The 72,089-nt window shown below is 40.9% G+C and overlaps 3 protein-coding genes, 2 long non-coding RNA genes and 1 pseudogene across 7 annotated transcripts; 2 read left to right on the forward strand and 4 right to left on the reverse strand.

The window, feature by feature from the left end:
- Positions 1-8,651: 8,651 nt before the first annotated feature.
- LOC147800406 (uncharacterized) lies at positions 8,652-33,925 on the reverse strand. 2 transcript variants are annotated; one of them, XR_015425065.1, is made up of 2 exons: positions 33,440-33,925; positions 8,652-8,764 (listed from the first exon to the last, which is right to left on the reverse strand). It is a non-coding gene; the product is annotated as an uncharacterized LOC147800406 (long non-coding RNA). The 2 variants fall into 2 exon arrangements; XR_015425067.1 differs by lacking the exon at positions 33,440-33,925 and adding an exon at positions 9,041-9,119 and having other exon boundaries at positions 8,663-8,764.
- LOC147800407 (uncharacterized) lies at positions 22,838-36,522 on the forward strand. The gene is made up of 2 exons (XM_087136069.1): positions 22,838-23,310; positions 34,968-36,522. Exons 1-2 carry the CDS (start codon positions 23,169-23,171, stop codon positions 35,654-35,656), a joined length of 831 nt encoding a protein of 276 aa, XP_086992195.1. The 5' UTR covers positions 22,838-23,168; the 3' UTR covers positions 35,657-36,522.
- Positions 23,233-39,384, forward strand: LOC147800408 (uncharacterized; annotated as a pseudogene). The gene is made up of 3 exons (XR_015425058.1): positions 23,233-23,310; positions 29,018-29,160; positions 37,519-39,384. The product of XR_015425058.1 is annotated as an uncharacterized LOC147800408 (transcript).
- Positions 39,385-45,198: 5,814 nt separating this feature from the next.
- On the reverse strand, positions 45,199-48,080 carry LOC147800409 (protein SPATA45 homolog). Its single transcript, XM_087136116.1, is given in 3 exon segments — positions 45,199-46,020; positions 47,818-47,908; positions 47,910-48,080. Coding segments are annotated over 3 exon segments (237 nt in total). The 5' UTR covers positions 48,033-48,080; the 3' UTR covers positions 45,199-45,997.
- An 11,298-nt stretch (positions 48,081-59,378) lies between these two features.
- On the reverse strand, positions 59,379-67,397 carry LOC147800410 (G protein-coupled receptor GRL101-like). The gene is made up of 2 exons (XM_087136064.1): positions 67,314-67,397; positions 59,379-65,819 (listed from the first exon to the last, which is right to left on the reverse strand). Exon 2 carries the CDS (start codon positions 65,813-65,815, stop codon positions 64,712-64,714), a length of 1,104 nt encoding a protein of 367 aa, XP_086992190.1. The 5' UTR covers positions 65,816-65,819; positions 67,314-67,397; the 3' UTR covers positions 59,379-64,711.
- Positions 67,398-67,922: 525 nt separating this feature from the next.
- On the reverse strand, positions 67,923-70,713 carry LOC147800411 (uncharacterized). Its single transcript, XR_015425070.1, has 3 exons — positions 70,644-70,713; positions 68,552-68,623; positions 67,923-67,983 (listed from the first exon to the last, which is right to left on the reverse strand). It is a non-coding gene; the product is annotated as an uncharacterized LOC147800411 (long non-coding RNA).
- Positions 70,714-72,089: the final 1,376 nt, after the last annotated feature.

Raw genomic sequence — 72,089 nt, forward strand, 5'->3', positions numbered from 1 at the left:
TAAAAAACTCTAGTTCATTCATCTCTTCCGTCCATTGAACAAAAAGATTTTCTTCCTACTGACACAATGCATACAGTTCCAGAAGCAGTACATGCACTGAAAAGGAAAGTTGGTCTTTAGAGCTTTCGTGCATTTGTACTTTTGCTGTCCAGTGTTTGGCTACCACACTTTACATAGTTATGAGCCTTCAAGTCAGAATGCTATTGTGTAAAATGAAAAATAGTCGGGCGGTGCACATATCAAAAATGCAGGTGCCCCGCTTTCAAAACCTGAATTTCAGTACATGCTATTTCAGGTGCTGGTGTAGCTCTCGGGATTTCGACTCTACTATTCTTGGTGGACCCCCCCCCGAAAGATGAGACATATTATCTTTAAAGGGCACTTTGACAGTTTGAGAACACATTTAGTGATTCAGAATCAGGTTTTCCCCAATGCACAAGCAGCGTGCATAATTAATTCCAGCAAACGGACGGTAAGTTCCGCCGTGGATCCGCTTCTTAGTTGACGTATTTTCAGTAAGTTGTTAAATGCAGAAAAAGCATCCCGTAATAGCATAAACCAAAAAACCCTTTATATAGCCAAACAACTGGACAAAATGTTTATTGAAACAAGATCTGTATCTTCAAGTGCTGTAGTAAAAGATTTGCACTTAAGAGGGGAAAAATTAGCTTACTCGACATTTAATTCAACGCACTTCATAGGAGAAATGAGCTGTATGAGCATTTTACTCAAAACATCCGACTTTTCTTGTTTTGAATATATATTTCTTATGTGTTAGTCGAAATGTTTCGGTCAGAATCATCAATAATTTGGCGCTTCTGCGCTCTCAAGCGGAATGAAAATGCTGGAGATATCCGATCTAATAGGCCTAATAACAATAACAATCATAGTTGCGTACTGGTATGCATCACTTACCGATACTAAATAATAAAAAAAAGTTCGCCTGTCTGATTATCAAATACGTGTTAAAAAGCTTCAATGGAATAGGTTATAACAGGAAACTTCCTCAGAGGCTGTTCATGGAATAGTTATTAGATTGTTGCTGCTGCCACGGTCCTCTTAGTAGACCGGAAATCGTCACGGTGTTAACTCTGTGTCCCATCGTGTGAAACGTCTTGAAGCCACTTGGGTTAACTTCGAGTAATAGTGGAAAAGCTGTATTCAGCTGTCTAGAACAATGTCTAGAACATTGTCTAGACAATGTCGAAAGCAGACCGGTCTTGGTCTCCATTTTAAGTCATCTGTGGAAATGGTTTGCGTAGTAATCAGACCTAAAAAATGCATTTAATACCATCAAACACGACTTCGCTTGGAATCCTTCAAATAAATCCAAATGACAATCATAAACCAACATTTGCACAGCCTCTACTTATAGGCACAATTCAGATGACGTCACGTAGCCAGCGATGAAAATATCATGCCGTTAACTCAATTTCACTTTCACGTATAGATGTGACACATCTTATTCTACAAGGACTGAACTCAATCAGTTCTCTTGTTATGAAACCTTAAAAGTGCCATTTTAAGATGATGTCATGTGCCCTTCGATAAGGGTATCGATTACGTCTTCTCAATTCCTTAACACAAACGTAGTCATATGCCAATATTATTCCAATCAAAGTCGTAGTTCTGTGACGAAGAAACCTTAAAATGTGGACCTTTAAGGTGACACTGAGTGCCAAATGATGACGTCATCAATACTTCTCAGTTTTAACCAAAGACCTAACGAAAAAAGTGAGACCGACATTTACTCAATCACTTGCCACTAATAAAAAGATGAGGGATCTCACCATTGCTTTTCCAGAGATAAAAGATCTCATTTTAATTGCTTGCTCGTAATTTTGACACCTGTGGCATCAGTAACCCCAGTAGCATTTAGATACAATGTCGGTGGTCATGCACATTCGGTTCGTTTGCCATACATGGACATGCTCATGCACTGCAGATTACACGCAAGGTACGTTAACTTTAAGTTCCAGTGGTTTTCATATGAAGCAAACTATGGGACAGACGTCAAGGAGGATATGCTAAGTGACAATAGGCTGGAGTGTGTATGGGGATTGGACTTGTTAGGGGGGGTACCCCTCTGTCCCATTTCGTGCCTGGTATAGTGGTTCTGGTTCTCTTTTGTGCAGTAATTTCCTTTGCGCAGTAAGCGTGGTTTAAACTAAGGTGACGCAACACCGGATATTTCTTTGGTTGCCACGGATACTTTTGGCCATACAGCAAAATAGTGAGAGCCATGCAACTAGCTCTCAGACAATTAAGATGCACAATATCTGGGTAAGGCGTTACACACGAAACTGTTTACCACAATCGTGTTCGTCTTTTCCGCTGAGGCAATCCTGGAACCCGTCACATCTAGCGTATGGAGTCACACAAGACCCGTCTTCGCAGTCAAACAACCCTCCGTCAAATACCTCACATGACAATTGACCTGTGAAACAAAATTATAATATTCTTAGAGCAATATAGATTTTCCCTTACCTTTGAAAACTTGTTCATAAGGAGTAATTTAAATGTTTGTGTGGAGAAGTTTGAAACATTCGTCTCACCTAATGATCATTGATAGTCAGATTTGAGACCATTATTTTGCTCCTTGATGTTGTTGCCATCGCTGATAATATACTTCTTGCATACATATTTGTTTCAACAGGACAGAGTTTCATTTTGAATGTATCATAAGTTAAAAGTGCACGCACTCCGTTTTCAGAGATCTTTCAATTTAGGGGTCTATTGGTCAACGTTTTTAAGAACGATTTCCATTCAACTGGACACTAAATAGAAATAAAGGCAAGATGCAAAACCCTTTAATTTATTTCTTTTTGGGGGTTAGTTTCGTATTTTATTCATTTTCATTTAAGTGATTTTTATGGTGCATTTTTTGCCCTTTTAATTTAACGATAACAATATAAACACTGATTATTTCCATCTTTTGGTAAGGTCACCAGGTAACTGTTCTCAATAATTTACGGGACATGAGTTCTCTTGCCTCTGTCGGTTAGTTTTGCTATTAACACAGAGCCTATTATTTGAGCAGTGTTGTATCTGGGAGCTCAATTTTTCAAAGACGAAGGTTTAAATCTTGTCTCCCCAATAGAAATATCACATTTGTATTTTATAAAAGTCAAAATGAAAAGAGAGGGGATTGGTTTAACAAAACGTGGAGGAATCATTTACACGAAACGTGAAGAAAACAGGTTAAAATGATAAAAACCAAATACATGAGACAAATCGTCTCCTCGTTGTTGCTGCATCGATTAGTATCAACTTTATTTATCAACTGCAACAGGACACAGACCAAGAAGAAATTGATGTAGAAAATACTTACTAACTCCAACAGCCCAGCTTTGAAGCGAGAATCGAAACCCGATATATTCGACGGTTGAATCAGATGTCATTGACACATTCACCTCAGATGAGTTGAAAATTATGCCCCGAACCTTCGTTGCGCCGTCCAGTAATAACGGACCAGGAACATCTTCATAAAAAGTTCGACTTTCAAATTTTACAAAGTCATACTGCCACTCCGTTTCAAATTCCAGAATTTCAATAGATATTGCGCCAGACAAAGATGAATTTGCCTGAATTTGCCACTGGCAGTCAAGGTTTGGTTGGTATTTGTATGGGTATCCTGGAGACACGAACTGGCCTCTGTCGACGTTTATGATCCTCTCACCACATACATCTATGAACAGATCAGATAATAATGAAACGACTTACACAGATTGCTTGAAGATTTTCTGTTACTTCACAAAGCCCTCAGTTATAAGGAGGAAGATAATGTGGTTAAAAGTTATATTGTATCTGTAAGTAAACAAATTGATGAATCATCAATTTTTCATCAAGACGATAAAGAATATTTATTTAAAAAACTCTAGTTCATTTATCTCTTCCGTCCATTGAACAACAAGATTTTCTTCCTACTGACATAATGTATACAGTTCCAGAAGCAGTACATGCACTGAAAAGGAAAGTTGGTCTTTAGAGCTTTCGTGCATTTGTACTTTTGCTGTCCAGTGTTTGGCTACCACACTTTACATAGTTATGAGCCTTCAAGTCAGAATGCTATTGTGTAAAATGGAAAATAGTCGGGCGGTGCACATATTAAAAATGCAGGTGCCCCGCTTTCAAAACCTGAATTTCAGTACATGCTATTTCAGGTGCTGGTGTAGCTCGTGGGATTTCGACTCTACTATTCTTGGTGGACCCCCCCCCCGAAAAATGAAACATATTATCTTTAAAGGGCACTTTGACAGTTTGAGAACACATTTAGTGATTCAGAATCAGGTTTTCCCCAATGCACAAGCAGCGTGCATAATTAATTCCAGCAAACGGACGGTAAGTTCCGCCGTGGATCCGCTTCTTAGTTGACGTATTTTCAGTAAGTTGTTAAATGCAGAAAAAGCATCCCGTAATAGCATAAACCAAAAAAACCCTTTATATAGCCAAACAACTGGACAAAATGTTTATTGAAACAAGATCTGTATCTTCAAGTGCTGTAGTAAAAGGTTTGCACTTAAGAGGAGAAAAATTAGCTTACTCGACATTTAATTCAACGCACTTCATAGGAGAAATGAGCTGTATGAGCATTTTACTCAAAACATCCGACTTTTCTTGTTTTGAATATATATTTCTTATGTGTTAGTCGAAATGTTTCGGTCAGAATCATCAATAATTTGGCGCTTCTGCGCTCTCAAGCGGAATGAAAATGCTGGAGATATCCGATCTAATAGGCCTAATAACAATAACAATCATAGTTGCGTACTGGTATGCATCACTTACCGATACTAAATAATAAAAAAAAGTTCGCCTGTCTGATTATCAAATACGTGTTAAAAAGCTTCAATGGAATAGGTTATAACAGGAAACTTCCTCAGAGGCTGTTCATGGAATAGTTATTAGATTGTTGCTGCTGCCACGGTCCTCTTAGTAGACCGGAAATCGTCACGGTGTTAACTCTGTGTCCCATCGTGTGAAACGTCTTGAAGCCACTTGGGTTAACTTCGAGTAATAGTGGAAAAGCTGTATTCAGCTGTCTAGAACAATGTCTAGAACATTGTCCAGACAATGTCGAAAGCAGACCGGTCTTGGTCTCCATTTTAAGTCATCTGTGGAAATGGTTTGCGTAGTAATCAGACCTAAAAAATGCATTTAATACCATCAAACACGACTTCGCTTGGAATCCTTCAAATAAATCCAAATGACAATCATAAACCAACATTTGCACAGCCTCTACTTATAGGCACAATTCAGATGACGTCACGTAGCCAGCGATGAAAATATCATGCCGTTAACTCAATTTCACTTTCACGTATAGATGTGACACATCTTATTCTACAAGGACTGAACTCAATCAGTTCTCTTGTTATGAAACCTTAAAAGTGCCATTTTAAGATGATGTCATGTGCCCTTCGATAAGGGTATCGATTACGTCTTCTCAATTCCTTAACACAAACGTAGTCATATGCCAATATTATTCCAATCAAAGTCGTAGTTCTGTGACGAAGAAACCTTAAAATGTGGACCTTTAAGGTGACACTGAGTGCCAAATGATGACGTCATCAATACTTCTCAGTTTTAACCAAAGACCTAACGAAAAAAGTGAGACCGACATTTACTCAATCACTTGCCACTAATAAAAAGATGAGGGATCTCACCATTGCTTTTCCAGAGATAAAAGATCTCATTTTAATTGCTTGCTCGTAATTTTGACACCTGTGGCATCAGTAACCCCAGTAGCATTTAGATACAATGTCGGTGGTCATGCACATTCGGTTCGTTTGCCATACATGGACATGCTCATGCACTGCAGATTACACGCAAGGTACGTTAACTTTAAGTTCCAGTGGTTCTCATATGAAGCAAACTATGAGACAGACGTCAAGGAGGATATGCTAAGTGACAATAGGCTGGAGTGTGTATGGGGATTGGACTTGTTAGGGGGGGTACCCCTCTGTCCCATTTCGTGCCTGGTATAGTGGTTCTGGTTCTCTTTTGTGCAGTAATTTCCTTTGCGCAGTAAGCGTGGTTTAAACTAAGGTGACGCAACACCGGATATTTCTTTGGTTGCCACGGATACTTTTGGCCATACAGCAAAATAGTGAGAGCCATGCAACTAGCTCTCAGACAATTAAGATGCACAATATCTGGGTAAGGCGTTACACACGAAACTGTTTACCACAATCGTGTTCGTCTTTTCCGCTGAGGCAATCCTGGAACCCGTTACATCTAGCGTATGGAGTCACACAAGACCCGTCTTCGCAGTCAAACAACCCTCCGTCAAATACCTCACATGACAATTGACCTGTGAAACAAAATTATAATATTCTTAGAGCAATATAGATTTTCCCTTACCTTTGAAAACTTGTTCATAAGGAGTAATTTAAATGTTTGTGTGGAGAAGTTTGAAACATTCGTCTCACCTAATGATCATTGATAGTCAGATTTGAGACCATTATTTTGCTCCTTGATGTTGTTGCCATCGCTGATAATATACTTCTTGCATACATATTTGTTTCAACAGGACAGAGTTTCATTTTGAATGTATCATAAGTTAAAAGTGCACGCACTCCGTTTTCAGAGATCTTTCAATTTAGGGGTCTATTGGTCAACGTTTTTAAGAACGATTTCCATTCAACTGGACACTAAATAGAAATAAAGGCAAGATGCAAAACCCTTTAATTTATTTCTTTTGGGGGTTAGTTTCGTATTTTATTCATTTTCATTTAAGTGATTTTTATGGTGCATTTTTTGCCCTTTTAATTTAACGATAACAATATAAACACTGATTATTTCCATCTTTTGGTAAGGTCACCAGGTAACTGTTCTCAATAATTTACGGGACATGAGTTCTCTTGCCTCTGTCGGTTAGTTTTGCTGTTAACACAGAGCCTATTATTTGAGCAGTGTTGTATCTGGGAGCTCAATTTTTCAAAGACGAAGGTTTAAATCTCGTCTCCCCAATAGAAATATCACATTTGTATTTTATAAAAGTCAAAATGAAAAGAGAGGGGATTGGTTTAACAAAACGTGGAGGAATCATTTACACGAAACGTGAAGAAAACAGGTTAAAATGATAAAAACCAAATACATGAGACAAATCGTTTCCTCGTTGTTGCTGCATCGATTAGTATCAACTTTATTTATCAACTGCAACAGGACACAGACCAAGAAGAAATTGATGTAGAAAATACTTACTAACTCCAACAGCCCAGCTTTGAAGCGAGAATCGAAACCCGATATATTCGACGGTTGAATCAGATCTCATTGACACATTCACCTCAGATGAGTTGAAAATTATGCCCCGAACCTTCGTTGCGCCGTCCAGTAATAACGGACCAGGAACATCTTCATAAAAAGTTCGACTTTCAAATTTTACAAAGTCATACTGCCACTCCGTTTCAAATTCCAGAATTTCAATAGATATTGCGCCAGACAAAGATGAATTTGCCTGAATTTGCCACTGACAGTCAAGGTTTGGTGGGTATTTGTATGGGTATCCTGGAGACACGAACTGGCCTCTGTCGACGTTTATGATCCTCTCACCACATACATCTATGAACAGATCAGATAATAGTGAAACGACTTACACAGATTGCTTGAAGATTTTCTGTTACTTCACAAAGCCCTCAGTTATAAGGAGGAAGATAATGTGGTTAAAAGTTATATTGTATCTGTAAGTAAACAAATTGATGAATCATCAATTTTTCATCAAGACGATAAAGAATATTTATTTAAAAAACTCTAGTTCATTTATCTCTTCCGTCCATTGAACAAAAAGATTTTCTTCCTACTGACATAATGTATACAGTTCCAGAAGCAGTACATGCACTGAAAAGGAAAGTTGGTCTTTAGAGCTTTCGTGCATTTGTACTTTTGCTGTCCAGTGTTTGGCTACCACACTTTACATAGTTATGAGCGTTCAAGTCAGAATGCTATTGTGTAAAATGAAAAATAGTCGGGCGGTGCACATATCAAAAATGCAGGTGCCCCGCTTTCAAAACCTGAATTTCAGTACATGCTATTTCAGGTGCTGGTGTAGCTCGTGGGATTTCGACTCTACTATTCTTGGTGGACCCCCCCCGAAAGATGAAACATATTATCTTTAAAGGGCACTTTGACAGTTTGAGAACACACTTAGTGATTCAGAATCAGGTTTTCCCCAATGCACAAGCAGCGTGCATAATTAATTCCAGCAAACGGACGGTAAGTTCCGCCGTGGATCCGCTTCTTAGTTGACGTATTTTCAGTAAGTTGTTAAATGCAGAAAAAGCATCCCGTAATAGCATAAACCAAAAAACCCTTTATATAGCCAAACAACTGGACAAAATGTTTATTGAAACAAGATCTGTATCTTCAAGTGCTGTAGTAAAAGGTTTGCACTTAAGAGGAGAAAAATTAGCTTACTCGACATTTAATTCAACGCACTTCATAGGAGAAATGAGCTGTATGAGCATTTTACTCAAAACATCCGACTTTTCTTGTTTTGAATATATATTTCTTATGTGTTAGTCGAAATGTTTCGGTCAGAATCATCAATAATTTGGCGCTTCTGCGCTCTCAAGCGGAATGAAAATGCTGGAGATATCCGATCTAATAGGCCTAATAACAATAACAATCATAGTTGCGTACCGGTATGCATCACTTACCGATACTAGGACTCGCAGAGTATACACCATTAACGTAGCACCAGGTTAATACGATGGTAACCATCAGTAAAGCCGGCGCCATCGTGGAGGTGCTGAAACCAGTACGTCAGCTTCTGAATGCAAGAAGAATGGGAAAAAGATTTTACAGGATATCGAAAAAGTATGCTTTTTTAGGTTTGTGAACCGAGATTTCAAATGTTTGTCACAGACAAACATTTGCACTCCCTGAGCTCCGGCTTATTATTTTTTTTAATAAATTAATGTTTTATTTATTAATGTTTCTTGTGCCCTTGTCTGTTTGGTTTGTGAAACAAATCTGAACAAAAGAGACGAGTGTAACTGTCCTTCTTGAGTGTGTTTTAATCGTTGTTTAATTCTAGCCCACTCACCAGTCGACGCTTAGTGTTAATGTAGAATGTGGTCTTCTGTTGATTGGATCGGGCAGTTACACAGTCCTCAATACTATGCTTGGTGAGGAAGTGGGCAAACTGGTAAGATACAAACGGTGGCCTATTGGCAGTTAAGAGTTATAGATGGCCTCATTTTACGAACATAAAATGGATAATGATCACAGCGGCAGACGTGTTTGCACTTGTAGAGATCTCTGGCCGTATGGAGTGCTTGTCATGCAGCACCACGAGGCAAAGCTGATTGGCTGGGGCTACCTCAACTGGCCAAAAAAATCAAGCTTAAGTTGTTGCCATGGGGTAGGTTACAGCGGAGCTGACTGCATGTTGATGACCTTTTCGCCAGTGGAAACTGTTCGATGCTAGTGTCAATTCCGCACGTACAGTATGTATCACTCCCATTCGACGTGTGGAAATTAACGGCATCGACCGTGCGCGGCAGTTACTTGACCAGACCCTTGTGAACCTTGCGGACATGTCCTTAGTAACTTGCTGATCCTCTGTTGAGCCTTTTCGTTTTGAAGACTTCGTGTGTACGACATGAACAAACGATTGAAACCCATTGTATGTGCTCTACCAGGCTTACACCAAATAAAACACCAGAGAATAATGAAAAGAACATAAACATAAAAATGAAACTTAGCCCCAAACTAGTTGCTAAGGTGATAAAATATTTCCATTTTCAACTTCGATCTCTTGGTCTTTTTTCCACTAAATTTCTCAATTTTAGAAGTCTACCCAGAACAACAAGACACCGCGTGCGACAGGCCAGAATCTCAACCACACAATACAGTTGGTTTTGTCTAGCTAGATGTTTTTGACTAAAACTGAGTTAAAAATACAGACACTTCCACGCAGCACGATCTACGTGCTTTACGTGCGCAAAACCGATCAAGCCACGTACCGTGCACGGTACATACGGTACACTGCGAGCAACAGCCTGTCTCGCGCGTATCGGAGCCGGTGATTATATCGTGAATTTCAACATTTCCGGGCAATGCCATAATGACAGATAGACCTTAATTTCAAGAACTTGCTTTCATTTTAACTTACTGTAGTTTTGCATTCGTCCTTCGTTCCAGAGTCACTGGATCTTACGCTCGCAAGCACGTATAGATTATGCGGGATAAATGGAATCGGTGCTGAGTCAGGTCTATATGCAAAACGCATCCGGTTGGGAAGAGAAAAAACATCTAGTGGAAAACCGTCAGTAAATCTAAAAGCTTCACACCTTTCTCCACCACAGCCCACTTCTGAAAACCTCAGGAAAACTTCAAATTCTGTGCTTCAAGCCTTTAAAATCGAAACTACTTCTTACAAAACGCTTTCCACAAACATCACTAGTTTTGACCACTCAGGTACTATTTTTCAATTTCATTTTCACAAAACACGTTAGGAAAAGGCCTTATCTTACCATGAAAATATTTTTGTCAGGTATTTTTATTTCCGAAAAGTGAAAACAAGACGTACATTTCATGAAATGAAGCAGTTGCTTGCCTGGCAAGAATTCTCATGGCCCTCATTACGTATGCAAATGGCCCTAAAAATAAGACATGCGCAGTTAATAATTTTCCTATGAAACGTGCATTGGTTATGGTCTGTGCAACCCGGGGAGGGCGTGGCCATGGACACGAGTCCCAACAACTTTGCCCAGGATTGTAGCCATCGGTTCAATGATGAGTCTCTGCATCTTTCCTAATGGAAGCACTGGCCATCTCTAACAGTGGACCACTAGCAGTCAGTTCGTTGAGCGACCCAACTGGTCTGGAACCCTTATCACTAGGCCACTTTCTTTGCCTTCCCCCTCCAGGAAGCTTATAAGTAAGCCAAGGAGAGTGCAATATCTCAATAATGAGTCAGGAATACGTGGGAGAAAAATATTCTGTAGAGTCTCCAAAAATGAACAGAACCTCTGTGAGAGGCTCGCGTCGGGAATGTGACCGTGAAGGAAGGGGATTGTGTTCAAATTTATTCAAATTATTTGAACTTCTTTGGAAAGTTACACCGAATGTCTTGTTCTATTCCTCTGGAATTTACCTATCTACACTGAGAGGGGACAAGAATCACAGTGCCTTCAAAAATTGTTAATTAGACCCAAAGTGATTTAACCTAAAATTCTTTCCTTTTGGATGTTAAGTTGTTCATTCTTTAACATGTTATTGTTAATTCTTCCATTTTTTCTGTTTTTTTTTCTGCCAAGTTGTATTTCTAAATTAGGAATGCCTCTGCTTCCACTAAGGACTTCGGATTTGAGACGAGCACGTGGAGTGACAGGTTGGCTGAGATCATCTCTGCAACAGTGATGCAAATTGTCCAACTTTAGAATTTAGGAGAGCCATGGAACTCTTTGGCCCAGTGACAGGCTTTTCGCCTGCCTAAGTCCATCATGTCGAGTCTTTGGGATTTCAACTGTACTGGTAACGTGAAGGCAATAAGGCATGAGGCATGAATGATTGTTTCTGTCATGAATGTCTTCATGTTTAGTACAAAAACAAAAAGAAGTTTAATTTAAATGTTGCTGTTATAAGAATTGAAACGAATCCATGTGTAGTACATGTGCATTCTGCATATACGGCATATTTTTCTATGTAGGTTTCTGTAACTGTGAAGGACTTACATTAGGACAGAAGACATGTTACAGTTTGTTGCACAAGTACACGAAGAAAAGCCTGTCTGTAATATGCTGATTCAATTTCAACTGCCATTCCATACTGCATGTTGTTTTTACTCTGTAAATTGAGGTCAATGGTGAAACGTACCTGGTTTTAAGTAAAGGGCTTTAATTATGGTTCCTTTTCGCAGTAATTTTCATGGAGGGATGTGGAGTGGATGGAGAGTAGAGAAATGGTGCCAGAAACAAAAGAAACATCCTTTGAGGTTTAAATATTCTGGTAAAAAGACCCCGAACATAAAATTAAGTAGGATTACATAATACGAGCGTACGTGCATGAACGCCAGAGCGATGTGCGACCACACGCTCTTCAGTATGGTGTACTATTTACGACCCACATTTTTTTCTCTCTCTGGCCTCCCTCCAGGCGACAAAACTACACTACGCGACGGCACGACGGCTCCCTTGCGTCGTGCCGTCGGATCAGACCGTCGCCTCCTTGCCATTACACACACGACGTGCCGCATCGTCCGTCGTGTCGTGCGTCGCGTCGTGCTTTAGGCGAGGTAATAGGCGACGCAACACACGACACGACGTACGACGCGACGCACGATGGTACGACGCGACGGGCGACGGAAGGGGCGACGTTTAGACGAGAAAAATGCAAAATGGAAAGGACCTAAGGCAGCACGACGAGACGGGTGACGGCACGACTCGACGCGTCGTGTGTGTACAAACGTAATGGCAAGAAGGCGACGGTGCGACCCGGCGGCATGACGCAAGGAAGCCGTCGTGCCGTCGCAGCGTATAGTTGCGTCGCCTGGAGGGAGGCTAAAGAGAGAGAGAAATGTTTTTCGTAAATAGTACACCATAGTTCGTAGTAGGTCAGTTATTTTACGAGAATACAATTTGTTTTGTGAGATACAACTTTGTCTTGCAAGTTACAATTTTCTTTTGCGAGATTGTTTTTTTTATTCTTTGAAATAATAAATCAGGTTTGTTTTGTCATTTTGTCATAGAATTCTCTTTTTGTTTCACTTTTTCTTCTCTTTTCTTAATTTATCTTTTAATTATCTATATTTTATGGTGTTTATTTCTTATTTTTTTAAGTTTCATAGTTTGATCTTTTCTCATTTTATTCATCCTTCACTTTATTTATTTTTGATTGTTTTTTGTTCATTCTTTTATTTTTATTTGTTGTTCTTAAATTATTTGTGTTATCCTGTTTTTGTTTTATTTCTATTGATGAATTTTTTATTCGTTGTTTTTTTAAATTCATTTATATTTTAAATTTAATTTTGTTTTCATTTTTCATGTTGGCGATGTTGGCGATGGCCGCCCATATTATCAAACCATTGACAAACGTAGCGTTCTGTATGCAACTACCATCTAAGATAACTGATTAGAGTCACATTTTAGTTTCTTATATTTGTTGACAGAAATAAATAAAGCAAGTTTACGAAAAGAAGGATTTTGTTGTTAGAATTCCAACTGCATTTTAGTATGAGGGTTCACTGGCATATATCACAGGGCCACTGTCACTCGCCATGTAGATACATATTGTGTGGTTCGTGACACGGAACACTTAGTGCGGAGTCCTATTATAAACAAAATTAATTGACGATAGTAGACAAACTGCGAAGCGGGAATTCATCGAAAAAAATCGAAATCTGTCACGAAAATTACCCCAGTAATTTGTCTCATACTGTCTTTGCAAATTACCCACGAATACGAATATTCATTTATATGTAGGTGAGGACACCCGGGTGCGTTTTAGTCATTCCAGAATCGTGCGGTCATTCAAAAGTAACTTATTGCCATCCTTGGGGCTTTGCTTGAGTTTTTGTTTTGTTTGTTTTATTTCGTTTTGTGTGTGTTTTGTCCTCCTTCTGTGCGTGAAAGTTCCTGAAATAGGCTAGCATAATTCGTGTTTATTAAATTAATTAAGCTTCAGTTCGATTAACGTGCTAGCTGTCACATTCATTAGCCAAAGACGCAAAATCGGGGCTCCGTCACATCTACTTTTCAGTTTTCGTCCTTCCTTAAGTTAAGACAATGAAAGCCAACTTTGTGACCATACGGCCACGGAAACGCCTGCAGGGGTTGCCTGTTTTTGACTTCAAACGCAGTCAGTGTTCCTAAATGAAAGGTCGATTTGCCCACAAACTGTCGACTCGCAGGTAAACGCGGCTGCTCAATCAGCTTACATCTGCCGTGCAACCGACCGCGCCCTAACCTGAAGCACATTCCCCGCCAGCAACTACTAATAGAAATAAAATAAATAAGATGCTTCCATTCCCAATTTGTATCCCAAACGACAAAATGTCAACAAATACAAGTTATACAATCTGCAAAAACTCTTTACATGGTAAGATTTGTCATTATGGTGCCTATAAACTTCCAGTTACCATGGACACGCTCAAGATTTGTTTACCAATAGATGTAGCCCCATCCCCATTTATGATTCGATATTGTCTACAACATGAATCTAGGTTGTCTAGACTAAAATTGACTAGACTAAACTTAATTAGGGCAGGGTAGGGATTTTGAAAACAAGGCAATGTCCAGATCACACCATGTTTGTGTTATACTTAGTACCCCCTCCTCTTTACCGGATAAAAGGTACTGCGACCTTATTCTGACCTGGTTTTTTTATTAGTAGGCATTGGCAGACACCCTTAAATCAATTTAAATGTCATTAAAGGGTATTTTGGGCTAGGGGCATGATTGTAAGTGGCCTTCACAATTTGACGGTCCATGATCATTAAAATATCAGGTCGGGCATCGGAGGGATTTATTAATTAGTTAAATTAATTAAAGGTACAATCCGTCATCAAATCTTGCAATTGTCCAACATTAATTGACGAAATTATTGTGGACCAGCAAATTTGGTTTAAAGTGTATATTTAAAGTGTATAAATTTTTCTTAGATACAATTTTTCTTCAATGTTACGTTCTTCTCCAGTGTATGAAAACTCTTTGTCATTCCTATCTTAGTTAAATTCACTGAAAAGTGCACATTTTAAAAAATCAAAAATCATCCATGCTTCCCTGGAAAACCGAGGGCGCTATTGCTGTGAAGTCGTCCGGGGAAAATATTGTTCACTGCACAGGTTTTACTGTTCAAATTGTGAACCCAGAATTTTAAGTTACGTACTGAAAACATTTCTTAGAAAGAAATTGGTACTTGCTTAATGCACATAAATAAATATCAATCAGCAAAGAAGAGAAAACCTAGTCCAGCAAAATGTACAAACACAAACCAGTGCAAACTTAAGGCTTCTTCCTGGGACAACATCACAATTGAATTTCGCTCATGAATATATATACTCATCAGTATAAAAACCAAAAAGGCAGTAAAATACTCTTTGAATTAGTGAAACAAAACTTGAAAATAAAGTTAACTGAAAGGTGCATTTTGAAGGTCTGTATTAAAGCAAATGGATTACTGCTACCCTTTGTATAACACATCTTAGTTCAAGGTTGATGACAGAACGAAACATTAGCTTGTACCACCGGGTTCTTGTACAGTGATGCCGTTCGAACAAGGAACTTGAACTACTACTCCTTTTTATGAAGACTGTATTTTAAGGCAAAACAGGGCAAACTTTAATCAAGCATGCAGAGAATTGTAGTTTACCGAAGTTGGGGTGAAGTAAATGGGGAACCGAAGGAATCAAAACCTTAGCAATCAGGGAATTTATGTTTTTATCAAAACTTTGTAGCCTCTCCCAAATAGTGAAAATCACTCCAAGCTGAGATCGAAAAAATTGCAAAAGGACATCTCAGTCCAGTGAAAATCTCGACTGGCATTTCGATCTTCGAATGCGTACGTTTCCTGATTTCGTCTTGTCTCAGGTTTAATCAACTGGAGTGTAAGTCATTGGAATGAGAAGGCGCCACAAGACGGGATCTACATGATCTCTGCATGGTTTACCTACTGAATTATTCGTGCGTATTATGCCTGAAGGGATCTACATGAGTGTAAACATGAACATAACTTTACACTCTAACAGACCGTAAAAGGATTTCGACCTGTTTATATACACTGCAAAATATTAATTAGGTGCATACAATAGGCCCCCGTGTATTAGGAAAAAGTGATGCACTTATAGGCCTAATTAATCCTTTAATTCTTCTAAATGAAATTCAATTTGTTCAGTGGCCTAATATTTTACAACCAGCGAGATTCTTATGGTCCCAAATACACGAGAGGCGATTTTTGTTTTATTAATGATGGCCATCTTGAAATTACAACATTGTTTTCAAACCACTGAGGGCTCCTTGGGTAACATCAATATACCCAGAGGAATCCGATCATATGCCACATACGCACGGTGCTTTTATCTGCCGTGTAACCGTAAATTTAAGACAAAGCCACCAATTACAAAGCCACCCGACAAATAGGAATAGCCACGTGTTCAATCAGATCAATACATATTAGCAAAATTAAATCACGAATGTGTCAATATTGCACTCGAGCTTCGATGAGACCACTCCGGCGATAAATGGCCCCGAACATTTACACGTTCCACCCGTAACCCCTGAGTTCAAGTTGCCAAGGCGACGATGTCGACAGTAGAGGTGACAACAGCTCGGGTCTACGGGCTAAGACAAAACAGTTCGAATACCGCCACACTAGCATGACTACTAGGAACTAGACTCACCGTGACTGCGCAGTGAATTAGGGGTGCAGTGTCCCAATTCAAGGAAAATTCTCCGCCAGGCCGAGGCGCAGAAAAAGTACCCCCCAGAGATTGTTTCGAAAAGAGGGGTCTGTTTGGGCCAGGAAATGGTGGAATTGTGTCAGTATGGCCCAGAATCATCTCTGTAGATTCAGGGGCACCCATCTGGGGGCAAAGCAGACAAAAATGGGATTGAAAATTAGTCAGAAGAGCCCCAGGAAGGTGAGGGATGTCATTTGAAAAATGGCCGCTGGGAGGGCTTGGCAACATTCACTTTTTGGGGGGTGAGTTTGTTTTGGGCGGATAATTAAAAAATTCATTGGTTAACCTACTAAAAATTGAAAATCAAATGAAATCTGAAGGACCAAACAACACATTGATTTTTGTTTGAGAGGCCTCAGGGACTTCAGTTGCCTGCCATGGGGCTCCAAACTTGGTTGATTTTACACTATTTTCAATGGAGCTTGAATTAGTTCAGTGCACCCTATATTGCCAAGATGGCGGCGTCCTGGATGTCATGACGGTTGGATTGAAAAATCATTTCTCACGTTTGCGATAGTTACACCAGTGGTGAAAAGACCAGAACAAGCCAGGGATAGGAGTTTTATGAATTGTGAGACATGAGAAACATTTGATTGTTGGCAGCAACACTCCACTGGTAAATACCCATGCAATCATGTGGAAATTCTGAAAAACAATTAACTCTGTCACTGTTCATGCTGTTTTGCGTGTAATTTTCAAGAAATCAGCAGTGACCGAAGGACTTGATGGTTTCCGTGGGCCAACCCTAACCGAGCTTAACCCTAACGGAGGCCAACCCTAATGACGGCTAACCCTAACGGAGGCCAACCCTAATTATGAAGGGTAACCCTAACAGGGCCCTAACCAAGGGTGGGGGTACTTCCTCGATGGTCAAGTACAGCCCGCGCACCAACTGACCAAGCTGTGGATATATGCACAGGTGACTGAAAGTTCTCGAAACACTCTCCTTGGTGGTTTGTTCCACTCTTGTGTTGGAAGTGCCCTATTTTGGGCTCAGGTTTTCAACTCTTGGGCTGGAGCGTGTCAACAGGAATAAATTCTACGTAGAGCTTTCATGTCAAAGCATGGCTGAAGTTTCATAATTTTCTTGTATTTAATCTCTGCTGTTGCTAGTGTATGGCCAAAGCGGTAACCCTTCCTTGTCAGTAGGACATGCTAGTTGAAGCTATTCATGGGGAAAGGTGCAATTTTCAAATGCTGATTGCACATTCTTCTGTTTGCACTATAGTAGAAGTGTACATGTACAGTGTATGTATAGGCAGTTTGTGCACATTTGCTATTGGCTGACCTTGATGATTTACTCCCCATAGCACAGCCAGTGGACTTTTTTTTTCCAATTTATTTTCAAAAATTGAGTTTTCTGGAACATTCTCAATCATTCAGCATTGTTTCTGTGTCAGACTGTGAAAAAGGGGTGTATATATATTGCCAAGATGGCGGCGTCCTGGATGTCATGACGGTTGGATTGAAAAATCATTTCTCACGTTTGCGATAGTTACACCAGTGGTGAAAAGACCGGAACAAGCCAGGGATAGGAGTTTTATGAATTGTGAGACATGAGAAACATTTGATTGTTGGCAGCAACACTCCACTGGTAAATACCCATGCAATCATGTGGAAATTCTGAAAAACAATTAACTCTGTCACTGTTCATGCTGTTTTGCGTGTAATTTTCAAGAAATCAGCAGTGACCGAAGGACTTGATGGTTTCCGTGGGCCAACCCTAACCGAGCTTAACCCTAACGGAGGCCAACCCTAATGACGGCTAACCCTAACGGAGGCCAACCCTAATTATGAAGGGTAACCCTAACAGGGCCCTAACCAAGGGTGGGGGTACTTCCTCGATGGTCAAGTACAGCCCGCGCACCAACTGACCAAGCTGTGGATATATGCACAGGTGACTGAAAGTTCTCGAAACACTCTCCTTGGTGGTTTGTTCCACTCTTGTGTTGGAAGTGCCCTATTTTGGGCTCAGGTTTTCAACTCTTGGGCTGGAGCGTGTCAACAGGAATAAATTCTACGTAGAGCTTTCATGTCAAAGCATGGCTGAAGTTTCATAATTTTCTTGTATTTGATCTCTGCTGTTGCTAGTGTATGGCCAAAGCGGTAACCCTTCCTTGTCAGTAGGACATGCTAGTTGAAGCTATTCATGGGGAAAGGTGCAATTTTCAAATGCTGATTGCACATTCTTCTGTTTGCACTATAGTAGAAGTGTACATGTACAGTGTATGTATAGGCAGTTTGTGCACATTTGCTATGTGCTGACCTTGATGATTTACTCCCCATAGCACAGCCAGTGGACTTTTTTTTCCAATTTATTTTCAAAAATTGAGTTTTCTGGAACATTCTCAATCATTCAGCATTGTTTCTGTGTCAGACTGTGAAAAAGGGGTGTATATATATTGCCAAGATGGCGGCGTCCTGGATGTCATGACGGTTGGATTGAAAAATCATTTCTCACGTTTGCGATAGTTACACCAGTGGTGAAAAGACCGGAACAAGCCAGGGATAGGAGTTTTATGAATTGTGAGACATGAGAAACATTTGATTGTTGGCAGCAACACTCCACTGGTAAATACCCATGCAATCATGTGGAAATTCTGAAAAACAATTAACTCTGTCACTGTTCATGCTGTTTTGCGTGTAATTTTCAAGAAATCAGCAGTGACCGAAGGACTTGATGGTTTCCGTGGGCCAACCCTAACCGAGCTTAACCCTAACGGAGGCCAACCCTAATGACGGCTAACCCTAACGGAGGCCAACCCTAATTATGAAGGGTAACCCTAACAGGGCCCTAACCAAGGGTGGGGGTACTTCCTCGATGGTCAAGTACAGCCCGCGCACCAACTGACCAAGCTGTGGATATATGCACAGGTGACTGAAAGTTCTCGAAACACTCTCCTTGGTGGTTTGTTCCACTCTTGTGTTGGAAGTGCCCTATTTTGGGCTCAGGTTTTCAACTCTTGGGCTGGAGCGTGTCAACAGGAATAAATTCTACGTAGAGCTTTCATGTCAAAGCATGGCTGAAGTTTCATAATTTTCTTGTATTTGATCTCTGCTTTTGCTAGTGTATGGCCAAAGCGGTAACCCTTCCTTGTCAGTAGGACATGCTAGTTGAAGCTATTCATGGGGAAAGGTGCAATTTTCAAATGCTGATTGCACATTCTTCTGTTTGCACTATAGTAGAAGTGTACATGTACAGTGTATGTATAGGCAGTTTGTGCACATTTGCTATTGGCTGACCTTGATGATTTACTCCCCATAGCACAGCCAGTGGACTTTTTTTTCCAATTTATTTTCAAAAATTGAGTTTTCTGGAACATTCTCAATCATTCAGCATTGTTTCTGTGTCAGACTGTGAAAAAGGGGTGTATATATATTGCCAAGATGGCGGCGTCCTGGATGTCATGACGGTTGGATTGAAAAATCATTTCTCACGTTTGCGATAGTTACACCAGTGGTGAAAAGACCGGAACAAGCCAGGGATAGGAGTTTTATGAATTGTGAGACATGAGAAACATTTGATTGTTGGCAGCAACACTCCACTGGTAAATACCCATGCAATCATGTGGAAATTCTGAAAAACAATTAACTCTGTCACTGTTCATGCTGTTTTGCGTGTAATTTTCAAGAAATCAGCAGTGACCGAAGGACTTGATGGTTTCCGTGGGCCAACCCTAACCGAGCTTAACCCTAACGGAGGCCAACCCTAATGACGGCTAACCCTAACGGAGGCCAACCCTAATTATGAAGGGTAACCCTTATAACAGGGCCCTAACCAAGGGTGGGGGTACTTCCTCGATGGTCAAGTACAGCCCGCGCACCAACTGACCAAGCTGTGGATATATGCACAGGTGACTGAAAGTTCTCGAAACACTCTCCTTGGTGGTTTGTTCCACTCTTGTGTTGGAAGTGCCCTATTTTGGGCTCAGGTTTTCAACTCTTGGGCTGGAGCGTGTCAACAGGAATAAATTCTACGTAGAGCTTTCATGTCAAAGCATGGCTGAAGTTTCATAATTTTCTTGTATTTGATCTCTGCTGTTGCTAGTGTATGGCCAAAGCGGTAACCCTTCCTTGTCAGTAGGACATGCTAGTTGAAGCTATTCATGGGGAAAGGTGCAATTTTCAAATGCTGATTGCACATTCTTCTGTTTGCACTATAGTAGAAGTGTACATGTACAGTGTATGTATAGGCAGTTTGTGCACATTTGCTATTGGCTGACCTTGATGATTTACTCCCCATAGCACAGCCAGTCGACTTTTTTTTCCAATTTATTTTCAAAAATTGAGTTTTTTGGAACATTCTCAACCATTCAGCATTGTTTCTGTGTCAGACTGTGAAAAAGGGGTGTATATATATTGCCAAGATGGCGGCGTCCTGGATGTCATGGCGGTTGGATTGAAAAATCATTTCTCACGTTTGCGATAGTTACACCAGTGGTGGAAAGACCGGAACAAGCCAGGGATAGCAGTTTTATGAATTGTGAGACATGAGAAACATTTGATTGTTGGCAGCAACACTCCACTGGTAAATACCCATGCAATCATGTGGAAATTCTGAAAAACAATTAACTCTGTCACTGTTCATGCTGTTTTGCGTGTAATTTTCAAGAAATCAGCAGTGACCGAAGGACTTGATGGTTTCCGTGGGCCAACCCTAACCGAGCTTAACCCTAACGGAGGCCAACCCTAATGACGGCTAACCCTAACGGAGGCCAACCCTAATTATGAAGGGTAACCCTAACAGGGCCCTAACCAAGGGTGGGGGTACTTCCTCGATGGTCAAGTACAGCCCGCGCACCAACTGACCAAGCTGTGGATATATGCACAGGTGACTGAAAGTTCTCGAAACACTCTCCTTGGTGGTTTGTTCCACTCTTGTGTTGGAAGTGCCCTATTTTGGGCTCAGGTTTTCAACTCTTGGGCTGGAGCGTGTCAACAGGAATAAATTCTACGTAGAGCTTTCATGTCAAAGCATGGCTGAAGTTTCATAATTTTCTTGTATTTGATCTCTGCTGTTGCTAGTGTATGGCCAAAGCGGTAACCCTTCCTTGTCAGTAGGACATGCTAGTTGAAGCTATTCATGGGGAAAGGTGCAATTTTCAAATGCTGATTGCACATTCTTCTGTTTGCACTATAGTAGAAGTGTACATGTACAGTGTATGTATAGGCAGTTTGTGCACATTTGCTATTGGCTGACCTTGATGATTTACTCCCCATAGCACAGCCAGTGGACTTTTTTTTTCCAATTTATTTTCAAAAATTGAGTTTTCTGGAACATTCTCAATCATTCAGCATTGTTTCTGTGTCAGACTGTGAAAAAGGGGTGTATATATATTGCCAAGATGGCGGCGTCCTGGATGTCATGACGGTTGGATTGAAAAATCATTTCTCACGTTTGCGATAGTTACACCAGTGGTGAAAAGACCGGAACAAGCCAGGGATAGGAGTTTTATGAATTGTGAGACATGAGAAACATTTGATTGTTGGCAGCAACACTTCCACTGGTAAATACCCATGCAATCATGTGGAAATTCTGAAAAACAATTAACTCTGTCACTGTTCATGCTGTTTTGCGTGTAATTTTCAAGAAATCAGCAGTGACCGAAGGACTTGATGGTTTCCGTGGGCCAACCCTAACCGAGCTTAACCCTAACAGAGGCCAACCCTAATGACGGCTAACCCTAACGGAGGCCAACCCTAATTATGAAGGGTAACCCTAACAGGGCCCTAACCAAGGGTGGGGGTACTTCCTCGATGGTCAAGTACAGCCCGCGCACCAACTGACCAAGCTGTGGATATATGCACAGGTGACTGAAGTTCTCGAAACACTCTCCTTGGTGGTTTGTTCCACTCTTGTGTTGGAAGTGCCCTATTTTGGGCTCAGGTTTTCAACTCTTGGGCTGGAGCGTGTCAACAGGAATAAATTCTACGTAGAGCTTTCATGTCAAAGCATGGCTGAAGTTTCATAATTTTCTTGTATTTGATCTCTGCTGTTGCTAGTGTATGGCCAAAGCGGTAACCCTTCCTTGTCAGTAGGACATGCTAGTTGAAGCTATTCATGGGGAAAGGTGCAATTTTCAAATGCTGATTGCACATTCTTCTGTTTGCACTATAGTAGAAGTGTACATGTATAGTGTATGTATAGGCAGTTTGTGCACATTTGCTATTGGCTGACCTTGATGATTTACTCCCCATAGCACAGCCCGGAGTGGACTTTTTTTTCCAATTTATTTTCAAAAATTGAGTTTTCTGGAACATTCTCAATCATTCAGCATTGTTTCTGTGTCAGACTGTGAAAAAGGGGTGTATATAAAGGGTGCAGTGTCCCAATTCAAGGAAAATTCTCCGCCAGGCCGAGGCGCAGAAAAAGTACCCCCAGAGATTGTTTCGAAAAGAGGGGTCTGTTTGGGGCAGGGAAATGGTGGAATTGTGGTCAGTATGGCCCAGAATCATCTCTGTAGATTCAGGGGCACCCATCTGGGGGCAAAGCAGACAAAAATGGGATTGAAAATTAGTCAGAAGAGCCCCAGGAAGGTGAGGGATGTCATTTGAAAAATGGCCGCTGGGAGGGCTTGGCAACATTCACTTTTTGGGGGGTGAGTTTGTTTTGGGCGGATAATTAAAAAATTCATTGGTTAACCTACTAAAAATTGAAAATCAAATGAAATCTGAAGGACCAAACAACACATTGATTTTTGTTTGAGAGGCCTCAGGGACTTCAGTTGCCTGCCATGGGGCTCCAAACTTGGTTGATTTTACACTATTTTCAATGGAGCTTGAATTAGTTCAGTGCACCCTTAGGCATGTGGCCAAAAAGTCCTTGACTGATCCTAGGTCACGGAACTTGCCTCCCACGGTGAAGAAAAACGTTCGACTTCAGAAACAATCATTGCAGCAAGTCCGGAGCTACGGTGAGTCTTATGTGATTTGTGTTTTATGAAAAGGCCTATTTAGATCTGTTTAATTTCTGTCGATGCATAAATCTAATGTATAAAATCCTTGCCAACAAGACAGGGAGACTAACTAATCGTAAGTCCCAAAAGGTAGACACTTCTTCAAGCGAATATGCCTGTCAAATATTACACGGCGAATACGAGTGTGAACAAGTACGCCAGCGAAGAAGGCCTACACATAATGCATTAGACCATGATCAGACCATACAGCAAGGAACAGATACAGGTATGATCAACACCATATCGGACAAAGAACCCACTTATTATGAATTAGCAGCCGGATTCTTGTTAATTAAACATATTTCCCTTGATGCCTTCCACCAACCCTTACTCCATGTGAAATGTACAAACTCAGTGTGAAACTAGTTTGTTGGATTTGGAGGTGTGTGTGCCTGCGTTTATTCATGGGGCACCTCCCTCACCTGGATACGCGCCACTTATCCCCTCTGAAATTTCACCTCAGCCGTGATCATTTCCCAATGGCATCAAATATAATAAACATGATTTCTTCACAGAATTCACTTTAGATGAACAGTATATGCAGTATAACGGTGTGCATAGCCTATGGAGTGCTTGGTGTGAAGACTGCGATGAAAGGAACACGAGGGTCCGTGTAGTGTGATGAATTCATTATTATTGATAGTCTTTGTCAGAACGATCATTCCTTCGGCATCGCGGCTGTTTCTGACAAACAGGCAGATTTGACACGAAACTGTTTTGAAAACGCGAACCGTACGTTTGGGGAATGGGAGATGGCGTGTATTTACATTGTGTATAACAAGATGATCCTACGATGGAATCTGACCGAGCTCTTGGTCTGGATTTAACATTGGACCCTACTAAGCTGTTAACTACAATAGGCCTAGCCAAGTGGTTTAAATTTCTGTCAGGAGCTAGGGTGTCGACTGAGAAAGGGAGGTGCTGATATCATATATATGACGATGTTCATAATGCGGTACAAATCTGCAATAGAGCCTGAAAGTTGACCCCTGATGGTGCACTTCCGAAACCCTTGGATAGGAAAAAATAACGTGCAAAGATTTTAAGAATTTTTAATATTTTTTCGTTCAGTTATTTCCATAAAAATCCAACTCGGAAAGGGGAATTTGGAAGATATTTGCTAGTATATCAATTTATATAGAAACTGAAAAATCACTTGACCTAAAAGAGAAATATCCTGCCAAAAAATAACCCATCACTTCCGAAAATCTAAAATACATGAAGAACAGTGCAATGCGGCAGTCTCGTACACAGATGAATATTCACGGTTTGAAATTTTATGCTAGTCCGTCGGTAAAAACCGAAATAAAAGTAGATCAAAATATTTTAGATAGTCTTGTATTTAGAAGTAGTAAACTTATAACGAAATTCTACTTCAATTACGAAAAATTCTAATCTTTTACCTAACCTTTGTTAACAACAACTGCGTGATGTCAATTAAACGGAATCTGGAACCCATCGACTGCAAGTAGGTAAATCTTTGCAACGTTGTACAATCTCGTTTTCACGTAAGCACGGGCAGTGACAACAAACGTGCGTGAATATGGAGACGTAGGTACGATATCGCCGGAAGTGAAAGGTCATTAAGAAAATTCGTTTTTTACATATCTCAATGTAACTTTTCCTAAATATTACTTGAGGAAGACAAAGGTAAAATTCCAAGTTGAGTGTTTCATGGAGTTGTTTTCAGTTAGGAATTTTTTTTTCCAAATATTATCGAACATGATAGGACGGCTCAACGTAAAATCCCCATAGCAGGACGGTACAAGGGTTCCGGAAGCTCGCTGCGTGACCTTTTACTTTCAAGCTCTAAACAGAACCTTATATCGAATGGAGATATTAATGATTTTTAACTTATTTCCCTCATGAAGTGTAGAGGGATGTATACTGGTACTCCATCCCTGGGATTTATTCCATTATACCAATACCCTGCCCCCGAAACGTCTTTACCGTGCTGGAAGTTCACTCGCGTAAATTAATGTTATAAAATTTAAGACAGGAATTTATAACAGCAAATTCGTAAACTACTTAAATTTACATAGCCAGCCATTCCTTTTTGTTGACTAAAAAGCTGCATTAGGTCATGGTGAAAAAAATTATCTTGTTTTCGATCTAACTCGTATGTGCGCGACTTGAAGTCGTACAAGTTGTGTCTCGTACTTACGACGTAAATAAGACTTATATCTCGAACGTACGATTTACAATACGACTGTTTCATCATGCTTGCTTCACCACAATATACCACATCACTATACTATAGTGGAGAGACCGTTACGTGGCCGGTCTCAAACGAGTGTTAAAGCAGCGGCTAGCTTTTCCGAACCCTGTTCCGCCGAAAATCATGCCCATTGTCACGACGGCCTTCACACGGAGGCTTTACTGCACTCCAAGAGTACTTGGATTTGCGACCCATCAGGAGTCATTAACTTTACTGAATGCGTTTGGGGGGTTACTCGGCGTGTCCCCATGGTCACTATGAAATTTCCTGAATTTCCGTTGGCACATACGACAATACCCAAACATTAACCAGGCAGGCTATGGGCACCTGCTGGGACTGACTGACCAACTCACTGAGGTGTACTCCTCTACATGTATTTCCATATCATACATGCTTGCCCTATTTGTAAACCAAAATGCAAACTAGAAAATCACACAACCATCCACTGATGCTGGCTGGCAATGAATGGTAAAAACATATCGAGCAAAGATGGACCAAACGCCAAGCTTTAATTTCCGGGGGGGGGGCAAAAATGGAAGATTTATGGAATTTGTGTAGCCTCTCCGAGGTGTGAGTCTAAGTTTGGGGACTTTTATACGCTTCGAAAAGATATGAAAATGGGCCCCGAGGTGACGTCCATTTAAAACATTATTATTTGGGGGAGTCGTAATGCCTATCCAACTCTCCTTCCCCCAGAGTCTATCAGTACAAGCGGGCAACTACCTCTATTTAATAGACTTATAATCTGTGACTCTGCGTCCGTATTCACAGCAAAGACGGGAAGATGAAGAAAAATATCATTTAAAGGGTGGCTGCAATGAATCAATTTGTCGAATACAAACCTTTGCGTCTCACTTATTCTGATTTTCACGGGATATTTTACGGCCGTTTTGGTGTTTATACTGATGAAATTTCCTTATTCATGAACAAAACTGTGACGTCATATAAGAAAGAAGCCTCAATGTTACATTGGTTTGTAGAGGGGGTGTCCTGCATTCTTATAGATTTTCCTGGACCTAGTTTTCTCTCTCAGTGCTGTTTATGTGCATTAGCGATCAGAAAGCACCAGTCCCTCTCTAAGAAATAATTTTGGGATCACAATTTGAATAAAAACACCGTGCCCTGATGAACCATGTCTTTCCCAGATGAATAAAACACCCTTAGTTGACGGGGAAAATATGGATAATATTAGTTGTTTAAAAACATGTAATTTCAAAGCAGTTAATCAAGTTGGAAGGTAAAACAGTTTCCATACACTAAAGAAGAATAATAAGTTGAAGAAGAAGTGTGTCTCAGAAAAAATCATTGCAACGACATTGATGGTTTTGGCTTCAGGGCATGTCAAGTTTTGCGAGTATCTTCGTCGTCTGTTACAAAGCCACTGGTCGTTCTTTTCTCCGCCGTTGCTGTTGAGAATATAAATTTGACGAAACTGGCCATGACAAATTGCATTATCAGGCAACCGTTTCATGGAATATGAGTGACAGGCTGTTCACTTGCCCACGCGCGTCGAAGCCAATGACCCATTAACTTATTTTTAAAAAAGAGCCCTTTTTTTGTTTCAAAAAATGTTTTACTGACACTCCACTGCCGAGGAGCAGGTTAAGTGCATGGCCAACCTTTGGAGTTTGGAAGCTACTCTCCGTGCATTGTCTGTTATTAAGGACGAGGGATAGTTCAGTATCTCTTGACCCTTTGTCAAACAGTCAAACCGTATCGAATGCCTATTTCAACCTACGTGTATATATTCATGTGGATATGTAACTGTTCAGTCTTTGCACTTGAAATGTAGCTCAGAGATAAAGCGGGTTCGTTGTTGTTTCCTAGCAGATACGATGCAAGGATGAAATCAGATACTGAATGGCTGTAGAACTTAATTCTGGAAGTATATCTGAACACACAGTTTTAAGCTGAATGGCCGAACATTCATAATTATCCGTGGATGGTTTTTAGGAGTTGAGACCTGTTATACTGTGAATTTCTGCGTTGTGAGGTGAGCGAGGTCAAGATTGCAATCTGACATTTATAGGTATTGAAGTGTTTGTAAGTATAAAGCGGTCTGTTATTTCCAAATAGTTAATTTTTTTGCTCTTCACAACGTTGCGGTTGAATCTAGGGATGAGACTTTCGAGAGTGAATTTCATGGATGGGAATGCTATTCCACTCCAGTTGTTTCTTTTGGGCCACCTAAGTGAAGCCAAATTGCGTTCGTGGGAAATACGCCTGTAGCATTTGTAATCAAAATAATGGAAATTCCTGTTTATTTACAGCAAGGTGACATCTTTGCTTTGAAGTTCAAGTACTTGTTCCTCCGTTGGGCAAAGAAGTTTTCATCAGACTCGCTGTTTTGATCAAAACCAAACTGCACGGGGCGGGCTTCATAAAATGTTGAAAATGCGTAGGTTAGACAACTGTATTAGAGATCTATCCGGTTAATCCAAGTAAGCGAACCAACACTCCGAGTACAAAATTGCGCCTTGATTGGTTTTCTGTGTATTATAAATCTATATTATTTTTATTATTGAAATACTTGGGCTAGGACGGCGAAATGTCTCCAACGTGCTGCTTCCAAAAAGGACTAAATAAGAGACTCAGGCTGAGGGAGTGCCGTTGAAAGCCAACACATTTAAAGATGTGAAAATGGGGCTCTTCACATTTTAAAAAGTTTTCCAGTTCAGATAAAAAAGTAGCAAAACAAACATTGAAAATAAGGCTAACTGAAACACTTAGGTGTAATTTCAAGGATTTTAGTAATCCATTTATATTACATGTATTCCTTTAACAAATACCGCTTGGTTCTGTTTACCTGTATAATTCACAGTTAAGGCGCGCTCTTAACATGGAAACAGGTCAACGCGCGTGTGTTTTTGTCAGTCCTTGCAATGGCCTGTCCAGTATTGCACCGTGTACAATACATCTGTAGGTTTGCATATAAATAAATAACCCGGTCAATCAACTTAGTGATTCAGTCGTCATGTACAAGCGCCTGACACATAACCCGAAAGCTTTGACAAAAATGATCTGGGTGCATTATTTCCTCTCCAAACATGTCAAACGTCACCACGGGTTACCGTCTAAATACACCCCCCCTTTTATTCATTGCTGGGGTTTATTGAGGGAGCAGGCCATCAAAATGAAAATGATTGGGAGTATTGTGCCCTGTTTTATTCAGCATTCTATCAAACACGTCAAGCGTGTAAGCCACGTTGGGTATCGCGAATAGTACCCGGTATGCATATCAACGTACACGTACTGTACCCATGACGGTGCTGATTGGATCATGGAGGAAGGAACATCTGTATCAACTCTGCAGTGGACAGATGCACGCAGACTTGACAGGCCTGTATGACAGACTGCACTTTTACCCTGGTTTGCAGCTGATGCTAGTGCAGGAAGGGTGTGCGTTCAACAGTTTCACGATCCAAAATCTCCATATTTACCGAACAGAACACACCGAGGCCTCTGAGGACGAAGTGTGCGGGACGGTTTCTAAACCTCGCGGGTGATAGGGATCTAACAGACACGCATCGCCATGGAAACATCATCGGACGGAGGCACAAATGCCATAAATGCAACTTCAAAACCTAGAGGTGATCACTTTGTACTTGTTTAACACCGAATTGAGAGGTTGACGTGGACCGTTTTGAATTTTTTTTTTTACCGGACACGATTGAAAACTGGAATCTCCGGCATGTGTCATCTCACGTTCGTTTGAACAAGACAAGGCTGAAAGGTTCTTGTTCTGATTGAAGAAACTGGGGGAGACGTGAGGTTTCGATTAAAGGAGCCGAGATTAGTATTTTTCGAGGGAAGAGTAATTAATCTGAACTTAATGTCCAGTCATGCGTAAGGCTTGGTCTGGCGCACGCCATCTTCCTTAGATATGAATCTGGGACGTTCGTCCCAAATCTGGGTGAAAGAGGTAGAAGTCGTTTTGAAAAGCCGATTTACGAAGTAATCGATTTACATATCTGTAATGTTTTTAGATCATATTGATTCAATGCAGAAGTCCTTCCTGTTGCCGCCCACCGCGCACACACCCACCCACACAACGCCCCCATACCCTACATTATGTGGACTTCTTTTGTGCAGAGGTCCACACTGTGTATGCCACGCCTGCACATCTTTGCATACATTCTGTTGTGGACATTCCGTGTTTTCGTATAGTGTATAGTGAAGAAACTATGGTGAACGAACTCGTTTTGACTTTTGAACACTACGTTTGAAATGGATTTTTATTGAGTTTACCCTTACACCGGAGTAGGCCTATATTCATAAACGCTGCACGGTGTATACTCAGTGCTTGTCTGAGAGCTTATGTAAAAAAGTCACAATTTCCTGCTTGCTGGTACGGCGTTTCACCACTTGATCACCGACCTTTTTTGTTGGATTTTTGTTGACAGTTTCCTTGAATGTTCCTTCCCATACCCAGTAATGCTCTAAACCTCTTCAGAGGGGTGGAGTGGCGGAGTCCACTCATCTTCACTTCCTGCGTGCTGTCTCCCACATGCACATTAATTAAGTTGTACACATGTTACGGCAGATGTAACAATCAGCCAATAATGTAATACCGGCTGATAATGTAATAACAATAGACCAATAATGTAATAACCCAAGCGACCCATAATGTAATAACAATCGGCCGATGATATAATAACCTAAAACTGGCCGATAACGTAATAACATGGAGGGTGGTAATGTAATAACCATGGATTTGCTTGTTTCTTAGAAGGCTTTGGGGGGCTTAAGTTTGCTTGATTTTTCCCTGCATATCCTTCTTTTACCTTATAGCTTTTGAAGTGACAATTTTTTTCAAATGTTTTATCATCAAACTATAACTGAATGGAAATCATCTTTTCCCAATGTATATATAACACTCAGATGAATTATGGTGACCCATTACATAAATTTTGTACTTTTTAGTGTTTAGGTGATTTCTATTAACAGCACAGTCACCCATTGGGCTTGATTAGCATTAAATGTGCAAACTTCAAAAGTCTATGCATCTATCCCCTTAAGTAAATGTCCCACTGTGTTGAAATTTTGCAAATACATGTAGCTAGAAAGGGAAGTGTTGAGGAAGAAAACTGACATCATGTCATGATGACGTCATCAGTTGACAAATCGCTTGACATGAAAGGTGCTCCCTTTAATTAAAGCCCCATATATTTTCTTAAAACATGTCAAGTTGGGTAAAAACTTTGCAGACATCACAAAAGGGATATGCTATAGACGAAAACTGACCTCATGTCACGATGACGTTATCAGTTAACATGTTGGGTGACATTAGGGGTGCACCCTTGAAAAAGGCCCTAAATATGTCCGCCGAGCTCATTAATAAAAAAATATACACTCAAACTATTCTATATTAGAGGGTCCTGAGAGCCATGAAATTGAGGAATTAGAGGAATATGGCACTGGACCCCTGGTCCGGACTCTGGGCTTCAAATTCTGAGTGGATGCAGTTGGGTCCGAAAATGGCACTATTTGGCCGTTTTGCAGAGGGATGGTTTTTCAAAATGGCTACTTTTCTGGGCTGGGATATTTTCTTCATTTTAGGGGTGGTCTGCTCTGGTGAAAATTTCTCAAAAATTCATTGGTCAACCCCCCCCCGAAAATTGAAAGGAAAATGAAAGCAGACATGTCGATCATCGTATCTCTGTGCAGCCTGGACACCTGTGAGAGTTGTGAGTATTTTTAAAATTATTGCAAAGTGTGGGGATTTATCATTGCAGTCTATGGGAATTTATTTGTAGTGGTGCACCCTTAGAGATGTATCTTTTAAAGCCCTGCATCTTCTGAAGTATGTCATGTGCGACTGGCTTGACTCTTTGCGGGTAGTGCGAAACTGTTGTGTTGTATACGAACATTAACTCAATTTAATGAGGAGCTCATCACGTCAGAATGAATATAATACTCCCTAAGAAGCAAGCCAGAGCGTCCCCAGCAGGTCAGCATACAAACTCTCAGTTCAGCAGTATTGCTGTGATTCCTACCCTCTAACCTCGAAAATAGATGAAAGTGAAAAATATCCTTGTACAAACCTGTCAAAATCTCGTTCTGGCTCAAGCTACTCCTTTTCCACCTTATTATGTTCTTCATTGTTCTCATGTACACATAGCTTGTTTTTTGAGCTTTCTATAGTTTCTTTAGTATAGGGCCTAAGAGGGATCTGCAGTGTAAACTCGAAGAAAACCAAAGTCCCCCAAAGCTTTCTAAGAAATTAACAAATCTACAGTTATTACATTATCGGCCCCCGTGTTATCACATTATCGGCCGGTATTACATTATTGACCGATTGTAACATTATTGGCCGTAACAACATATGCACACTACATTTCTCCACACAGGTCCTTTGGAATAAAAGGGGGGAAGTGCCGACTGGAGCGTTTTGCCGTCAAAACTCCGTATGGTTTATTATGCCAACTCAGGCTGCGCAGTCACAAATCGATTCTGCTTCCCGGCGGGTTGTTGGGACGATGTCAGTTGCAAATGACGCATTTATCAAAACGTGAAAGGAATCTCTCCGTGACTCCTAATTGCTTCGTACATTTTTACAACAGCGCTTCGTTAAACGAGATGTTTTGATAGTGTTGTTATAAAACGCACAACGTACAACGTATCCCGCAGCGCTTCTGTGATGTATGCTTCAAGCCTAGTTTTGTCCTGCCTCTACCAACATGTAAACATTTGTTTCAAGACCACTCTGTAAGCTGCTGTAGAAGACAGTGACAAGTGCCTCAAACACTCTGGAAAAATACAAAGAAGTTTCGCTAGTTTTGAAAGCACACATCAAACTAGAAGAGCTAATTTCTTCATCTTTCGTTTTCTTTTGAATTTTAGAGCAGGCTTGGCTGACGACTTATAAAGACATTCTTTGCCCCCCATGCAAACTGGATGATCTTTCTAGAAAAAAAGGCGTGAAGCCCATCACCATTTCGAAAATCAATGCCTACTCTCCAGTGCAAAATGGAGTCAAAAGGAGTGCCTCGATTTATTTCGGAAATACAAACTGGCAATCCATTTGCAAACCATTTGTAAAGCATTAACAAACCACGCAGTTCAAATGCCACAAAATGTTCTAATATGCAAATCATGACTTCGCTAGCGCAGGCAGTTTTCGGTCTGTTTTAAGGCCTGCATGATAATGTGTTCTCATTGTTCTGTTCACACGCGGCACATATCCCATTCATTCCCCGCAGGAAGTTGCCAGTTAACATGCAGGTAAACCCATGCTTGAAATCTTTGCCTGGCAAATATATGCATTCACCAATACAAAAGTTGAGTTTGAAATCATTGAACCATCTCCAGCACTGAATAGCAATTCTTGTTCAAGAAACGCAGACGTTGACATCTCAAAAATGGAAGACAAAGATCGAGGGAACAGTTTTGATCTGCACTGGCTGTCTGAAAGGGTTGAACATCCGATCTCTGGCGCAGTTTTGAAGTTACTTTTTAAAGCTTCACAAATCACAATAGTGATTCGTTTTTAAACTTTAAACCAGTTTATTGATTTATTTTTTGAAAATGCAACACAATGGGGAAAAATATATCATCAGTGACTGTGACTGCTTCTTGTGACATGAGTCAGGTCAAGCGCTATACTGGCGGCTTTGCAACAGCACGTCCGGGAGAATATAGCCTTGGTCAAGGCGTTTGTCAGTCGTCGCAGCGCAGCGCGCATTAGCCGCTCGCTGACCTAGTACGTACCGCGTACGTACATGTAAAAAACTCAAAACTTTACAAAACCAAGAGTTCCATCGAAGTTTTCATCTCAATACTCCATTGGTTCGAAAACATCAAAAATAGTACAACCAAGATACAATGTAAGAAAGTCCTGAGAATCTATAATCTACAAATTCAACTCACCAAGTTCACAGCAGACCAAAGCTGAAGGCAGAAGTTGCTTAGTACAAAGAGAGAGAGGTTAAGGTGGATGCTGTGGTCTCTCCTGCTGCCGGTCCGCATCTGACTATATCTAAGGAACTCACATGCATCAGGCCTTGTGCAATAGGGCATGACAGGATATTTACTCTGGGGATTATTTTGGAAAGGGGGGGGGGAACCACTCCTAGCATATTCAGGGCAAGGTAACAAGAAATTAAATGTTAAAACCAGGGGGGCAACTCCTATACACAAGCAGGTAAAGCAAAAACAACTAAGTGAAAAGAGTCCCCTCTACACACGTATAAAATGAAATTCAAACAAATCATTCTTTAAACTTCGACCTTTGGATTGTATGTTGTTTTAGGTGAATAGAATGCATATCAAGTACAAGTCAATTGCATTTCAGACGCCATCTGCTAAACCGTTAGAGTGAAAAGCCTCTTTAGTAACAACAAATGTACACCCTTGATTGTATGCAGGATAAATAGATTAAATGGTGTAACAGGAGCGTTGTAATGAGATATGCAGAGACATTAGTGAATTGATCATAAATCATGTCTCGCAAACGAAGAGGCAAATCCTCCATCGCATGTGGTAACCAAATTCTTCCTGCTAAACGATTAATATTTTAAGAACAGCAATACAAGAGAGCAGAGCACGGCCCGTTGCAGGAAACGCCTCTTGCGTTTTACAAATCGTCATTCACCCTTTTGCTTTCTGTCGTGTGTGCTGTCGTCTCTGTGAGTTTTATTGCAATAATCTTTACGTGTGTTTGATGAATGGCGTATTTCACGAGGAGATTGGGGTTTATCTCTATGCAATTTTGACAGGGTGTACCAAAGGGTCATTCTCTAGATTTGTAGAGTGAAAATTTTAGAAACGAAGAATGAAAGAGGAAGCTAGGAATTAATACGAAAATGCCAACGTCATGGAAAATAACAGGTAGAGCATAATTGACAAAACGGCGCAGGCACCTACTGCATACACCGACATGCACACAGACGACAGCGCCCCCAGCGTTAGAGCCCCCCCATTACATACACATTTCCAGGGAAATTTCCACGGTTGGCAAGTTTTAGGATTATTGCCACCACCTCCCAAACTCAGATTTATGCCCCTGCTTGTGTTGTAAGGGCTAGGAGAAATCTGTCACCGGATGGTAAAGTTGAAATTGAGACTGAAAGTTAAAAAAGGTGAAGACCACATATGTGATTTCCAAAGCCATTATTTCTTTATACCTGTAACTCCTTTTTCATGTGGAGCTCGAGTATAGATCTTGCGGTATATCCGACCCATATCCTGCAGGCTTCACAAATACACACGTGTACATATAAACGGTACTTAAGCTTCTGTCGCCATTATTCGTATTATACTCATCATTACGTGTTTTTCGAGAGATTGTGCAGGGTAAAAGGGGATCCAATTTGTTGAAGGTTGGCATCACACGATCGAAACATTCAATTTTGTGAGCACCGATATGAAACTAGATTGTTCTCTTTTCATATTACAGAAACGTATCTGGATCCTCTAAAGGCCTGCGCGCTTAGTGGTGAAAGCGGCGTGAACATCGGCAAATCAGAGTCGGCCACGTACAGCAAGTACATGAACATTGTGCGTCAGACCAGATGCACTGCGTCACGTGTCTCCGTGCTGAACGACGTGGAGCGCAGCCGGCTGAGCAACGTCATGGGACGCATCGACGGGGAGCAGGCCTACAGCACCGCCGTCATGGACCGCCAGAAGAGACAGTTCAAGAAGTCACTGGAGAGCCTGGACCGACACCGAAGTGGTTTGCTGCGCCACATTGCTGAGGTCGTCACTACGCCTGCACTTCTGTGGGCCAAGCAGAGCTTGCTCCTGACTCACCGACAGCAGCAACTCCAATCGGTCAGAGGTGGAAGAGACGAGGTCACAAAGCCTGACGATCCATCAGCCGCCAATTCAGCACCCGATAGCTTGCCAAAAAACGAAGGAACGGACCAAGCGGGGTGCAGCGGATCCGCCACGGAACTCCCCGCTGTCAAATCACTCTCAAGGACCCCTTATGCACTGCGAATTCGCGGAAAGGGGAATGGGGCAGAACCCAGCGATGAGACGGGGGAAGCCAAAGGGGAAAATGTGCAAATATTTTACACAAGACTCGGTCCAGAGAAACTGCAAGAAGAAGTCCGTATGGTTCTTACAAAGGAAGATGCATAAAAGGCCAAGATAGTTACTGACTAATTGAGGGGCAGCTCCAGTTTTTGCTTTTACTTATATTTGAAAGTGTGAATAAGTATAAATTTCAAATTTCTAGCATTAACTTTCCTAGTAAAATAACAGTCTAGCATTGATTAGCAGTGCCGCTTTTTATTCTGGCATTGTCTGCTCGCTGTGGATCCATTCTATCTTTTTATGCAGCAATATGTACGCTTTCTTTCCGAATCCCATCCGTTTAACCGTACTGTCCAATCGCTAATTCATTTCATTAGTGGTAATGTACATGTTTAGGTTTAAAGTCTAGTTTCCATATGGTCGTTTGTAACGCAGACGGTCCCCAAGACACGAAAACGCAGACACGAACGGAAGAGACAGTGCCTGTCATTACATGTACACCCTAAAAGTTAAAAAAAATGGCGTCTGAAACTCCATGACTCTTTGCAGAAAATGTGCTTATAGATTGACTGTACCGCCTCATGATGCCAAACCTGTACTCCAGTTTCATGCATTTCATTGATGGTCAGCTATTTAGTTGATCATAAGGGTGTGATATTTAAGCACCGAGGAGAAAATAGGCAAAATTCGTGAAACAAAGGAAGAGGGACATCGTTGTATGCCGGTCATGTCAGCAGCCGTGTTTGTATGGGAATACCACGGCAACTCGACGCAGACAGTCGGCAAAGTTGAGCCTAGCTGAACTTTGCCGAACAGGTGAATAGAATACATACCAAGTACAAGTCAATTGCATTTCAGTCGCCATCTGCTAAACCGTTAGAGTGAAAAGCCTCTTTAGTAACAACAAATGTACACCCTTGATTGTATGCAGGATAAATAGATTAAATGGTGTAACAGGAGCGTTGTAATGAGATATGCAGAGACAACAGTGAATTGATCATAAATCATGTCTCGCAAACGAAGAGGCAAATCCTCCATCGCATGTGGTAACCAAATTCTTCCTGCTAAACGATTAATATTTTAAGAACAGCAATACAAGAGAGCAGAGCACGGCCCGTTGCAGGAAACGCCTCTTGCGTTTTACAAATCGTCATCCACCCTTTTGCTTTCTGTCGTGTGTGCTGTCGTCTCTGTGAGTTTTATTGCAATAATCTTAACGTGTGTTTGATGAATGGCGTATTTCACGAGGAGATTGGGTTTATCTCTATGCAATTTTGACAGGGTGTACCAAAGGGTCATTCTCTAGATTTGTAGAGTGAAAATTTTAGAAACGAAGAATGAAAGAGGAAGCTAGGAATTAATACGAAAATGCCAACGTCATGGAAAATAACAGGTAGAGCATAATTGACAAAACGGCGCAGGCAACTACTGCATACACCGACATGCACACAGACGACAGCGCCCCCAGCGTTAGAGCCCCCCCATTACATACACATACACATTTCGGGGGAAATTTCCAAGGTTGGCAAGTTTTAGGATTATTGCCACCACCTCCCAAACTCAGATTTATGCCCCTGCTTGTGTTGTAAGGGCTAGGAGAAATCTGTTACTGGATGGTAAAGTTGAAATTGAGACTAAAAGTTAAAAAAGGTGAAGACCACATATGTGATTTCCAAAACCATTATTTCTTTATACCTGTAACTCTTTTTTCATGTGGAGCTCGAGTATAGATCTTGCGGTATATCCGACCCATATCCTACAGGCTTCCCAAATACACACATGTACATATATACGGTACTTATGCATCTGTTGCTATTATTCGGTTTATACTCATCATTACGTGTTTTTCAAGAGATTGTGCAGGGCAAAAGAGGATCCAATTTGTTGAAGGTTGGCATCACATGATCGAAACATTCAATTTTGTGAGCACCGATATGAATCAAGATTGTTCTCTTTTCACATTACAGGAACTTATCTGGATCCTCTGAAGGCCTGCGCGCTTAGTGGTGAAAGCGGCGTGAACATCGGCAAATCAGAGTCGGCCACGTACAGCAAGTACATGAACATTGTGCGTCAGACCAGACGCACTGCGTCACGTGTCTCCGTGCTGAACGACGTGGAGCGTAGCCGGCTGAGCAACGTCATGCGGCGCATCGACGGGGAGCGGGCCTACAGCACCGCCGTCATGGACCGCCAGAAGAGACAGTTCAAGAAGTCACTGGAGAGCTTGGACCGGCACCGAAGTGGTTTGCTGCGCCACATCGATGAGGTCGTCACTACGCCTGCACATCTGCGGGCCAAGCAGAGCTTGCTTCTGACTCGCCGACAGCAGCAACTCCATTCGGTCAGAGGTGGAAGAGACGAGGTCACAAAGCCGACTGACGATCCATCAGCCGCCAATTCAGCACCCGATAGCTTGCCAAAAAACGAAGGAATGGACCAGGCGGGGTGCAGCAGGTCCGCCACGGAACTCCCCGCTGTCAAATCGCTCTCAAGGACCCCTTATGCACTGCAAATTCGCGGTGAGGGGACTGGGGCAGAACCCAGCGATGAGACGGGGGAAGCCAAAGGGGAGAATGTGCCCATATTTTACACAGGACTCGGTCCAGAGAAACTGTAACAAGAAGTCCGCATGGTTCATACAAAGGAAGATGCGAAAAAGGCCAAGATACTTACTGACTAATTGAGGGCCAGCTCCAGTTTTTCCTTTTAGTTATATTTGAAAGTGTGAATAAATATAAACTTCAAATTTCTAGCATTAACTTTCCTAGTAAAATAACAGTCTGGCATTGATTGGCAATACCGCTTTTTATTCTGGCATTGTCTGCTCGCTGTGGATCCATTCTATCTTTTTATGCAGCAATATGTACGCTTACTCGATTAGCTTACACATGTAAGTCAAACTTACACGAGAGCGTTCGTTTAGCCATCACGTGATCCTCGTGCCTGCCCTGGTGTCAGCCACTACTACCCCGGCTGGCGAGCGGGTCTCTGGAGGTTGCCGGAGTGTAATGACGTCACGGATGGACTGTTCGTGCATGGACGTACATGATAGAACGTGGTGGGGACTTGACCTTTTCCCAGAATGCTTTAGCGAGTACACTGTAGCGTTCGATAACCCTCATTTCGAAGCTTCCCTTGCGTTTAACACTGGTGTATTCAGGGAAGCTAATCGAACGCACCAAATGTTTCCATTTGTCTGCGTTGCGGTTTGCGTCTTGATTGCGTTGCTCTCTGCGTTTCTTACATCGATGCGGAAACCATTCTCTGGTCCTTGGTAGTAAAATTCGGATTCTTTTTCTTGAATGATTGTTCTTTTTTAACTAAATGATCAAATACATCCTCAACAAAAGGGCCATTACCATACTTCTAAAGTGCTGGAGTTTTCAGTTTTCACAAAACGGTTTGCCCCCTTCCCGCTGGATATCCCCGTCATCGCATTTCAGACTTCTAGTGGGTTTGATAATTGAGTTACACTGTCGCATATCAAGTCGCTGAGCCATAATCCTTCCTTATACTAAGACCATTAAAATCCATTTCGGGCGATTTTAAGGATACATTAAGGGAAAGACAATTAAGGAATATTTTGAAAGCTTTTCAAATTTTTATTCGTACACCTTTCCCCTGAAGCTGTTCTGCAGAATGTATTTATATCCATTTAACCCTTTAGTTCCTATTTTTCACAATATTCTCTAATAAGCAGATATCAATATTGTGTATATGTACAGGTGCTAATGGGTTAATTTGGTGCATACCGTTTAAAATGCCATGCATTTTTGTTTTTGTTTTTTGTACTCGAAAGTTCCCTTTCAAAAGAACGTATAAAGAATGTTATGGCTGCCACAAATCGGTTTTTCCATTTCTGCTGCCGGTCTTTCCGTTTGATCTTCCCGCAAGGGAAAATCCCTAACCCCCTGTTATCCACTTTCAACACTGCGCCATCTTCAAGTATTCACAAAAACTTACAGTGGTCTCGAGCGCGTTCTTTTTTTCTTTTTTTTCTAATTATTTAGACCAAACTCCATTTCAGGTTTTAACCAGTTTTGGCAGAAATTCATGCTCGCTGACAACATCAAAACTTCGTGTAATGTCGTTATTGCACAGGTTCAAATTTGCGGGTTAAGGCCCGTAAAAAAACAAAGACAAGACGCATTGAGTCTCGAATGTCACTGTAACTATACTTTCATATAACAAAGGGATGCTTTATTATTTTCTTGATCTAAATGTACTTTATAGAGCGTGTGTGACCGAAAAAGCGTGGAGTATCGCCATAATTACTAGTCTGCCATGTTGCCATCAAACTTTCAGGGCAAGTTGGGAAACTACATATATCCGTTAAAGGACGTGGCAATAAGGTTAACACATTATACACTTTATGAGGCCTACGCATTACATACAAAGATACCCACTTTTAAAAAAGGGCACCAAACCTGTCAACCACACTTCACCTCTGCTTCTTTACTTTATGAAGTTACACACTCTCGCCCGTTAAAAAAGAGTTGATGATGAGCTTTCACCAGGAACGTTATGTTCTGTGCAACTTGTCACAACTCTTAAACGTATAAGAAAGCTATGTGCCATCACTTAGGTTGCCCTATAAATTAAAAGTGCACTTCAACAAATTTGAAATTGCCCACGTCTTCCCTGCCAAATGAGGATACTGCAGCTGTGATGTCATTATCTAATTGGTGCATCCAAAATGTGCACAATGGAAAAGATTTACTTCAGCGCCAACAATCTACCAAAGTAAACAAAATTTGCGACGGTAAAAATATCCATTTGTAGGAACAGCATCCAACGTGGTATTGCATGACTATTTAAAAAGGTTGTGCTTACATGTTCTTATATTTGTGGCGAAATTATGGTAAGGCGTTAGGGACGCCCTCTATTTATCTAATTTATGCTAATGTTGCCCCGGGGCCGCACAGCTATAAAAACCGCGTGCGGTGGCAGGAAAGTGGGTCTTGGCAGTTGCGTGTTTCAAGTCGGTCGCATGTTCCACGTCAGTCCCGTGTTTCAGAAGTTAGTCCCATACGTGTTCCACGTCAGTCCGGAGTGAGTGTTCCAGTCAGTTCCCGGTGAGTTTCTCGTCAGTCCTGAGTCAGTTACCAGTCAATCCCGTCAGTACGAGTCAGTTTCCTGTGAGTTATTAGTTAGACCGCGTCAGTACCGGTCAGAAGTCCCGTTCTACGTTGACGATTTTTCCAGCCAATCACCCGATCTTTAAACCTTATTAGGCGACCCAACAAAGGCAATAGCCGTCTCGTAATTATGTGGATTTATTTTACAAGGTATGCAAACATAATCGGAGGTGATTATAAGTTGAGCCCCTGTTAAGGCGACGTTTTCGCCTGTCGAGGCGACCAGAGCTGAATAAACCAGGTCCTACTTTTATGGTACATGACCAAGTCAGTGTGTTGATTTAGAAGGTCCATCCCCCGAGGTTGCCCCTTCCCTGTGCCATTGCCGACCCTGCAGTACCGAGGAAGTGACTGGAAGTGGTCTGCGACCGCCTGGCGGTAGACTGCCGCAGAACGGACCTGCACCCCTGGCCTACTCCACTGCCGCTCGTCGGGTGGGCCGAGGGCAAGCCCGGGCATCGTCAGACCCGACCGCCACAATATTAATAACATATTATATGGTATATTAATTGCATGCAGTATCGTGCGATAACTGCCAGACGTAGCTGAAATTGTCTACACAATATAAACATTGGCTGAAAATATCAACCTCGTTCCTTGTCATTAACTTACTTTATAAACGAATTTCCATGTTATGTTTTTCAGTCAGGCAGTGTCAGCCTGTGTACAGCCTTTTTACGAAATTTGTCTACAAAATGATGTAAATAAACCTTTTACAATCTCAATACCGCTTGTGTATAATAGTGTGGTGTTTATTTCAAGTATCAAGTTAACTCTCGATAAAAAATGTACACATGTAATAGTTCAGATGAGACGGACAGGACCCCGTAACAACAGCCGTTGTGCATGAAACGTTTGCCAAAGCATTTGTCTTTTGTTAATTAGCATTAAAACTTCAATCACCAATCATCAAAACTGGAAAAGAAGATAAATTTTTTGCATCCTTCCGTTTTACAAGTGACTGTAGAGGACACATGCTACAAACGCATACATTAAAATTGGAGACTTTTAAAAGTTCCATTGACGACCACTACCTTGTAATTTACATACATTGTATGTATATACCGTGGTTGTTTTGTCAGTCATGTCGAAAACCACCCATTTGCTTTCACCGTTTTTATGTTGTTTTCAAAATGCTTTTTAAATGCATGCATACACAAAATTTCAAACTATAAGGATGCACCCTCAAGCTCGTCCATAACATTTTACCACATACCGTGGTCGCTTCTGATTTTTTAATTCCTTGCTCCCAAACGCAATTGAGGATTCGATGATGACGGCCCTCCTTAGGTCTGCTTGTCGTTGATTTTATCAGTCGTCATAGGAACGAGCAATTTGGCCCGTTTTGATACCCGGAATCGGACATTTGGAATCAGCAATACCATTCGGTCCTACCCACCCCCGACATAACCACTGAATTTCGGATATACTGTATACGAAAATGATTGATTCCAAAACCGTTGCCGGGTGTGGAGGTTTTGGCTAGATACTTGGGCCTATTTTAACCTATCCTAAAGTGCTGCCTTATTTTTAATATTGCTCAATACACATGTATGCTTATATAACTTGAGATGGGCGATGCATCCCGACTCCCTTCACTTTATGACCGTTTTTGAGCCACAAGTTTACACCCCCTCCCCCGAAAAAACAAATACAAATACAAGGTACCAAAGCTACAATTAAAGTAATAACTAGAGAAATGTAAGATATCATTGCTGGGGAATATCCAAAGTCTTGCTGTTTTTGATACGGAGTTCTTTGTGCCATTTTCAAATTCAGAGCCGAAATGTCCATGATCTTCACTTGACCAGGGCACCCTTATAATTTAACTCTCGCTGATCACGTACTGGTATTTTGACAATACATGTATTTGTAATTATTTTCATCGAATTTTGTAATGGGACGGACCAAGAAGTGGGTTGACAAATGCCTAGTGACTTGAAACTAGAGGGTCCGGTTATTGTGAGAATTTTCATAATAATGGTACAGAACTCTTGCCATTATAAGTATAGCTGCATTGTAATGTGCATGCATGACACAATAAGCATATTCTCAAGTTTTTTCTGGGTTTACAATTCTGACTTACTAGCCGAGGTTTACCGTATAGCAAAATAAGTCAACGCCAATTCATTTAACCTTTACACAGCCGGGTTGGAACCCGACCCATCCCCCACGTTTTCATTGATATTGTTGCAAATACATTTTTGTAAAACCCATCGATTTCAATTTTATGAAAATTGGACTCACAATTTTCGCAAACCACCTTTTCCCCCGAGACATGTCCACCAAAATTTAATGTGAACTTTTCCAATGACGTGTTCAACGGACGCTTTCCGACGCTCTTGAGGTTGCGAACCATAACAACAAACATCACGTTGTGTTGAAATACAGCTTCTAAAAATCCAAAAAAAATCAGATGCACTCAAACGCCATGTTTTTGAATGCACCACGAGTTTTAAATTGATCTAGCATGGGACGGCCGAGTTCTTGGGGCTTATCCCCCACATACACAAACACCGCCTGTGAGATGGTCCGAAAAGAAAAACCTGGTTCATTCAGGGATAGTAGCAATATTCTTTTAAAAAGTAAGGTCTAATACCAGTGCACTGACGATGACGTTCAGTAACAATCATGACTTGAGTATCGTCGGATTGGCAGTTGTTCCCAATGCCAGCCTTTTGGTTATTTTATTACAGTGAAATCAAATCGTCGTTTGTCTGTGACTGGACATAAAGTGAACATGCATAATTCTGCTTTCTAACCGATATTGCCTAAAACTATATTTTGTTTTGACGCACTTAGAATATAAGTGTTGATTTGAACTACTAAATAACAAACACAAATAGGTAGAAATGAGTTACGCCGCAAAATGAATGATTATTGGTTAATTCTTATGTTTACTTAGAATCAATTTTTCTTTATTATTTTGGTTTCATACCTTGACAAAATAAATATTTTGTCATAGTGTTGAGTAAAATGTGTTAATTGGTTCAGTTCTGATTGTTTTTATTTTGAAAACAACGATCGAGTGGTAATACAGAATCAAAATTATAATGGTTATAAAATATTATGAATATTGCTTCAAATGAGATTATAAACCATTGACATACATTTGTATAACAATTAAAATACCTAAAAACTTAATCAAAGAAGACATTTTCAAATTCTCGTCAAAAACACAATAAAAGACGCACTCTTATTTCAGCCAATAAAAATTCAGCATCTAAATGACGTCACAGCGTGTTGGAATTATGTCTATTGTCTTTCGCTGGTCATTGACCTTGAGCTGGCTCACTGTACGACGTGACAGGCGACGTCGTGTATACAAACCGCGTAATGGCAATAAAGACGCGGAGACGATGCGACGCGATGGCACGACGCAAGGAAGCCGTCATACCGTTTCGTCGTACAGTTGCGTTGCCTACAGCGAGAGGGGCAAAAATGTGTCATAAATAGTACACAATAAGTTTTACTTATGACGTATTAATGTGGTACGTACCATTCACAGACATAACGCAAAGTCTACAAGTGCGTTCCGTGTGAATTGCGTGTGGTGCAGTTAGATAGCATGTGTTTGTTTACATGTGCTCTCAAAATACCTTCTGTCTTTAATGCTGCTATGGTCTCTTCTTTTCAAATATTGCAGCCACAAAATTGTTTCGAATCTGCATGGGCAAAATTTAATAAGTAAACAGAGGAAGTTTCACAATTGAGAATAGCTTCCTTGAATTTTATCACTGGAATATTCTTTAACTGTGCATAATTAAATTCCTTATACCGAGGGTTTATTTTGGGCACGCTTTTTGATATAGTCACGGGCCGTCTGTTGCACAGACATATAAACGCATAGACCCCCAGGTCCTATTCAAAACTACAGGGGTTTCTCGTGATCTGCGCGGCGCCCGTCAAAAATCAAAACTACGGGGCAAACTCAACCCTCGATATAGGGAATTTACACACAGTTAAAGAATTCCAACCATAAAATTCTACGACGCCATCTTGATTGTAAAAAAACCTCTTACTTAATCTGGCCCAGAGGGATTCAAAACAACAGTGCGGTTGGAACAGTTGGAAAGAAGAGATAGCTGTACCCGGCCGGGAAGAGCAAAAAAGGAGAACATATTTGGGAGCACGTGTAAAAAAAGGACAGGCACTGAACGTGCTGCCATCTATCGTTTCGCCATTGTTTGGCCATGTTTTTTTAAAATCATAAGTATACATCCAAGGCTTGGCGGTCTGTGCGTTTTAAAAACATTAATAAATTGCCGCATGGTGGCTAAGCTTTTGCTCCATGTATGTAGAATAGGCCTGCTGATTGGCTTCCTGATAGACATTAGTTTAATACAGCATTTGAACAAATACTATGCTTTTGTCACAATATTGCTTAAACAATGTACAATGTATGTAGATTTTGCAAGGTCAGCTATTGATGTGTACGTTGTTTACACATTGTATTGTAGGGAAACAAATCCTTACAAAATAATAACCAGAGGTTTTGAGGTCTCATAGAGTCTGTAGTATTCATTTTTGTTTGCCTGAAAGCGTCCTAAAAACACCCATATCTTGTATTCCACATCAGCTTATATATTAAGTTTGTAAGATGCCTTAGTGATCAACTCAGGATTTTCAAGATATTAAGAAAGATTGGTTGAAAGGTCCTGAAATCAGGAAACTGTTGCTAAGAAATCTGGGATTCAAGAAAATTCTGGACAAATCTCACCCCTTACATGACTTCTCACAAGCATTTTATAGAAAATAAACACAAATGAAAAGCAATTTATATACAAAATATATGTACATTTTGATTGTATCATGGTTATGCAGTGTTTCAAAGGATTAAAGAAAATTACAGTGAAACCAGTTTCTAGTAATGTACGCCCAGTACATGTGCTTATGTATGGCCAGAGCTACATACATGTGATATAGTTAGTCATAAAAGCCGACCTCCTATAATAATACAGCAGTAAACAGAGATTAGGAATTACCCCCTTAATTAACTAAAATCAGTGTTGTCAAGATGTCCACACGAACAGTTACAAGGAAAATAAATGATGATCTTGTTGCAGTGCGTTTAAATAGCCAGACTGGAATTCTTGGAAGTCTTTTGATAGTCTCATGAGGCCTTGCGATGATTTGACTACAAAACTGACCACAAATCTAACACTGAGGCCAGCAGAAAGTTTAATTCTGCGTCAGCACACACCAGCATATTGGTTCCAGTTCGTCAGCCCAGTGTCCAGTGAAGATGACTTGAAACTTGCCCATTCACTTAAGTGTTGCACATGGCCCACTGTTTCTTTGGCAGTTAAATTGCTAGATGGCTGTAGTCTGTAGAATAAGCAATTACATGTATTTTGATAAGCATGACCCAAATCAATTAAATCATAGGGACAACGGGGCTTGAGCTGTGGGTGAAGTACCTGACTTTACAGTTTCACCCCATTTCCCTTTGCCCTATTGGGGGGGGGGTTGCCAAGTGGATGCATGTGCTCGCTCCATTTGGAATCTGTGAATAATACCTATGCAGCTGTAACTTCTTTTCTCGTCGCGCCCTGAAAACTATACCCACTTTGCCCCATTTCACCCTACAGGTCACCACTTCACCCCCAGTGTAAACCTTATTACTTTAAGTTTGAACTTATAGGCAGATGCTGCAACCTGGACGGTTAATGCCCATAAGATTCCAATTTAGGAAATTTACCAAAGAAAAGCTTACATGTACGTAATCATCAATAAGATCTCTGCCTACAAGCCTATGCAAAGTAATGCAATACAGAGTAACATGGTCAGGCAACAAATATATCTAATTCTTTCGATTTGGCAAAAACAGCGATGGGCTTTGCCTTTAGGAGCGAAGTTATGTTGAAAGGAGTTTTAATGCGCATACTTAGTCGCATCAAAATATACTAGTTATCGAAACCTTTGGTTTACTTCAACTCTTTATTAATCACGTAATGTGAATATTGCATTTGTAATGCACACTGGTAAGATGATCTCTCGCTGCCTGGTGATGTCTTTGTTGTGTTTTTTTAATTAAAATTCAATTTTGTGTTCCTGTCTAATTTACAAGTCAAGTTTGTTGGTAATGGATTCCAAAAACTTTACTGCTCCTATAGTGAAATGTTTCAAATGGAAGGACTGAAATGGAAAAAAAGACCGGGGTCGATCCATGAGAGACTATGGGGGAAAGTTTAGTAAAAGTTGACATCAATTATATCCTTTCTTTCATTAGTTCCATTTTATTATCAAATCCACTGTCACAGGGCTAAGGGTGAATTCCACCAAATCATTGTCTTTATGCGCGCGAACTCATTAACATTTTAATTTTCCCACGGGGTGTTTACAATAAGACATGTCAAAATCAGGAAGAGTCATAGAAATATTTCTATAAATCCTGAATTTGGGACTGATTTCCAGTTTCCAGTTTGGGGTATTTCTTTCACAAAAAGCCACAGTTTGCGGGCCTATTTTGGATAGAGGCAGGCAGCTATATTCAGAGCTATATAGTTTTACTACTATTTTAGGGGTATCTTCAGGGAAAGGCAAGTGAAATAAAAATTGTGGCTGACCCCATAAATTAAAACAAACGTGATCATTTGGCCATAACTGAACCAAGTGAAAAAATGGAGGCCAACCTGTTCCCAAGAGTCAACAGGTGGCACTATCACTGTTTTTTATGACGCATATTTGGTGTAGTGCAATTCTCACGTGTTAATCCACACCATCTATACAGAAGGGGTATTGGTTATACCAAAATTGTCATTTAGTGACTTTACATCTGAAATCATCGTAGGGGCCTAATTTTGTTGGGGGTTGCTCATTGCTATCAACATTCTCAAAAACAATCAAGCACAACCTGACAACTCAGTGGGCCAAAGTGGAAACGGAAAGCTTGTACTAGTGGCCAGAGAGACAAGGCAAAAGGCAATTTTCAGATTCAAATGGGGCAAGGTGACCAACACCCTGTCGGCCTACACAGGCCCAGGTCTAAGTCTTATCGCAAATACTGCATGGGTGATTTTGCACAATAGTAGAAAGGCATTGTGGGAAGGAAAAGCGGCAATGCCTTGCTCCTTTTTTTATTTTGTATGGTAATCGAGTTCACAATCTTCCACAAGAACTTACATGATTTGTTTGGGAAATGCCTCCGCTCCTTGTGCGTCTTGTCGTTAGCTTCAAAGGTACAGGGGGAATCGCTTTCGGGTTGTGACTGTCCCCTCGCTGAACACGGTGCTTTTGAAAGCGTTCTTGCTGTGTTTCCGCTCGGCTCTGCACCAGTCCTGCCGACTATTCATCTCCACCTTGCACCACGATTCTCGTTGCATGTTGATCTCATACATGGGTGACTGTCAACGCTCTGGGCCGTATTCTTGGACATGTTGTAGAACTTTTTCAAAAGTCCGGGAAGAAATCTAGGCCTACACCGTACACATATAACCACTTCGTACAAGGTGAATGCTTCAATATTGTCAACTGAGGACGCTCTTTATTTACACATAGCAACCGGTCCCACGCTCGCTAGCAACGGTTGATCATTATCCTCGCAGTGCAATCAAAAGAGGGCGTTATTGACAACCCGTTGGTTAAGTCTATGATTGGTACCACAGACCGCAGACAAAAACGCATAGACCGCTAAGTCTTGGGCGTATACCCATGATTTTAAAAAAGTATAGCCAAACAACGGCGAAACGATAGATGGCAGCACGTTCAGTGCCTGTACTTTTTTACACGTGCTCCCAAATACGTTCGCCTTTTTTGCTCTTCCCGGCCGGGTACAGCTATCTCTTCTTTTCAACTGCTCCAACCGCACTGTTGTTTTGAATCCCTCTGGGCAAGATTAAGTAAGAGGTTTTTTTTTCAATCAAAATGGCTTCGTAGAATTTTATGGTTGGAATTCTTTAACTGTGCTTAAATTCCCTATATCGAGGAGTGAGTTTGCCTCGTAGTTTTGATTTTTGACGGGCGTCGCGCAGGTCGCGAACTTGAAAACCCCTGTAGGTTTGAATAGGACCCGGTGGTCTCTGCGTTTATATGTCTGTGCAACAGACGGCTCGTGACTGAATCAAAAAGCGTGGCCAAATTCACCCCTCGGTATAAGGAATTTAATTATGCACAGTTAAAGAATATTCCAGCGATAAAAATTCAAATAAATAGCTTCAGAGGTCATCGGTTAATGAATGGAAATTTGAAAATCATGAACTGGGCTTTAATTTGAAGTGCATTTGAAACGCCTTAGATTCTCGTGAGTATTTTTCCTAATGTTTTGAAGTTAGGGTATTTATCTATTCCACCATGTTCCATGTATTTCTGCACCCGAGCTCATTAATATTTTGTGATCTCTCGGGGATATTACAATAAGGCATGCCATAATCAAAAGGGTAATTGGAAATATTTCTATAGATCGCGAATTTGGGACTAATAGTTTACTGTTCGGGGAATTTCTTTCACAAAAAGCCCCAAATCGAGGGCCTATTTTGGATAGAGGTGGGCGGCTACATTCAGAGCTGAGCGCATACTGTTACTGCTGATGAAAAATGGAGGCCAACCTCTCCACGAGAGTCAACAGGCGGCGCCATTTCGGTCCGATTTTGCGCTGTTTTCTATGGGCGCGTATTTTCTGTAGTGCAACCATAAATAACCTGTGAGTGCAACCATATGCTGAGTTCGGGCGGCATGTTCTTGTATGTTCACGAACAGCTCAATTTGGTGCTCGTTAGTTGGACGCTCGAACGCCGCTTACGTACAACCAGTCATCGTAGGTTGTTGCATGCAACATGGCAGCATCCATGTACGTTCTTTCAAAGTAAACTTTAGAAAATTGGACAGAGTTAATTTCTGTTCAAAAAAGGAACATTCATTTCTTTGTTATGGAAAATAGTTTTTAATTTTGTAAACTTTCCATTGTCTCTGGCTTTGTAAGCCATTTCGCTTTTTTTGCGGCTGGTTCAAAAATAAAAATCTCACGAGTTCTTCCGTGTGTTCCTGTAAAACCCTAACGAGGAGGTGGTGTGTGATCCTGTTCTGAGAACAGTGTTCTGAAGTCGTGTTCCCGCTGTTCGAGCACGAGAACAAGAAATCTGCGTCAAGAACAGGCCGCCCGAACTCGAGCATAGAGACTACGCTCTTGCGGCCTCTATTGTCGGTCTACAGACATTTTTAATGAGTCTGTAGGAACAGGGCGACGTCTGTAAGGGTGCGTCTATTTTCCACAAATGTAAGGCGACAACAGGACAAAGACTCTACACTGCAATAGCACGACGCGACAGCTCGCCGGCATTACGCAAACGTGCGTTGCAACGGCACAACGCAACAGCACAATGTGCAAACAAGACGGCACGACGCAAGGCTCGATCGGACGCCAAAGTGCGACACGACGGCAGGATAATACGATGCAACAGCACGACGCGACGGCACAATTATATGCTGCATAACAGTCACATAGCATGGCGACAATCGACGATTTGATATCACTGTAATAAAATAACAAATCTATTTTGGCCGGCATTGAGAACAACTGCCAATCCGACGATACTCAAGTCATGATATGATGTGACATGATTTACAGACGTAGTACACTGCAGGACCTTGACCTTCAGGGTTAATAAAGCCTTGGACGTAAGGCTTGTGGGTCAAAGTCTTGGCCTTGAGGATCAAACCCTTTGCTCCAACACTGGCTTGTACTCAGACTGACATGTGCAAAATGGCATAAAACGATGACGCGATCATGTGATTTATACAATTTGAATATTCAGTGACAACCTATCTTGCATCAAGTTACATTTTAACAATTTGAATTTGCAACAAAGGACAGCTTACAATCAATTTCTTTAACGTAAACCTTCAACGAGCACCTTTCTGTCTCAGTTAACCTTAATTTCAACTTTGCCTCAAGATTTTCAAAGGGTGTTTTATAGCCTTTTTGTTTTTCATGCTACGAGTTTTTCCATATTCATTGCACAACTGTGATTTTACCCCGGGAGAAATCCTCAACGCAAGATAGTATTGATAGGAAGAAGCGCACTGACATTTCACACTACTAAAAATACGACAACTTAAGGTCCTCATGTTAGAAATGAATTACAACATGACAGGAAAATAACTCACTTTTCAATTACATATTTATAGAGAAGAAATTCACTTTAAGGGGCATTCACGGGTCAGGGAAATGTGTCTTGAGAACTACACCACAAATCAGATCCACCACTTAACATATTATTTAGCAGAACTATTGGGGTCCTGGTTCAACCTTCAGCTGTCTTTTTGCGCAAATAAAGAAAACGCCACCCCCCCCCAAAAAGGAGAAAAATATCGCGTGCCATTAACATAATAGTTCGTGCGTGTAGACGGGTGTCCAGACGTGCACGGTACGGGCACTTGCCCGTGTTAATGCGCGCGTTTATAAAATACTAAGGAGAAGCTGTCCGGAAAAAACATTTCATGTTGACGACCATTGTTTTATGTGTATTTTTGGCTACGTGATGCACTACTGTAGCGTTTTGGTCACTCAGCCTTTACGGAGAAACATTCTCTATACAGTAAGGTTAATGGTTTTATCTCCTTAAGTTGATATGAACAGCAAATTATAACTTCTTTGAAATGGCCAAATGGTTAAGGGCGCGGTTTTCACATCGAAAGTCGGTGGGTTCGAATCCCAGCGGTATCTTTTTATTTTCCCAGCGCTTGCTGTCAGACAGTAGCTATAAGAGACGCTAAATTCACCCTGTCAAATACCATCAGTACCTTAGCCTACCGGGTAAGCTCTTCTGTTGGGACTGTCCGCGAAGTCCAGGTGAGCGCCTTAGTACAGGTTCGAGACGTATGGCCGACTCGGCGGCCAGGGCTTAGGGGCTTGTCTCGTTTCCTCCCTTGCATGGCCGCTCGAACCCTTTTGGGTTAAATGGATGGACAGGGAGGAAGTGTGGTGGGCCGGGAACCCCGAGAACCCAGAAGAGTCCTATATGGAAGCCGGTAACTGCGATTTGTAGCGAATTTCAGGAGTCCGTGCGCCTGAATGCTTGGTCAACACCGCATAACTTTTTTTTTTCTTCCATCGCCGCATTTTTTCACGTCCATGGGGACCCAGAACCACAAGGCAATTCTCTAGGTTTGAATACCCTTTGCTGATACCAATGGCTTCATTTATAATCTTAGTCTTCTACATAGAGAATAAAAATGAATCCCAACCGTGTTCGGGTTAATTTCTTCTATTATAAGTGATCTCAATATAAAAGCAGTAGCGTATCTAGTGATTGTTTATGGTTCAGAAGTAACAGATCCGGGGGTGGCACAGTTGGGCGGAATAAACTAATCATGTACAAATAAAGGACAGCTTTGTTTTTGATAGTACTGGCAATCAACCAAGTTGAAAAACCGCTCTAAATACCTCTCCTCATGCATGTGTAATGTTTTTAATCTTTTATTTTATTCTAAAAACGTACAATTATAGATGAAATTCCTTCCTTCTTTTCAAGTCAGCGACATTTAGTAACTTGAGCAAATTTTATTTCCATATTCAAGGCTGATAGATTGGGAATTAACAACCACTGGCTTGTCTGAAAACTTTTGGTCGATTCAAATATTTGGACTGGTGGGTGTAATGTGCTATTACAAGATAGGAGAGCGATGGGCTGCTTGCCCAAATTTTAAAACTCAAAGGCCTGATTGATCCAGCATAGAGTTTAAGTTTCAAAACATGAGTACTGTACTGCCTCCAACCCCAGTCAAGCGCAAACCCTGTGTGCGAATTTCGAACATACAGTCGGCAAAACCCTGACGCTTATCAGCGCAGCAGAAATTGACCCTAGCTTGCAGTCACGATTATTTCCAGTAGTTGAAAAAGTTGGAAATTCACAGACGTTAACCTAACGTTAGCCTATCAGCCCTACTCAAGTCATAGGCTCATAAACTGGATGAGAGACAACCTTTCCTAATTTTTCACCCCAAAGCGATTTTGGAACCTTTTTCCCTTCTGTTTTACACGTTTTGGGGAACATTTTCAAAACTGGCGTTTTCTAAAGGATGCAGGAGAGTAAATAACCAAAAACAGCTTGCTCTCGCGAGCCAAATCACAATTTGTGTGCACGCAAATCCTCTACGAAATAGAGCATTTTGTGGCCCAGGAACTTGAGGATTTGTAGAAAAGTCAAATTTAGACGGGTAACTTAAAGAGTATACAAGCTAGCGTCTCAGTGATATTTGGAAGAAATTGGTGTCTGAAAACGGTCTACTTTTCTGGATGTGTAGGCATCAATATTTCAAAATGGCGAGGGGCTTCAAGACTGCATTTCAGGGGTGACCTTAAGTGGAAATAAGTATCTTCAGAGGTCGTCGATTAATGAACAGAAGTTTGAAAAGAAAATGAAAAGACTTTCAATTTAATTTAAAAACACGCCTTCTTTTGTTCCGCTAAGAGCCAATAGACTTGTACAAGCTTGCTAAAGTAATATGCGGATCTGATGGGAAATGCGAGTGGCCAAACAGAGTTGAAGAAAAGGCACTGTCACAATGATAGTAGGATCTACAGCACTAGTGCTTTATTTTAGAAACACAGACTGATATCACTGAAAGTGTGATGGTAACTTAGGAAGACTGGACCGAAGGAAGACTGAAGATGGAATATTCTGAGAGTAATAATTTAATGCAGGCTCGGTGGTAACTACCGAAATCCGTGGTCAAACTTGCAGTAGTACAATTGTTGATAAATATTGCCTGGAGGGGTGGGAGTACTGCTTGGAGATTGCCGGATGGACCACAGAGAAATATCAATAAGGTTACAAATCTAACATAAATGGGAACTTCATCAACAGTCTTAAAAAGAAATTGGTCAGAAATTGGAAGAAGGATCAGCCAGATAATTAAAGAGTTAGAAATTCTAGGATTATACTTATTATGTAAGAGCAGTTCCCATATGTAAATTTTGCTCTGTTTTTTTCTTTTTTTTTAATAAAATATGATATAGGCCTACGCTACTAAATTCAAATTTATGAATTTATAAATTATGCCGTGCATAAGTGACATTTATTCAAGTTAAAGCGGTTAGATTATTTCAAGATATCTAAGGCTTTTGACATGTCTTTTCATTGATTCCAAGATATCTTAAAATCAATTTCAAGATATCTTGAGCTCATATTCAAGATATTTTCAAATCATTTTAAGTCCTCTCTAAATTTATTTCAAGACATCTTTAAATAAATGCCTTTTAAGATATCTTCGTTTTCAAGACATCTTGAAATCGTTTTCAAGATACATTGAAATCGTTTTCAAGATGTGTTTAAATTACTTTCAAGATATCTACAATTCGATATCAGGATATCTTTAAATCCATTTGTCAGATATTGTAAAAACAATTTTCAGATATCTGTACATCCATTTCAAGATATCTCCAAATAAATTAGAGATATCTTCAAATGGATTATAAGATATCTAGAAATGAATTTGAGATATCGTAAAATGGATTTCAAGCTATCTCAAATACGATTTACTAAAATCCATATCCATTTCAGGATACCTTGAAATAATCAAAAGAGACCGCTTTAACTTGAATAAATGTCACGCGCGCCACACTAAACAGTACACCATATGAAGAGGTGACGCAGGGCACGAAAAATAAATTGCACCATTATGCACCAACAACTTGGAACCTGGCCGACACTTAGGCGCACGTGTGTTCACCCACCCTTACACGGCTATACTTGTGGGGTATTTCCTTTGTTCTCGTTTAGAAAACTCCTGGGTTGAAATTTCGACCGTAAGTCCCAGATATAAAGCACTTCAATTTGCGACAGATTTTTACCCATCAAAAATTTCCCCTTTTTGAGTTATTTCCAAATATAAGTTTCGTGAAATTCTTGTGGGGTACCAAAATTGGTACCCCACAAGGGAGAAACTGGCCTTGTCGGGTACTTCCTATTGTTCCGGTACCCCACAAGGCCCCATGTATAAGCGCAGGATGACATGCATGTAACACACACGTGCTTACGAGTTCTTGTGCAAACTTGGCGTAGCGAACAAGAATAGGCCTGACACCTCTAGCTTTACTGTGATCTCTCTCCAGTTCGTAATTGTGTCGTCAGTTCAGTTTAAACCACGTCCACTGCATATAGAGTTACATGGAACCATGGAACCGGAAGTTAATGTGCAACTTGATTGTTCGCCCAATGGAAGCTTGCAACAGCGGTGCGTGCGCGTGTATGACGAAGTCACTTACGAACCGGATGTTACGCACTCAGTGCATAGGTGCGCGAGTTCATGCCCATTTGACGCGGAGCACGCTGAGTACGCGCAACGAGCATGATGTGGAATGTATGGTCTTCAAGTCAAGATTAAATCTGATACACCGTTTTCCTAAAGACTCTGTCCATAACAAGTACGTCTCACTTCATCAAATTAATACTATTAAGGAAATAAATACGTGCCAATTAGTACATTAAGGAAATAAATTAGGCACCAAAAGTGATATAACAAACAAGGTGTCGTAGCCCCAGGGATTCATGTGAAGCCTATTTTCAACCAACCAGATTAATTATTATCTCACAAGGGGTACAGCATTATCATCAGGGATCATGATGACACCGCTACATAAGATGACTTCAACAATGGACACGTCATATGCACTAAATTTGAACCTCTATTCTACTTCACACAACATAAAACTGGCATTTTCCATTTACTTTGGCTTTACCAATTGTCCTTTTTCTCATTTGCACAGAGAGTCCAGTATTTATCGTATCATCTAACCGATTTGATTCGTTTAACATAACTCCCTCCATGTAATTATTCAATGATTTTACCAAAAAAGATCATATCATACATTTACCTTTACAAAAAATATTATTAAGCATTTTAACCTTAACTACATGTAATACACATGATTATACACCAAAACCCACTAAAAAGAGGCGGGATATTTTTCGCACAACCTGAATCTCACTCAGGCGTCCTATGCCTGATCTTTTTTGGCATCATGCATGTACAAAAAAACTCATCAGGGTGTCAATGTTTTTATTCTATGGTTCTCGTCTCTTTTTTATGCAGGGACGCACTTCTATTTCAACTCATTGTGATGTATGAGTTGAGTTTCACAGCCTCACGCATGGCGATCAAAGTACATCCGGGACGTTGGTGGAAAATTTGTCTACATTTTGACTGAGCTGTCCAACGGAACAGATGGGAAAGCGGTATGTTTGATTTTACAATAATTGGCATCAGGTGGCAAAATGACGGGTCAAATGTTGTTACAAAAACCATGGCTTGACCCTTGGAAAAATACACTGCACTGCGGGTATGTGGATTCTTTAGGGGTTGAGAGAAGCTAATGATTTCAGGGCACTAAATCCCTAGATGTGCATGTAGACTCCATGTTTTTCTCATGTCAAGCTTGTTGGGAAGAATCAGGGGACGCGTTAAAGAACACCAGGGCTAATTTGACTTTAAATACCAGTTTGTTATGTGAAATGGACATCAACTTGCTGGTAATCGGTGAAAGACGAAGAAAAGAGCTTTCAAAATAAATGAAACTTATATAAGCTTATGGTAAATACTTACTAGTTACTCAAAAACTCAACTACAGAGCCATGACACCTTGAAGACACCCAACAACTAGTGTAGATAAAGATTGAATTGTACAAATTTAAGTCAAGAACTCTCGCCTTCACATTTTTGGAAAGTGCAATTTCAGATGCCACCATGATTGACTATGTAAGGCAATTTTCAGGTCATTTATACTCGAATATATGCAGACTTTTTTGCGCGGTAACAGGACCGGAGAAATGTGGAATTGCACAAAAACAGCAAGCGGTAGGTCAAGAAGTCTCTCCTTCTTTCGCAGATATTTCCCTCACTTAAACGTTCATCATTCTATAGAATAACATGTGCCCTTTCAGATGACGTCGACTGACAGACCTGGACAATTGTTAGGTTATTTATGCTGGAGACTTCTTTGCGCGCCAATAGGACCTGAAGTGTAGATAAAGGTTGAATTGTGCAAAATTAGAAAACAGTGGGTCAAGAACCCTAGCCTTTTCTCGCTGATAGTTACTGAAATATGGATATTAACATTACATCATTGGATAAAAATATGCTCTTTCAGATGCAACCGTGGTGGACAGATTTAGAAAATATTCAGGTCATTTATAATCAAATATGTGGAGTCTTCTTTGATCAGGAACAGGGCTGGACAAATGTAGAATACCACAAAAATAGCAAACAGTATTAAGAGGGGAACGCTTGTCTCATTTGGAGGATTTTTTTCATTACTGCATGAAATCAAGATATTAAACTTACATATCTGGATAGAGGAACATGTGCCCTTTCAGATACCACCATAATTGACTAATTTTTTTCAGTAATTTATGCTCGAATATAGACACACTTGTTTACGCAAGAACAAAATGTAGAATTGCACAAAAATGGCAAGCAGGAGGAGAAGAACTCCTGCCAACTTTCGCAAGAATTTCCCTATAAATACTAAACATATTATTGAACAAAGGAGCATTCCACCACGATTGCTAGATTGAGACAATTTTCTGGTTAGTTTTGGTCGAATATGTGCAGACATTTTTGCTCGAGGAAAAGGATTTGTAAAGTGTGGACAAAGGTTGAAAACAAAAACAGCAAACAGCAGGACAAGAACTCCTGCATTCCTTCCAAAATGTTGGCAATCCTAAATTAAGTCTTACATTAAATTACATGATTTTATTTCATTTGATAGGGTTCCTATACGTCCGCCGACGAGGCCCCAGGGATCGTCCTGCCAAAATTGCCACTTTTGTCCATGTACCTAGCCGACATTGCAGCATTGACAAGGACACACGCTCAATCAGATCAATATATAAAATTGCACATAATATATAATTGCTAATATTGCACTCAAGCAGAGGTGAAACCATGTTGAAGATCTAGCTTGGATATCACGTGTTATAGATAACAGTCCGAACACCACACAGCACCAGCATGTCTAGTTACAAGACTCACTATGCTATGAATGAAACATATGCCGGTCACAAGGTCTTAAAAAGGGGCTTATCCAAAACTTGCCTTCATACACAATGTACAACCTCCAGAATGAAAAGAAACATTACAACAGAAGTTTTGGTCCTGGTCGACGTTCTGCGCTGTAGGTGTGATTACGGATGCTGTGTCCCGGGTTTCAGTGCTGCAATTTCGGGGCTACTTGTTTAGCAGGGCATGATTTGTCTTGTATGGTCTGAGGCCTGTGTTATTTTGTTACATTTCTGTTGGATGTATCTTGCCAACGAGACAAGTAGCATGATTAACGCCTCCCAAGTCCTAAAAGACAAAAACCTAATAACATAGCGCGCGAAGAACCACAGATTATTGCCTGCATGAATCGTGTAGGCTTTTGGCGAAAACAAATGTGAGAAAGTACGCTGTCGAAGTGCTTCAGACCATACAGCAAGAAGGACACAGATATGATCAGGCTTTGTGTGATCGCTCCCACAATCAAGAACCTACGCATGATGAATTAGCGGAACTCTTTCCAAACATGCCCTTTCCTCTGGTGCCTAACGCCAACCTCAATCCTTAATTTGATTTTTAAATGTACACATTCAATGTAAAACCACAGTTTGTCTTGGTGCATGCCTTCGCGCATTCCTGGTTCCCTTTTCGGATCTCGGTTAGGCCTATGTGGGCTGGCAAACATTGGCACTTTCGAATCCTTCAAAAATGTCATAATGGGGCCCCTTGCACCCCTTTCCTGCAGTTTGCCTCACATTTTTTCCACCCCCAACTACACTACTGGAAACATGCAAACATGGCTTTAGTCACTTCCCAATGACTTATCAAATAAAGACTTTTTTCAATACGGCATTCACTTCATATGGATATTGAACTATCTGTGTGCTTGTGAAGACTCCGATGACGATGATTTGATCAGCTTGTAAAGTGAACAAGAGAGTTTGTGTAGCCTATAATCAAATTCACTGAAAGGTATCCTTTAGCTGTTCCTCACATTGAGCCGACACGAAATTGAAGCGGATTCGAAAACGCGAATACTATTCCCTACGTTTGGGAAATGTATTAGTGGTCATGTTGCAAACTAACCGAAGGCTTGTTTAGCAGTGTAGGCCCTGTCTAGCTTTTGATGGCGTAGTGGGAGAAAAATCAAAAGTCTTATTCATGGTCCCAACATCCTTGCTTTCATTTCATGTTGATATTTTCGTAGGGATTTGGAGGTAATATCTGATAGGCCTAAGTAAATTCTTTGTAACAAAAAAACAATATATATTAATAAAATCCGTCAACCCTCCCCCGGGATACTGCTGTCTGCCTGCAGTTTGGGCAAATAGGGGCCCTTACTGGTCAACACCAATAGCCACTGGCGCGAATTGGGGGAATGGGATTGGAAAATTGTTAAGGGGTTACCTGTCTGGCCATGGATTACCATATGACACTATAGAGGGCGATGTAGGCATATGACTCGTAGTCCTGCAAACAGGACATCCAAAGTAGGTACTCGTGGCTTACTGGTGTGTTTTTTTCTCCCTTTTGAGTGTCAGTGAATACATTTTGATTGGGGATAATATATCCCCATCCCACAGAATTCTCACTCATGCCAGTAGCTCTATCCTGGAGAAGCCGAAGCCATGCTGGATTTTACAGTCATTTGCAAAAGTTGAAGGCCACCTTGAATTTTATCGGTATTTCTGTCACTGGGCCTACATTACACTGTCTCACTGAATGATAACTTAACATAATTTTACAGTGGTGCATAACATCAGTGTAGTGCTACATACCAACTTGAATGAAATGCTTTTGCAAAGGCAGGTCTTGTATGACATTTTGTCTGTAAGGCAGCTTGGGTAAAAAAAAAGCAGTTTAAGCGAACAGAAATAAGGGAGGGCACACTGAATATTAGACTGTTAACATGTCAAATCATGGAAATGTAGTCAAAAATGATCAACCAAGGTACCAAGGTTACACATTGAAAATAATGTATGTTTTGAAAACCTCCCTTTTTCAAACTCTTACTTGGTGTTTCAGATTTTTTTTTAACTTCAGAAATCCCACGTACAGACTAGGCTCAAAACATGGTGAGTGGGGCGTGAGCTGACTCCAGAGAATTCTACTCTTATAGTGAGAAACTTCTGTTCATCCAACCAAGCCCTTTGCATTATCCAGAGCAGTACCTTGGAGTAATGATCCACGGATTTTTGCTCAGTGCAGCTTGGGGTAAAACAAGACATTTGGATTTAAGTATTGCAAATCTGCTGTTTTATATGATTCAATTTAGGAATTGACAAGTTTTGAGTCGGCGTTAACCCTTCATGGATGAGGGTTATCCAGGAGTAGAGTAGTAACTTCAACGTTTAACTCTGTAGCCGTATAGCCGTCAGGTCTCTTATTTGCCATTTAGGCCTACTGTGGAAACTAACCAGACTTGACAACAGGTGGCAAAACAGCAGCCTTGCCATTACACAGGCTTGGCCGTTGGGCCATTATTCAGTCAACCATGTAGTGGAAGTAGTAACAGTTTGCCTTTAAAATTATTGACTTTGTTAAACTCTGGGGGTGAGCTTGCTGTTTGTCCGTATGCACATTTCCTGAAAAGACGGTTTTGTACTGACGTCAGTCAGTTTTTGTCTGGGCCAAAAAGGTGGCTGCGTCCTTGATATTGCTTTCAATTCAAAAGGTTAGATGCCTTCTTGTTTCAGATTAACACAATTCAGTATAAATATCCGACAAATTGAAAACACAACTAAGAGCCACAATAATGTTATCTATTTCTACTTTGATGCGGCCTATACTCGGCAAGGTTCAAGAGTCTATATTTAATTCCGAGGAAATTGATTACTTATAATTATAATGCTTATTATTAAGACCTCTTTTTTATAATACTTCTTAGTGACGCCGGCAACATACTGCGTGAATTAAAAAAAAAAAATACTTTTTGTTCACAACATACGTACAGTTTCAATATATGTACCAATATTTGGTTATACACAGTAACACACTGGACTTTTAATTCAAATTCATACGTTTCTTTGTCTTTAAATTATCCATGCATGCGGCATCTAGATTTTTTGCCGACTCTCCGAGTATATTTACGAGGAACATTATGCCACTTCATTGGTTCTTTAGAAACAAATGCCCGAATAGATGGAATTAAGCCAGGTACGAACAATGGTAATTCTTCTGACTGTCTTCTTAATCTGCTTTAAACAAATGCATAATTGTCAAGAGATTTTTTTGACAAGCTGTTTACATGCTAGCAGTTTTGATTCCACACCCCAACGACATGAATCGCCTTCAAAATGGGTTTTTAAGATACAGTAAATTATCTCAATACTGCCTTGCTCACTTGTTGCGATAGATTCAAAGAGTACTCTTGTGTGACCGTTTTTTAATTATTTTGTTTCCTACTTGTTTTTTTCAGAAGACTGTGCAGCACAATATACCATCATGCGTCACTCGTATTTTAATATCAACACTACTGTTACCATTACAAGCTTGAACCCACACAACATTGTGTGTCCATTCCGGGGGGGAATACATCCCCTATACACATGTTAATGTGGGGGATGAGCTATTGAATCACACCCCACTTTTGTGGTGAGCAAAAAAAATAGTAGAGTGTAAGAATTTTTCAGACTTCCAACGACTAAAATGCATTCAATATCACGCAAACAATGTAAACAATTTCAAAAGTCATAAATATACCATTTAGAATACATATTATAGATGTACATTAATATCATGAACATATCAACCTCTTTATGTGTCAACCCCTCCCTCTTTTCACACTTTAATGCCACTTTCCTCCCCACAACTTTCTCCTTCTCCAATCCCTCCCAATATCTTGAACAGATCTACGCCACTGCAATACAGGAATTAATATCAGTTAACAATTTAAATTGGTTTCTAATATAACTTAATCCAAAGATTATACAATTGTAAGTACATACAGACAAATCTGGGGAGTCGTTGTTAAGACTCACGCACGGGTTAATAGCTTCTGAGCTGCCTAGTGCTCGTGTGTTTGATGTGGAAAGTATTATAGCAATGCCTTCTAATTCTTGTCAACGTTTGAATTTATACTACAAGCACTCATTAATTCGACTCCTTTGGACTCAAGCTCATAAGCTCACGTGCATCCCTCGACCAGAAAAGGTCGTAAAAGGCCAAATCTCATCTTGAAATTTACAATTAACATCAGCACCCTCACTGGTAACAATTCCATCCAACCCTTAGAGGCCACTGTTCCCTTTTTCTTCAGGTAATGCTTTTTCGTTTACCTCCTACAAGTGCAAAAAGACTGAAAACTCGATGTTTGGCATAAAATGCAAAACTCTGAGTGATAACACGTGATGACAATGCATGTGCTACGCATATGCAGTGCATGTGCTCAGTGTGCCCCGCCAAACCATCCGTCTGAAAAGGGAGATCCATAATGTACTTCCAAGAAAGAACTGAGAAACATGATGTTTCAAGCATAGAAAGCTTTACACAGACCTAAAATGAATGTCTCAGTGAAATCATGTCCATCCACACGGCTGGCTTCCTTGTTTTCTTTGGACTGGCCCCCTCTTTTCAGATAATGCAATGAGTGTTTAACAGAATGGCTTACACAAGTTAGGGTTGCAGTAAGAAATTACATAATCTAACTTATGTAGGGGCACAAAGAATGCGGGACAAGTGTGCTGGTATCCAAGCGACATTTACATATTTGGTTACGTAGTTCTCCACTGGTGCAACTTTATGTTTTGTCTAGACTATGCCATGCTGCGCGTGGTGTAATCGGTGTCTGGCTGGTGTAGCCTGGCCTGGTGCGTGAACAGCGCTGTGTGTGTCCGAGAGAAAACGTAGTCTAGGAAAATCTACTAAAACGCATGACTGCATTTTGTGTACAAACAAATGTTACACTGAGGCTTCTTCCTGAGATGTCATCACAGTTTGGTCGTGAATATGGAAATACTCATTACCATAAAAAACCAAAAGGCATTAAAATACCCTTGAAAATAAGGTTTATTGAGGAATAAAGGTGAATTTTAGATGTTTGTTAATCAAAAACACTGATTGCAGCTACCCTTTAAGTAACCGTAACGTATCCGCAGTAGTTGACTTATTAGTCACGTGTACTGTTCTTAGTATCGGTAAGAAAGGATCGTGAATAGAACATCACTGACGTGTGGGTAGGGTTGTGGGCAGAGTTGCAGAGGTCTGCCCGAAGATCACCGTCTAGGAAGGTGGTGAAATACTGGACAGCCAGAGTGTCAGCAAACGCCAAGAGTTACCCTTTATGTTGACTTAGTTAGCACCCGCAATTGGCGGATATATCTTGTGTGCAGTCACCCGAGTGAGGAGTGCCCAGTTGCGGATACATGTTATAGGTTGCGGAGTGCGAACTATTGGCGGCACTCTGCGATGTGTGGAGTGCCGGTTATTCAAGTGTTCTTTTGTAATTGTCTTTTGTGTTATTTTTGTACAATATAAAACAAATTTCAAGTGTTGAAATATATTGGTTATATAAGATAAAGAAAAGTATATTAAATAAGTTCAGTTAAACTTGCCGTTATTTCATTTGCCCAAACATGCTCATTGTGTCAGTCGACCAGGTCACCCAACCAATTAACAATCGGTGGTATAGTTCAGCCAAAACGGCCCCTAACTCTGGACCTTAGATTGCTCGTCAAACTCATGGGCCAAAGCTGATAATTAAGAGTTAGGTCAGGTGACCTTCCTGTAGTCAGTATACGAACATGTCAACGCAACGCTCAAATAGTTGCAGACTTGAATTGGAGAGTGGAGAAGGACAGACTAAAGACATTTTTCAGTGAGAGTGCTAGTGCTGCACTCTGTAAAACACGCCGGTCAGATGGGAATCAGGTCAACTCGCCCCCTCGTCAAATCGCCCCCTTACCATCTTGCCCCTTTGCCAACTCCCCCCAACTGAGTCTCCCCCTTGCAAACTCGCCCCCTCAGAGGAGAGTCCGCTGCTTTGGACATCTACATTTCTATGTGTCCTTCAGAAGGTGGGATATTGAAGAGTTCACCTTGAGAATTATTCAATAAACTTGCATTCAGATGAGTCAGTCGCCCCCTTAGCGAAAGTCCGCGATTTGACCTACAATCGTTGACCCACAAAACCATCTAAAAATCACCTGAAAACAAGCCTCTGCCAGCCCTCTGATCGATAAACTAAATGGGGTGTCTCACGTTCTACTGAGTTCCTTTAGAAAAATGCCTAGAAATGATCGGAAACATTCGACTGCAGGTACAGAAGATCCAGAGGATCCAGGAACCGCGCCACTAACATCACGTGATCCGCTCGACCAATCACCAGACGCTGTGCGGTGCGAGTCTAACGCCATTGCAGCGCTACGACGAGAAATCAGAGGGCTGGCAAACGATCCAACTTCCGAGCTTGACAAAGCAATCCTCAACCAAGAAAAACTCATGAGTAGAATAACTGTTACTGAGAACTAACCGAGGGAAATGGAGGAATCTCTGTCTTCTCTTCCAAATCTATGGAAGAACTACAGGCGAAGAATGAATCCTTGATAGACAAGATGTCCAAGATGACTGTCGAATTGCAAACGGCGAGGATAAATGTCACAAACTTAAAGGAAACAACTCTTAGGCTGGAACGGCATTCCTGCAGTCATAGGCCGTGTCCAAAACGGGATGTCAGAGCTACGGATAGGTCTACTGTCTGCGCGTCTCCACGCATTTCCAATGGAGTGAGGACCTAGACCTAGCTCTAGACAACAGATTTGGATGCAGCCATAATCTCCGATTTGGTGGTATCCTCGAAACCAGATCCGAGGATCCCGATTATTTTAAAAAATTCAATATTAAGACGAAAGTTTACCAAGCTTTCTGCGTAACTCATGGTCTCGGAAGGGTCGAATTGCACGATCATTTTTGTAGGTTAAAAATGACCATTTTCCGAACCGTTGATTCCGCCTCACTTTGATATGATAGAAATCTGTTTATTCTGTGAGTCTGAACTTCTGCTTTGTACACGTGTTTGTTCGGGTTTGTTTTCTGCGTGTTTTGCTTACACTTGCAAGTTGTTTGCTTTGGATTTAGCTGCGCAACACACGGTGAAAAACGTATACAGGTAAGGATTGAGGGACGAGTTGATTGGCACAATCAAAACCGCGGTCCACGCGTAAATGCTAGATGATAGTTTGATCCTCCCTGTTTGAGACAGAATCCCCATGATTATTATTGGCATCCAACAGCTGAAATCGGTTAAAATGATCGACGACATCTTGATTGCCATTTTGATTTCACGTTCCCTGTGTGCATTTACTCGGACAGATTTTGCCGTCCGCTTCACACTGATGAAAATGGCTACGTAGCAAAATAGCACAATCAGGAAAGCAACCAGATTTACGCCAAGAAAGAGAACGATTGACAAGATCCAAGATGGTTTCTCTCCTGAAGGTTTAGGAATGTTTTTTTCAAATGCCCAAAGCCAATTCACGTCAGAAATAGGTGGGGGCTCAAATCGGACGTATGCTGCCTTAGTGCTGAGAGGAAGGCCGATACATACATCCGAAAGTCCATATACGTCCGAATTAGTCCCAACAGAAAGTGTTGGCACTAAACTCAAACAAAGCGCTGAACACCATGAGACCACAACAAGGATTTTAGTTGTTTTGTCCTTGAAACCGATTTTTTTAAACGGAAAGGCAATGCCAAGAAAACAGTCAATGCTGATAAGTGTAACAAAAAACACCGAAGCCTCACTAGACAGAACTGACAAAACTCCAGCGACTTTGCACGGTATGCTGACGCGCCAGTCTGGGGCATAGAGATAGTACTGGTCGCCATAAATTAGATCTGCCCCTGCTATGATTAACATGTACACACCCATCAGAAAGTCTGCTGCGGCCAGATTGCAAACCATAAGTGACAATGTCTTTTTTGTCCCTTCTTTCCCTTTCCGCTTAAGCCTCCAAATCAGCACAGAAAAATTACCGATGAGGGCGCTTATTCCTAACACCCATAATGCCACTCGCAATATGACGTTTGGCATAAGGCTGTCGCACAGGTTCAAAGCTGGTTTAACCTTTGTTGTCAGGCAGTCGTCCTCGATGGAAAAATTCGGTAGCTCAGAAACGGCACAGCACAGGCGGTAATCATCAACGATCATCAAACTGCAATGTTGATCAAAAAGACACACCTTAATGCACTTTGAAGAATTGTAAACATAAGTCGTCTTAGGTTTGATAAGAAAAATGAAAAAGTACAAAAAAATAATATATAAGCACCAACATCGTCTGAGGAAAACACTACTGCTTCCGTTGATATTAATCAAATTAGCAGTCACTCCCAAGGAAGCAACAATTTGTCTTGCGCGACACAGAAAGCAGTTGGTATCAATGTTTAATTATTTTAACACTAAAAGAGCCAGGTTACCAGTTATATTGGCCCCCTTTCATAGCTGTGTGGGGGGATCCCTCCCATCCAGTTGAGGTACCTTTTTGAATCTTGGCATAAACCTACAGATGCTCACCTCATTGTAAATCTGAAGTTTGAACTCGAGCAGAAATAAATCGTTTTGTTGTTACGATTCCTTAAACATTCAAGGATGCGTGCCACAGCGCGTGCAGTGAGCACCACATACACTTTTGGCTGACCTGTCTCGGAAAACGGGTACTGCGCCACATTCATGTGTTTGATTTTCACAAAACTGGTGTCGAAATACCCAAGCACTTCGACAATATTGGTAAAGGTATCATCATGGATGGCGGATTCCTCCCCCAAGGTCCTTTAGGGTTAAAACAGTTTAGACAACTCTCATGGCAACTCTCTAACAAATTTATCCTATCTTCTAATTCAAAGAGCAAATCCATTGATGAGCATAACCCAGATATTCCATGACATACTGTGTCATTCAAATCCATTTCTGGGCATACTTTATGTCACATGGGTGTAACCTAAGTAGACTGAAGCAGTTATGACCTGTTGTTTTCAATGGTAACAGATCGCGATTTTATCGGTTGGGAAATGGTCACTTTGTATATCACATATTACAATATGTTCCGGATCGCAAGAACATAAGCGACGTCCACCGTGGTACATGAGAAATTACCTCATGCACCTAGAAACTGCTGTTTCCAAGGCCTTTCAAAGGGATATCACGCACTGTTTGCTTTTACACTTTACTTTTCTAACTTATCCAAAGTCTACATTCTCTCAACAGAAAGCTTTGATATTTGTATGAGACTTCCATATGACCACGAACTGTGGAAGTTTACGTAGGCCCTACTTCAGCCTGGATGGGAATGGCGCGTCCTATTTTATGGAAAGGATTTGAAAAAGAAATATAACAAAGCCAAACAAATTAAATAATCTGCAGTATTCAGCTGTTTGGGTGCAAATCGACCTGGAGCTTTTTTCCCTTCTACTTTTCTTTTTAAGTTTCGCTGATCCAGGAAAATAATGTACAACCCTTGTCAATTTTTACCGTAAACCCCTTGTCAATTTCACGAAAATAATTGATTCCTCTATATGTTTACCACAAGTGGATCTCATACGGCTAAAACATGCACGCCTGAAACAAATCAAAAAGGCTGAAATTAAACACAGGGTCAGCAAAATTATTACATTTGATATATTTCGCACAGAAAAGAAATTTAACGACTCACTTCAGGTGTGAAGTCCGTATCCCTCCAAAAGCACCCTTTTCGATGTTTGAAATTGTCTCGCTCTTGGTCTTTCCCGACACATTGAACAGCATACTGAATATATTGACATGATAGATCAACATTATTTTTAAGCAATTGCAGAAATAACATTGCAAGTCACATTTGTCGAAATGACCATTACGAGCACCGCACTTTCCAAGTCATTGGCAATTCTTACCAAACCCTTCCCTGCATTTTTTTTTCGGCTGTTAAAGCAAGCAATCGGAGGCAAAAGTTGTATCTGCAAACGTAGTTCCACATCCAATATTTTTTGTCTATAGGGTAGGAGCTTGAACCTAAATTCATCCCTTCCCCTCGTAAAACAGCTGCTGATGCACAAAAACATCAGCGGGCAGGTTTCAGCCCCCCCTACTTCGGCTTGCCACTGCAGCTCCAAGGTTAGAAGTCTTTGACCCACAGAGGTCTTTTGATGTATTATGTGTAATGAAATAGGCAGATTAAATATTTACCACAAAAATATGTAATGAAACAGGCAGATTAGATATTTACCACAAAACAGCATAAAACTAACACAAAACAGAGACAACCTCATACTTACAGCGACTGGAGGTTGGAAAGTCCGCTGAAGGCGTTGCGTGGAATATGATCAATTGTCAGACTTGCCACCCAACTGTCAAATCAAGTGAATAATAACTTAATAAATATTCTGTACAACTAGCTATAGATCTTCAAGCATTTTCCGCACGAAGACTTCTTTAAGGGAGAACAGTCAACAACTGACTTTCTGACAGACTCTGTTCTGAATGGGCCTGCTGACCCTTAACTTTGGCTTTTCAAGGGAGAACACACAATATTTTATTAGTCATAAGAATGCAATTGGAAACATTAAACAAGTGCATCAAACTTACTAAAAGTCAAACAGTATCAAGGGTGTAAATAAAGTGATTCTGCATGTCAGCCCTTCCCCTTTCATATTACAAAACCAAGGTCAATAGACAGAAATATACGGATACTTATCCCATTTCGCTTGTCGGGGTATTATTAATTTAAATAAGTATGACTCTTAAGCATTTAATTTTCACATTAAAACGATGACCATAACTCGTGAATTTGTAAACGGTCAAATAAGTGATAAATTACCCTTACCTTTCTTGAAACAATGGTAATAACAATAATTTTGCGTGGTTCATGGTTTGTTTCTTAGAACTTAGTTGAAAATGTTTATCAAAAAAACTTACAGCTGCTGGAGATGTGAGAGATTACTGAAAGCATGGGATCTGATGGTATTGACGCTACCATTGTTTATGGCACTGTTAAATAAAGGGTACAGGAAAACACATGAAATACACTATGCACTGTACGGTTTAGACAGAAGTTGGAAACGGAGGCTATAAAGCGCCACCAATAGTTTGGCACGGGAGGCGCTTTTTTCATGTTTTCGGTAAGAAAAGCACGACCGCCTTGCCCCAACTTGAATTTGAGCCTATGTGAACAGAAAACATGGCGATTCTGAGGAAAATCGTTTAATATACATGTATTGAAACATTTCGTCACATAAAGGGAGAAAATAGAAGGATGACTGTTTAAATTCCTCGGACTGTCGGCCTAACCCTAACCCCACCTATTCAGTTCACATAACGTTGGGCCTAATCCTAACCCTACTCTAACCCCTCCCGTTAGATTCATCTTCTGATCGACCTAACCCTCATCCCTACACAATCAGCCTAACCCTACCCGTTCAAGTCATTCAAAGGTCGGCCTAGCCCTACCTGGCAAACTCATCCCACATCAGCCTAACCCCACCCATTAGAATCATCTAACGATCAGCCTAACCCTCATCCCTACACAATCAGCCTAGCCCTAACCCATCCATTAGATTCATCCCATGGTCGGCTTTGCCTTACCCCTAAACCTATTCGTTAAATAGATCCAAAGGTCGGCCTCACCCTACCTGGCAAATTCATCCCAAATCAGCCTAACCTTAACACTCCCCGTTAGATTTATCCAACGGTCGGACTAGCCTTAACACTAACCCTAATCATAACCCTAGCCGATTCATCCCACGGTCAACCTAACCCTAACCCTACTTGGAAAATTCAACCCACGTCAACCTACCGTACAAGTTAGATTCATGCAACGGCCGGACTATCCCTAACATTATCCGTTAAAAAGATCCAAAGGTCAGCCTAACCCTAACCCTAGCCCTAACCCAACAGTAAAATAGATCCAAAGGTCGACCTAACCCTAGCCTTAACCCTACCTTTCAAAGTCATCCCACAGCAGCCTCACCCTAACCCTATCGGTAAATTAAAACACTTCAGATTCAATGACATAGTCATGATGACGATGATGATGACTTTAGATACCGGTAGTAGTGGTGGGAAATCCTAGACAAGAGGGATTTGAATTTAAATCCCAAAGAAAAAAATTATACCAGATAAACTGATCTAATAGGATGGTTTCACAAGAGCGTGCCTCCAAGATGCCCGAAATCTGTCGACCCAATGTGCGTTTGGAAATGGTCGACAGATTTCGCGCACTGTGAGTGGCCAGAGCGTTGCAAATATTGATGGCGCGCTATTGTGAAACGCCCATATTCAGTGGTTTCGTTCGCAGCCCTCTTCAAAATGTGATTTTCACAACAGACTGCGGGAAAATTTGATCTCGCGATGTACCTCCGTCGTCCTGTTTCAAAATAATATCGAAACCGCCCGGCTTATTATTCACTGTTACATTCGAAGCCACCCTGCAATGGTTCTTCTTTTTATAAAGATGTGATATTGAGACCTACGTGGACGGCAACCTGTGCAGTGAAAAAAGACTGCTGTTACTATGCAAAGCACTAACGTTGCAGCCTTTCCATGAAATTGGATCTGTTTACCGTACTTAATTGTCTGTGGCTTATACACCCACGCTATACGCCACGTACACGTGTAGCCCCAACTGGGAGCTGTTTTTAGTTATTTTATGGCATCCCAGCTTTGCCTTTTGCTGTTAAAAGTGTTTTTACAATGTTCTTTCGAAGTTTATTGTTGATTTCAAAATTTGCATATTGAATTGGCTGGGGAATCCCTGATCATGTATACCCAGCGATAAAAAAAACAAAAACAAAACGAGTGATACTTTCTGGTGTGCGCAATAGAGGGCAGCCATCTGTATCAAGCAGAAGGGGGAGTTATGGCAGCTGATGGACGGGGGGAGCAACTGCAAGGATTGAAGCTGTCAGTTCGCTAGATCGAATGTGTCCTCGTGAGTTACATTGTCAAGGGAAGACAGCATGACGCGTTCTCTCTGACGAAATAAATATATCGGGAATGTTTAACAACTCACAGCGAACTGAGTTTGGAGAGCCCATTGAAGGCATTTGACTCAATGTTACTGATGTTGAAGTCCCGGAGGAACCTGTCAAATGAAGGACAAAAAACACGATTAAAAACATCAGTTAAAAGAAAATAAAAACAATATTTTAAAGTCGAAAATAAAATTAATCACTTGAAGGTCACTTTCAAGGGTTGTACCTACCACTAACTGCTACGAGAAGAGGTTGACCAGACCTTGGTTTATAAGTGCATGCTGGCAACGTATGGGTAACAACATTTCCTTAATACCCTCAGATTACCTGTACAGAGCCAATTCACATTTTCATATTCCCGTAACAGCAGTTTCCATTCCCATGCGAGTTTGCGCCAATAGAATTTCAATAGTACTATTTATCCTGAGCGAAAGATTACCTTACTCTTTTCTCTTAGGCAAATAAACCGTAATTTCAAGTACAGTCAGGAAACCGAGGTTGAGCCATCATAAAAGATAAAAATTGCTGTTCGTACCATCTAGACTGAAGGCACTGGATATTTAGCTTGCAGTGTTCTAGATATGACAACACGAATTAGACAGTACAAAAAACCTACAGTGTCTGGCGATTGTAGAGCCTACTGAACGCATTTGCCTCAATGCAACCGATGCTAACGCCTCTCAGGTGACAGCCAAATGAAAGGAAAAGTGTATAATGGTATTTAAAGTTGGAAAGAAATAAGCCACTGGTCAATTTGCCAGTAAACATTTATCTATAACCGTTTGGTGAACGTTGACATTATTCGGTATGAAACGATCTCCAAAGCTATCAAACTTGCTAAATCGACTGGAATCCGGCTACTGCGTAATTTTAACTTGTTTTTTATGGGGTACCCTTGAGTAATATGTAAAGTAAATGAAACTCTCTAATTCCCCAAACATTTAGTGGGGGCTCTCTTTTTCCAGATGACGTCGTTTCTGTATGATTCATTTACATCTGGAAACCAGACAAACAAGATGGCTCTTATGTCCTGTGTACAAAGTAAAAAGTGTGGGGGTCAGTCTATTTTAGCGGCAGGCGTTACGTGCGCAAGCAGTTGCGATGGACATTGCGCGTAGTTCCAGGAGAAAGTGAGAGTAAAAAAAAGGCACGTGGCCACACCATGCTTGGAACCAGATCCTGACCCAAAACCGGAGACGTTTGGGGGTGGGCTAACCCAAATGGATCAAACTAGTGCAGAGATTAAAATTTCAGCACGAACTCCAACTTCCATTTAAGCAACGGCCACCCATGCACTCATATGGCATTAAGTTTCCTTTGCATCGTTTCACTAATCGATCATGTTTAATAAGCTCTGCCCCCGTGGGATTCTTGAACAAGAAACCAAGTCGATTACTCGGGTCAGGCCCTAATAAACGGGACACATCGTGCAAAAGTCAAATTGAACTCAGTCACATGATGAAGCCTTTTCCAAAAAATCTGTC

Source organism: Acanthaster planci, linkage group LG01 (genome assembly GCF_054643075.1).
Source record: "Acanthaster planci isolate LZ-2023a linkage group LG01, COTS_SCS, whole genome shotgun sequence".
In the NCBI taxonomy this organism is placed as follows: Eukaryota; Metazoa; Echinodermata; class Asteroidea; order Valvatida; family Acanthasteridae; genus Acanthaster; species Acanthaster planci.

Excerpts from the sequence above, each read along its gene's own strand:
- LOC147800407 (XM_087136069.1), top strand. The coding sequence starts at position 23,169 with ATGGAGCTTGAATTAGTTCAGTGCACCCTTAGGCATGTGGCCAAAAAG. Across the intron at positions 23,311-34,967 it reads GCAGCAAGTCCGGAGCTACG|AAACGTATCTGGATCCTCTA; the intron begins GTGAGTCTTATG and ends TTCATATTACAG.
- LOC147800410 (XM_087136064.1), bottom strand. The coding sequence starts at position 65,815 with ATGATCGTTGATGATTACCGCCTGTGCTGTGCCGTTTCTGAGCTACCG.